We start from the raw sequence: 72089 nt of genomic DNA, 5'->3' as shown, positions 1-72089 counted from the left end.
TTTTTAGACTCTTTTTGTATCACAAACAGTACTGTATTTGTAAATCTGGTATGTCATAAATGTATAGATGTAGCAGTACTGTCTATCTGTATGTCGTGTATGTCATATATGTTATGATGAATTGAAAATGGGGGACCCTGATGTAAACAAGACGAAAGTCTTTCTCTGGTCTGCATGCCCTTAACAATTGTGTGTATTGAGCTCTACTGTATTGTACCCATTCTGCAATCTGTTAATAAAGTTTTCAATGAATCAATGAATCAAGAGCTGTGTAGGGTGGAGGCGTGTACCGGTTCCGCAACAGTAAGTGACTTCCGGGTAGGCCTGATTGGCCCCGACAGGCACGTGACGCGGCAAACTCAGGACGCGCAACGAGGCTGCTGAGAGCTGTCGCGCGGAAATAGGCTGTCTATTGCCATTCTCTAACACAAACTCTAACCTTAACCAGCTCCTTAACAGCGCCTAAACTTAACCGTTCTAACCTTAACCAACTCCGAAACAATGCCTAACCTTAACCTTAACCTTAACCATGCCTAACCTTAACCATAGAAAGAATATTGCCATTCTCCAACACAAACTCTAACCTTAACCAGCTCCTTAACAGCGCCTAAACTTAACCGTTCTAACCTTAACCAACTCCGAAACAATGCCTAACCTTAACCTTAACCATGCCTAACCTTAACCGGCGAAAGAATACACGTTAAAAAAAAATCACGTTAAAAAAAAAAAAATGCAATGGGATTCGAACTCGTCAACAACGGACCGCAGGATCGCAGGACCGCTGCTCTGCGAGGTGAGCTAAAGCACTGAATGAAAGTCATAGCGGATTTGGACGGTTACATCATTCCGCAAGCTCTGCCGCGCGGCACGTGCCTGTCGGGGCCAATCAGGCCTACCCCGGAAGTCACTTACTGTTGCGGAACAGTTACACGCAGGGTGGAGTGACAGCAACAACCTCCAACTCAACTTCAGCTAGACCAAGGAGCTGGTGGTGGACTTCCGGAGAGGTAAGAAGAGGCCCCAAACTGCCACCACTATCTGAGGGGATGAGGTGGAGATGGTGGAGACATACAAGTTCCTTGGAGTACACCTGAACAATAAATTAGACTGGTAGGACAACACAGAGGCAAGGAGAGGAGACCTCCGAGGAGATGTGTGCAATAGACTGACTAGCCAGCGTCCTCTTCTTTGCTGTTGTATGCTGAGGGGGCTACATCAACTCAAGGGACACCAACAAAGCTGGTGAGGAAGGCTACAGTAGCTCCGTGGTGGGAGTCGAGCTGGTCAAACTAGCAGAGAGGAGGATGAGAACGGCTGGCCACTATCCTGGAGAACCCCCCTCTATGAGGAGCTAGCCAAGATGAGGAGCACGTTCAGCCACAAATACGTCTGGCGTTTTGATGTCTGAATTTCTCCAAGGGGATCAATAAAGGAATATCTTATCTTATCTTAGAGTGTACACATGAAAAGACAACCAACAAAGTATATGGATAAATTACTTTTTTTTTCTATATCTATATTTTCTATATTGTTTTTTCTATGTTGGCAAAATCTTAACAACTTACACTGACTTCTAGACCTTTGCAACCCAAAAATTTGATGTTCTAGTTACAGTACCTGGACATTAAGGGATCTTCCTCTGTAAAAACATAAGCAAAACACTAAATATTAAAACACCATCAAATGATCAGAATGTATGTGTGTTTCTGTGAGTGTGGGGAGTTGTACAGGTCACCCAATGTCTCCCATATAGTGTCAAGTTAATGCATTAGGTTGCAAAAAGAGCCCTGTTTTTTCCTTCAGGAAGTGCTATTCTTAGAGTGGAAATGAATAGTCATCATATGAAAACTGAGATTAGAGAGATGTATCTGTCAAAGCATATTCCCGTTGTTCTGTATTTTTCAGCTATTTCGAGGAAGTGCATCTCTCTCTTTCTCTCTCCCTCTCTCTCTGGTGACCCAGTGCTATAGATAGATTATGGATTATTGTTTCTTTCGGGGGAGCTCAACAGTGGCAACTCAACTTTAAAAGTAGGCCTATGTGTACTCTACTCTGAATCATGATCTGATTAATGTGACTTACGTATTCGGTTGTGAAAATGCTAAATGTGTGCCTACAGTATACTGCCCACACCTCATATCTTCTTTCATCATACTACTTAAATCCAACCTATAGTTCATTCATAGTTTGTTTTATCAACTCATTCTATTTATAACACTGTATACACCGGCTATATTCTATAATGTATTGAGAATATATTCAACCTTCTACCAGATTTATATCACTGTCTATAGTCTATAGTGTATACTCACTGTTCATACTGTTTATATCCTAGCTTTTCTTATCGTCCTGTGCAATGACAGTAAATATAATCTAATGTAACAGCAACTGTGTAAAAAAAATGCAAGTTTGCCAACTCAGTGGTTACAGCTATCAGCTTGTCTAATTTCCTGAACAGCCTTGCAGTACGTCGCAGTACTGGATTCTGGTGGTCATATTGGATACAGCTTTGTAAGCAATGGGACACAACAGTTGTGAATGAATATGGGGAAAGTACACAATAATAATAAAACAACTCACTATAACATGTCCAGCTGCATCATATGCACAAACCTCAATTGAATGATGTTTTGGCAGCCATATTGAAATATGTTGGTCATAATGTATCCAGCAACGTATGCAATGGGACAAACATGGTTCTGTGTGGATATAGGGAAGGTACACGATAATAAAACAACTCACTATTGTTGTGTTCTCTAATAATGAATGTTGAAGCTGTACTCCCAAGAGTCTCCACTATGGGGCGTAGTTAATACAATGCCATGTTATGCATACAGGTGAGGAGCAGAAGAAGAGAGTACACATGCTGTATGATGATAGACGATGCTTGTACCGTGCTATGCTTACTAAATATGCTAAAGGCTAAAGAGTAATCCTGTATCCGGAGTCTTATTACTACACCTCTACACCATTACAAAATACTACGTACGTACATCATAACAACTATGTCATCAACCTTTCCATGCATCATGGTGCAGAAAACTCCTTTGAGTGATATTTTGGCAGCATGTTGAAATATGACAGCCATATTGGATACAGCATTGAATGTAATGAGACCAAAATAAACTTCTGTATGGACCTGGGGAAGGTAAATAATAATACACAGTTCATTATATGATCAGATTTTCCATGTATGGGTGCATAAATCTCAATAGAGGTATATTTCGGCAGCCATATTGGATTATGGGGCAAGATTTGGCATGGCCCAAATGCGGGATGGGATGAGGTTTTCTGGGTCTGGGCCCTGTCTGTTAGGGCTAAAGAAGGAGGACTTGCATCCTATTACAGCAGTTTGATGCATCAACAGTATATTCAGATGTATGTTCCACATTGATGTTCACATGTTCACTGTATTGCACACTACGGTTGAGGAGCCAAGGAAAACAAGCATCTCACGTTTTCGGAATGTATTTACATTTTAAAAGCTGTGACAATAAAGGAATATGAATCTGAATCTGAATCATACAGTAACAGCAACATGGGAACATACTGTATCAATCAGTCCCAGTCAACCACGTAGGTGTAATTACATGATCAGTGGTAATTATTGAGTATTTTTACTCAAGTACTCAGTGGCGGCCGGTGTGAACTACATTTGGGTGGTCGCGATCATCTGACCAAGCTGGCCAAGCGAATACTGACTCATAACGTTACCAACATTAAGTCGAGTTAATTGATTCATACTACACTAGTACACGTATGATCATCAAATCAATAATGAACACATATATATAGGCCTATCTTGTCATTTTAAACAAGTTACCATTCATTCATTCAGCCATTATGCAATACCCACAGCGAAATTAAAACGCTGTGTTGAGAGAGCAAGAGAGAGAGAGAGAGAGAGAGAGAGAGAGAGAGAGAGAGAGAGAGAGAGAGAGAGAGAGAGAGAGAGAGACAGAGACAGAGACAGAGAGAGAGAGAGAGCGAGAGAGAGAGACAGACCGCATTAACTCATTAACTCACTGTGTTTAGTTGAAACGTGGTCCGGAGGGCTTGATAAAGTGTATAATGTCCATTATACAACGGCATGCAAATTTCTCGATTCTGATTGGCTGAAACAGTCATTTTACACGTCTTTATTGGCAACAATCCACGCTGCTGGCCCAGGACCCGCCCACAACCGACCCACATCACATCACTCCGCCGGATCACAAGAAGGTGGCCAATAATATTTACAAATGGATATGTTAATGGCGACTAAACGACTAAATATGAAGCGATTCTGTCAAGGGGAATGTGTTAGCCCTTTAAACAATGTTGGATGATGTAATTGATGGGTCTTGAGGCAATCTAGAACAAAAGAAAAATCGCGGTTTGATTGATAGATTAATTGATTGATTTAAATTTCTACTTCCTTCTTGCTACTGACTGCAGCGTTCTCTCTCACTGTCCGACGCTGGCGTACCCACAAACACACACACACACATACACACACACACACACACACACACACATACACACACACACGCACACACACACTGTGACACACACACACACACACACACACGCACACACACACACACACACTCCTGTCTGCAACAGCGGGGGAGTCAGACTGAGAGAGAAGCAGCGCTGTTTTAAGTGAGCATGGTCTATTGAATTGATTGATTGGTTGATTGCTAATTTTATTACTGTACCCCTGGTTTCCAACTGGTTAAGTTTAGGCTAAAAGAAATAAATAAAAAAATAGGGCGAAGAAAACGTTTTTTTCCTATGCATTCCCTTAACAATTGTGTGTATTGAGCCGTACTGTATTGTACCCATTCTGCATCTGGTAATAAAATTTTCAATCAATCATTCCAATAATACACAGTTGGATGTGTTAGTTGGTTGGATGCACTTCAAGCTGCTTCCACATGAGGCAACTTCTCTCAATCATTCCAATAATACACAGTTGGATGTGTTAGTTTGGTTGGATGCACTTCAAGCTGCTTCCACATGGAGTTGTGGGAACTACTTTTTCTGGCGGATGGTTTTTTCAATAAATCTTCGATTAATGTGTGTTTATTGTATAGAAATAAGGTTGGATGAATCTGGCAGTTGTATAAAAGCTTTACACCACGTGCAGTCGTGATTTGTGACCAATAAACCATGCCTAGGGGGGTCTAACGACCCTCGGCTGCGCCTCGGGCCTAACAACCACCCCTAGGCATGGTTTATTGGTCACAAACCACTCCTGCGTGTGATGTAATGCTTAACTGTCCCACAGTCCCAGACTGTTGTTGTCGATGTATATCCACTGTCCAGAGTGACTGCATCACAACACAACAGCATCGAGTAACTAACTACTAACCAGAAACTGACGTCGGCCAATCAGAGAGAGCGTCTCCGAGAAATGCGGCTACGGAAAGTCTCGACGCTGCTTGCTTAGATGATAATAGATCGCTTGGAAAAGCGCCCGGCTTCCATCATAATACATCATATTTCAACGCACAGCGCGTTACGCACTGATTGGCTGCGACGGATACAGCGATGAAACCAGTGCACGCCCACTGTAAGCGCTATTGCGTCTAGCCCGAGAGAAATGCGGCTACGGAAAGAATAGACGCCTATTGCGTCTAGCCCGAGAGAAATGCGGCTACGGAAAGGAGTCACTTCCTGTTGTTAATGAAAACAATAATTTATATTTGATATATTAACGTTATATTGTGCATTGGAAACACAAACATACTTTAAATTAGTAAATATTATTCATTTATGACAACACACGATAAGATATACAAGCATTAATTGTCAGAGCACATCCAATGAGATCACATTTTAGTTAATTGTCTTATATAAGATATACCCCTAATACCTGTTATCTAAAAAACCTACACACATATGCTCCAGCTCGAACCCCCCCCTCCCGGACCCCACCTTGAGAAGTACCTCCACTATCCCTCGCACCTAACCAGACACTACCATTATAAGCTCGCTTTTATTCTCTCCACCACTTCTAACCACATTGACATTTTGGATTCATTGAGACCCAGAATTCTTGCTGTAGATATTTCTTGATAAATCACATCGAGATATGTAAGAAACCAAACTTTACGGCAAATTTTTTCCGGTTGAAACCAGAGTGATGCGATCAGCTTTTTAGCTACTGTGATACCCGATAAAACCAATCTCTTTAGCTGTGGATTCACTGCAAACTCAAAAACATCATTCAATAGTAATACCGAGGGGTGTACAGGTATATTCCAAGATACGAGTTTTGATAATTGTTGGGTCACATCTTTCCAGAATGCCTTAACTGGTGGGCAGTCCCAATACATGTGCATATATGTCCCTTCGTCCCCATTTGTACATTGGGAGCATTTGGAGTCTTGTTTAAGCCCCATTCGGCACAGTCTTATAGGAGTCAAGTATGTCCTGTGAATATAGTTAAGATTGATTTGTTGATGATCCGGGTTCCTTGATGTAAGTCGGACATTTGCCCAGGCTCCTTGCCAATCAAAGTCATTTTCCAGGTCTGGTATATCCCTCCTCCAGACAGAGTCTAGTTGGAGGGTTTCATACGAGGACGTTAGTAATTGATGATAAAATTCTGAAACAAAACCTCTCGATGTCTCTCTTTCGTAGAAGAATTTGTGGTATCTGTGGTGTTCAATTGGTCTGTCTAATGGAACACCGTGAGACTTCAAACATAGCTGTAACTGTTTGTAAAAAAGCCATGTGGACTTGGTGAGATACATTTTTTTGCGTATTTCTTTATCACTACAAAAACCCTGTTTGTTAAAAACATCCCCTAAATTATTTTATTTATAGGGCCAAAAAAAATTTAAAATCGTATTCTTCTTCTTTTAACCAGGGAGGGCGGCGCTCTAGCGCCCCTATCGGCCAGCCGCCACTGCAAGTACTGTACTTAGGTACAATTCTGAGGTACTTGTGTAACCCAGGTTTCAGATTCATAACTATATAAGTTATAAGAACGTAAATAGTTAGGGCGGCTAGGTGGTGTAGTGGGCAAGGCACTCGCCACCAGTGTGGAGACGCTAGGATTCGCGTGTTCGAATCCAGCTCTCCACATTGTTTTCAGTTTAGCTGGTCGTCCGCAGTAATACACATTGGCCGTATTACGGGGAGGGAAAACTGAAGGGTGGGGATCGAACGTTGTGAACAAGCGACTCCTACAAGTCGGTTGCTGCGCCTGCGCAGTAGAATCAGGAAGTGTCGGGGGCAGCGTGAGCCTCCCACGCGTTACTCCTCGACACTGAGAGATCGAGCTGCGCAGGTGAAAAGATGCGACTGCTGTTACCTCAAGTACCGGAGGGGACTTGTGCTATGTATGACTTAGTCCACATTGCAGCCGGCTTGTGGGAGGCAAGAAACAGCGTTCGTGACAGGGGAGGGTTGAATTGGATGATACGAAATTGGGATGGGAGAAAATATAGAAAAATGGGAGAAAAAGTGGATAAAAAAAAAAAAAAACGTAAATAGTTAATGCCATTGAATAAGAACATAAATAGTTAAGGCTATTATGTAGGAACATAAGTAGTATCATTGGATACCAAGTCTCTTTGAATTACAGCATTGCCCTTTAATTGCGTCATGACGTGAGATGACGTGAGATGGATGTCGCGACAGCCACGTTTTGCTTTACGGCGCGCAAGTCTTGCTACTGCGCAGATGCAGACACTCATTCCACGGAGACCGACACGCAGCTGAACGTTGCTGCTGCCGAAATAGATAATAGCATGATAAAACCAGTTATCAAACAGTTATAAAAGATTCCCCCAGTTGCAAAACCGAAGAAGCGTTGCAGTAAAGTAGCTGTAGCCAGCGGTTTTGGTGAGTTAAATCAATATTGTGTGCTATTCAATTGTTGAGTGTACAAAAATGGTTAGCTTCATGCTACAAGCTAAATAACGTAGCTCATTCTTGTATTTTTTTTTTTTTTTTTTTTTTAACAAACACATAAACAAACATGACAACACAAGATTAGATATACAAGCATTAATTAACAGTGCACATCCAATGAAATCACCATTTAGATAAATGTCTTATACAAGATATACCCTATACCTGCTATCTATTACCCTACACACATAATGCTCTTGCTCGCACCCCCCCCCCCCCCCCCCCCTGGACCCCCCAATGGATAATCCATCCATTATCATTCGCTCCTAACCAGACCCTACCATTATATGCTAGCTTTTATTCTCTCCACCACTTCTGACCACATTGACATTTTGGATTCATTGAGACCCAAAATTCTTGCTGTAGATATTTCTAGATAAATCACATCGAGATATGTAAGAATCCAGACCTTCCGGCAAATTTGTTCAGGTTGAAACCATCGTGATGCTATCAGCTTTTTAGCCACTGTGATACCAGATAAAACCAATCTCTTTAGAGAGCCAGTCCGTGTTTTCCTTTTTACCCCCTTGAATGCCCAAATCCACTCCAATGTTAACGTTAATACCGCCTAATCTATGTTTTAAATTATGGCTATGTGTCTAATCTGCCCGTCGCTTATCAAAGACTCATTTTCCAGTCAACATTGTCAAAGCAGATTGTTTTTTTATCGCTTCATTTCCGTTTGATAGCATTTTGAAAATCACTCGTTTTCGCGGAAAAAACAACCTATTCTATGATAATCGCCTTTTACTGGAATATTCTAGAACGTTGTCATTTGTCGGCCTATTTATGAATCGTTTTCAAATAAACGCTAGATAATCTATAGTATATGTGTACGCACGCACGCTCGTGCCGCGCGCTGATAATCGCTGCTCTTATTTCCTGATGGCTTTTACAGTCAAAACAGCCATATATCACATATAGGGGAAACGCTCATATATCCGTGAAAACGAGTCTGATTATCCTAAGACTGATAACATAGATTCCTTACCTGAGATCAGATGGTATGCAAATGGTTTATTCCAATTCCTGATCACCATTCGAAAAAATTGATCATTGTATTGATCAACCGTGTATACCATAGGTGTCAAACTCACGGCCCGCGGGCCAAATCCGGCCCGCCACGTCATTTGATGTGGCCCCCCAAGAGCTCAGGTTAAAATTTTTTTTTTTTTTAAATTACATTAATATTGGGTTAAAAAATAGCAGTGTTAAAATAATTGTGGGTTAATGCGTTAATAAAGCTTTAACTTTGACAGCCTTAGTTATTACACATTCTTACACATACATGTATGTTGAACATCTGAGGTAACAAAGGAAAAAAGCCAAAAGCACTTACTCCTCAGACATTCTTTGACAATTTTACAGCCCAAAATACAAAAAAGATCCAGGCGGAATAGGTAACAAAGGGTTGAAGAAAAAATTTCTGAACTGTCAGATGCAAACTGGCTGTGTGACATAACCGAGCATCTCGCTCAATTGAATAAGAAGCTGTAGGGACGCAAACAAGTCTCACCCAAAACTTGACCAATATAGTTGTGAACTGAGACAACCCTTATTTTGTTATTTTTGAGTACAGTTACAGTTGTGTGTTCATGCAGACACATAATAGCAATTTCATTACGAATTGAAAATGGGGGACCCTGATGTAAACAAGTCGAAAGTCTTTCTCTGGTCTGCATCCCCTTAACAATTGTGTGTATTGAGCTGTACTGTACTGTACCCATTCTGCAATCTGTTAATTAAAGTTAATTAAACTATCTTCCATTAGTTGGATGTATGGCCTCTGCAAGGTTGTGTGCAGCCATTTGTTTTTGTAACATCTGCTACATCTGTCCCACGTGTTCTTTGCAGCTCACAGTTGTTAGTTCTGCCCCTCTTGACTGTGACAAAAAGGTTTTGAACAAACTTAATGTCATAGCTTGTATTTGATGATATTCTTCTTTGTTATTTACTTGAATGGTTTGATCATTGATTGGTGGAGTAATATGGAGTTCTGATAAACTAAAATTATTTGTTAAAATAACATAAGCTAACATATATTTTTACATTTATGCAAATGAATATGCAATATGTATAACTTGAATAAGTAATAAATACAGAAACACCATGTTTAACAATATGTAAATGTGTAGCTACATTTATTTTAACATTAACATTTATACGGTCTTTGGCCCTTTGAGGGCAACCATAATGCTGATGTGGCCCTCTGTGAAAATGAGTTTGACACCCCTGGTGTATACAGTAGAACACATAATCCCCGCTGCCCTTCAGGCTCCGGAGTGATGCCGGTCGATGCAGATGCTGCGTGAGTGAGACGTAAAATGTGGAGTCAGAAATCCTTTCTCCCATTCACTTTCATTGAGTCCAATCCAAAAGGCTGATTTACCATCTGGGAGACGATAGGGGGCGCTTTTTTCACATCTGAGCACCTGGGGTGACTGGATCTCCAACGGTAGGCTTGCTTGATGCAATATGATTTCAGATCGCTAATAAAAAAAAATAATAATAAAACGAATATTCTCGTGAGTGGGCATTCAACCCGGGGGGTAATAACACGAGAAAAACTTGTGGGTGGCATTCAAAGTGTTAAATGGAAACTGGGAAGGAACCATTTAAGAAGTACTTATAATTGTATTGATATGCTGTACGTTAAGAACAAGGTCTATATACATTTTGAATGTTTTTGAGAGTTTTATATGAACGTGGGTCTGCTGCTGATGGAGACTCAGTGTTCAGGGTAACAGAGCATGAGGTGAGGCGGACCTTTAAAAAAGTGAATATCAGGAAGGCAGCAGGTCCGGACGGCATCCCCGGCCGCGTCCTAAAAGTCTGTGCCGACCAACTGGCCCCGGTATTCACTGACATATTTAACCTGTCCTTAGAACAGGCTGTCATCCCCACCTGCCTGAAGAAGTCCACTATTATCCCTGTAGCCTGCTTGCCTCAACGACTACCGCCCTGTAGCTCTCACCTCCATAGCCATGAAGTGCTTTGAGAAGCTAGTAAAGGGCTACATCTGCTCCTCCCTCCCCATCAACATGGACCCCCTGCAATTTGCATACCGCCCCAACAGGTCCACGGAGGACGCCATAGCCCATGTGCTGCACACAGCAGCATCACACCTGGACAAGAGGCAGGGGAACTATGTGAGAATGCTATTCATCGACTACAGCTCGGCATTCAATACCATAGTCCCCTCCATACTCATAGCCAAGCTCAGGGACCTGGGCTTGAACTATGACCTCTGCCAGTGGGTCTTGGACTTCCTGACTGGCAGACCCCAGGTGGTGAGAGCAGGCAACTGCACCTCCTCATCCATCACCCTCAACATAGGGGCCCCCCAGGGCTGTGTTCTGAGTCCCCTCCTCTACTCCCTGTACACACACGACTGTGTGGCTCAGCGGAGTAGCAATACAATCATCAAATTTGCTGACGACACAGTGGTGGTGGGCCTGATCTCTGCCAACGACGAGAGGGCCTACCTGGAAGAGGTCAAGGTCCTGGCGGGATGGTGCCAGGAAAACAGCCTCTCCCTGAACGTCAGCAAAACAAAGGAGATGATTGTGGACTTCAGGAGGTCGGGGGTCAAGGACTACAGCCCCCTCAGCATCGACGGGGCACCGGTTGAGAGAGTCAACAGCTTTAAGTACCTCGGAGCCTACATATCCGAGGACTTGACATGGACCACACACATTGACAGTGTTGTGAAGAAGGCACGACAACGCCTCTACTTCCTCAGGCGCCTAAGGAAGTTCCAAGTCAGTCAGAAGATCCTTAAGAACTTCTACTCATGTACAATAGAGAGCATCTTGACTGGCAACATCACCTCCTGGTTTGGGAATAGCACTGCACAAGACCGAAGCAGACTACAAAGAGTGACACGTTCAGCCGAACGCACAATTGGAGGGGGGCTCCCCACCCTCCAGAACATTTACAACAAGCATTGCAAGGGCAAGGCTAAGAGAATCATTAAAGACTCCAGTCACCCGAACAACTGCCTCTTTGAACTGCTGCGGTCAGGCAAGCGATACCGGAGTCTCAAGGCGAGCACAGAAAGACTCAGAAGAAGCTTCTATCCCCAGGCCATCAGGCTGCTAAACGAACAATGAACACTACACAACAACAACCACCAAACGCACATAGCACACACATCCACACGCACACACTCACTTTAAACAAACACACTGTAGCACCCACTCCACACACTTTATAGCACACACCCACTTTAAACAAACACACTGTAGCACCCACTCCCCACACTTTATATTTATTGATGAAGGATTGCACTACAACTCGTACACCTTACTGTAAATTGTACCTAAATTGTACCTCATCCCATTTCTGCTTTGCACTATATAGTACTGTACATTAGTACACTGCATAGTATTGTATATTATATGGTAACTCAGTTACGTCTATTCTGCATCGAACATTGTACATATGTCTATACTGAACACTGTGACCTCATTTTCTACTTCTAAATTACATGCTATACTATGTTATTTGATACTATCTTGTCTAGCACAGTCTCTGGAGCGTAACAGTAAGAAGCATTTTGTATGAAAGTATTCTGTACTTCTGTATGACAACTATTAAAGAAACTTGAAACTTGAGACGTGGGGAATGTTACATATGCTAGCGCACTTTAGCCTAAATTAGCATGTGGCATATGATTCCACGTGCCGGGATGAGACAGCCTACTTTAGTTTAGCATAGCTAAAAGTAGCCTGATTGATTATTCATTCTGAAAGCAATATGAAAAGATGATGAAGCGATAAAAGATGGTAAATAGCTTTTATTTTCTGAATGCCTGTTCACAAGCAGGCCAGGTTTTTAGGTTACCCCAGCACCCCGTTCCACCCTGGAAGCAGTTCCAGACCACCTCCATCACCACGTGTGCCCACGAGGGGACGAGGCGGTGTGCCGGACGATACAAGATGGCGAGCCAACCCACTGAACCTCTGATATAGCTCAAGGCTAATGCCAGCCTGATTCGAATACCCCTGTTGCCCAACTCCTGTTACCTCAACAGTCCGGTAGGCTTGAACTGACTGAACTTGAATCATAAGAACTTTCACGGATTGAACTGACCTGAACACAAGGACATTCCAAGGGCTTCGACCCCGTTCACCTTTTGTTACTTTGATATTGTATTTTGTATTTGATTTAATTTAATTTGATATATGGGTATTGATATTCTCCTATAGGAAGGGAGACTTAAAGGGTAATTACACCCAGTAAGATACTTGAACCACTGATAATCTACTTGAACCACTGATAAGATACTGTTCTGTATCATTAGGGGATCCGCTTGGCATCACTCATGCACTCCCTCGCGTACGTGCACGCGCACTGAATAAATTCCACAAATGTACCTTTAATACCAGTATTAGTCTGACCACACCCCTCATCAGCTTACCTTCATAAGCAGGTGTGTGGTCACCTGCTCTCCTCCTTCTCGCTTTCACCACAAGGAAGTGCCCGGTAGTACCCCACTTGACGTGTTGTTAGTTGAAAAGAGTTGTGACGAGTTTACATTGTGCTTAATTTTTTCTTCTTTCACATCTGTTGTAAAGAAAAAGTTTGGGTCATAATGTATTCCGCGGAGAGTAGACCCGCTAGACCTACTCTTCACCAGCGGTTCTCCATTCCCGCCTCCGTCGTGCGTTTTGGTGCTGGGCTGTTGCCACTTTCATGGTTGCCGACCCAGCCCAGGAGACAGCCGATGGATAGTTTGCCTCTCCGAAGAGCCGAGGAGTCGGTGCCGTCGCTCCGGCAATGGCCTGATCTCGACTCTGGTTCTTCTGGTTCCGGGTAATCGTCCGTTGGTGAACGGGGGGTTGTCTTGGAGCCAGAGGATTTGCGACGCAAACTTTTCGCGTCTGCCCGTTCACGTCGCAAGATGGTAGCATGCAGACGCGAATGGCCTGGGTTTGGGGAACTGCTGGAGACCAGCGAGGATGCGTCCGGCTCTGGATTTCCGATGGAAACTGAGGACTTCATGGAAGAGGCGGACGGATTCTTGTATGATGGTCCCGTGGAGGAGAGTATCCCTCCTCAGGAGACCCCGGAGGGGGGAGAAATGGCTCCATGGGGCTCCCTGTTCGAGGATGTCGAGGAACCACCTTGGCCTCATCAGCAGGATGCCCTACTGTTGGCCACATCAGACTGTGGCTCCTTAACCAGTCGCAGCCTGCTGCATGTGAGGGATGCAGGGTCGGTGGAGGAAAGTCTGCAGGGGGAACTGCGGGCTTTGTTTCCCGAGCTCATGGTGGTAGCCGCCGCCGCAAACGGCATGCCGCTGCCGCTGCCATTGCCTGCACCTGTCCCTGATGATCTCATAGGTCATCCCTGGCAGCGTCGCCCAGTGAGAGGGGTGGACGTTGTCTACCCATTTTTCCCCTCAATGGGGGCCTATGTTCGTCGGGGTCAGGCGGTGTCCAACATCATGGGACTAACTCCCACCTACGTACCAGTTACGCGGGTGTCGGGGTTAGTCAAAGGTATGGGGGAGGGCGTGCCTCGGCTTGACAGTCCGATGGCCGCTCTCCTCTGTCCGGATATGGTGTGGGAACCCCTATGCAAGCCGGTCCTCCAGGGGAAATCGGCTAGGCGATTGGCTTATTGGGGTGACCAGTCATTTATCGCTGGTACACAATCGCTGGCTGCGGCGTCTAACATCGCCCACCTGGCTAGATTTGTATCGGGGATCATGACGGGCGGCACGGATCTGAACGAGGTAAAATGCGATCAGATCACCCAGGCTGCAGGAGCTGTCCTGCACCTTTCCCAGGTGCTGGCCATAGCCATGGGGAAAGTGCGCGCCTTGGCCACCCTGGGCCAGCGTCATCTTTGGCTGGAGCAGGCCCGTGTGCCGGAACGGAAGAGAGCCCCTCTTCTGACGGCCGCCCTCTCCGACGCTGGTCTGTTCGGGAAGGCCCTGCGGTTGATGACCTCAACATGCAGAGAGATGGCAGAGGAGAGATCCATCCTCCAACCCCATTTTCCGCCTCCCGTCCTTGCCGGTGGAGTCAGAAGGCTTCCGCGACGTCAAGCTGTCTCCGTCGCCGCTACCACTGCCTCCGCCGCCGCTGCTGGCCCTTCCAAGAGGGCCAGGAGAAGAGACGGCGCTTCTGCCACCGCCGGCCCATCCACGACCGGAGGAGACGGTAGGGAACGTCGTGACCAGCAGACAGTAACCTACCGTCCCTCCGGGGCTCCTCGGGGTGGCAAGACTCGAGTGGCGCGAGGTGGCAGACGCCGCTGAGTGACTTTTCCCCTCTGTATCCCCTCTCTTTTACACCCTCCCCGGCCCCTCTATGATTTTGTGCCTTAAAAAAACATTATAAATAAAAAAGTTCCCCGACATAAGGGGGACTATGTTTTGGCCGAACAAACTGTGTGTTTCTTCAACAATTCATATGGTGGGGTTGTGTAAATATGAATCTGCACTTTTACGTTGTGAGATGAGTCGTGTTGTGTTACGAGGTTAAGCAAGGTCTGCAACATACACTCAGTAATAGGTTCTATTAGCTTGATGCTCCACATGCAGGTAGAAACTGGTGTTATTCCATTGCTTGAACTAAGTATATGTGTCTCACAATGCTGTGTTGTTTAGTTGCAGTAATACTCGTACACGCACATTCCACGGCCTAGCCGTTACTCTCGGTCAGCGTTTTTTGCTATGTACGACATAGTCAACGGGTGTAGGATTCACACACATGCGACTTGTTTTTTGTTGTAAATCCTGTTCACATTTTGTGGGTAGCGGGCTTTGTATTAGCTTATGCTATGCATTGCATTCTACCGGAGGTTTTCAAAATGGCTACGGTTGTTTTTCTGTGTGTAGGGAACGAAGTGTGTTTTCGTGAGGGGGTGTCGAATAAACCCCTCCTTTCCCACTTGATTGGTTTAGGGGATTTTTTATCTCTTCTGCTGAGCCAGTCAGGGCCGAGCCGGTGGGACGTCTTGGCGGGGGGGGGGTTATTCTGCCAACTCCTATTACAAGACAGGAGCCGGTAGGATTCCCCGCCCGTTGTAGCGGTGTTGCTATGGCGACGCCTTCCATGAGTTACGGTGTCTTAAAGGTGTCGAGTTAGGGCGTAGGGCTCACGGTTCTGCTACGCCCGATTTATGTGTGAACTTGAGTCGGTTGGTCACATGACTCACAGTTGGCATATCTTTTTCATGACTATAAACTCATGTGGGAAGGTGTTTCTGGGAGGGTCTGGTCTTACACTCTGATTAAAAAGAGTGACTGGATTTGAAATCATGTGAAAAAGGGTTTTTTACTCCCAGCTGTGCAGTTGGTTCATACGGGTGATGCTTTTTCTTTATTATTATAAAGAGTTGGATGTGTCTATATGAATTGGAAATGGGGGTTCCTGATGAAAACAAGACTAACGTCTTTCTCAGGTCTGCCTCCCCTTAACCAATTGTGTGTATTGCGCCGTACTGGGTTGTACCCTTTCTGCAATCTGTTGGGTAAAGTTTTCATTCATTCATTCATGGAGTTGATTGCATCTCGCCCCTCTTGTCGTTCCCCTGGGCGTCTTGGGGATTCAATAAGATGGTCTAAATAGCCTATTGTTGATGTGGGTATGTCAAAACGCACACATAGTGCTAGCTCAGGATGTTCTGTTGGACATTGGCTGACTGGCGCGCCTTGATTGCTTGGAGTTAAAACAGCGTTTTTTATGAAGCAATTGGGATGGGGGTTTTTTCCTCTTCCGACGCCCTGTGTGGTTGTCGATGGGTTCCCGTTCATATCAGGGGATGATGACGGAATGGATCTGAACATAGGGGGAAGGGTCTCACGCCCTGGGGGTGGGCCGCCGGGCGCGGTTCGCACCGAAACGTCTGGGTGGCGCCTTCTATTTATGTTTTGAGATCAACACGCATATCTGCCCCTTCTCCTGGAGTTGGCATGTCGGCGTGGTTAGGGCACGGGACTGGATCTGGTCGCGCTGGTCTGGATCAGTTAAACCCGTTGTCCGCCGGGGATGCAGATCTGCTGTTCTGGTACCCTGAGGGACTTGGGCTTTTTTCAGGGGGAAAAATGCTAGGTCGGTCCGGGTGTCACAGGGTTGAGCGCTATGGAACCCTTGTTGGGTACATTGTATTCTACACTGTCGTAATGGCTTACGGCCGTGCCAACCTGTACGCGCCCGATCTCGTCGGATCTCGGCCGCCGTGCAGGTTGGTCTTGGTTGGTACTTGGTTGGGTGGCCTCCTGGGAATACCAAGTGCGGGGTGCTGGGGCTGGTTTTCCATTTTTTACGCTCTTCTCTTACGCATAGCGAAGAGGGGCCTTGGGGTGGTTTGGCCTCCTCGGGGGACCCTGTGCTCCCCGTATCACCGGGCCCGGTCCGGGGTAATGTTTCGTTGACCCGTAGGCCCGGGATAACCCTGTTGGAAACTGGAACACGGGCTGCGGCACTGCCGCAGGTGTGTTTTGGGTTTTTTTCCTGAGGGGTTATGGGACCAACCACCGCGTAGGGTAACACCTGGGTGGTTGGTTCTCTGGTGTGTTGCTGCAGTGTCAACTCCCGGGTTCACCGGTTGAGGGTGCCCCTGCACGTTCATGACGTCTGCCAATCGTGTCAGCCTTCTCTGTGGAGGCTTGGTCATGCAACAACGCCAGCATACGCCCCTTCCGCCGGGGCGGCTGTGTTCAGCTGTCCTTTCTGGCGCCTGTCTCGTCCGCAGTCTCCAGGCTAGGGTTAACAGCCTGTTGCCTGGTCTTTTTCCCCGGTGCACTGCCTGCTTCCGTTGGTTAACTCTTTGTGTGTTTACGGCCATGCTGTCTGCCTGTTACAGGGCCAGTGTGCCAGACGGTGTACTGTTGGGGAGGACAGGGCCCGCTCGGCTGAGGGGCCTTTGTCCGAATACGCTGGCGATGTGGGGGGCGGGGTCACTAGGTGCCCACCTGGTGGGGTCTTGATGCTGGCATCATGGACTTCTCCGGGCCCCCATTCCAGGGAGTCCAGTCCTTTTGGTGGGTCTGGGTCTTCCTTCGCGCTCCGCTGCTACGGCCTTGCCACGGGGTTGGGTTTGCCCTTGACCCCGTGATTCTGGGGGCAGTAACGAGGTTGTTTCCCTCCGTTCGTTCCCGGGTGGCATGCGGGTTGTGCGTGTGTGTAGTCGTGGGGTCAAGCCACGGTCTGCTCACCCTGTGCGTTGAGTTGCTTGAGTGCCTCTTCGCACGGTCGGGTCCGTCGCCCTCCCGGTAAACCTCTAATAGGGGGGGTGCCCTCCATTAGGGAGGGTCGGGGGGGCTCGGCCCTCCCTGTTCAGCGGGGTGTATTTGTCGGCCAGTGGCTCCGCTTGGCCTCCCTTTGTGCATGAGTGATGCCAAGCGGATCCCCTAATGATACAGAACGATAGGTTATGACTATAACCAAGTTCTGTTAATTAGGGGTGATGCTTGGCATCCGACGGCCGCTGCAGCCCTTGACCTCACCTTGTGGTGAAAGCTTGGGAAGGAGGAGAGCAGGTGACCACACACCTGCTTATGAAGGTAAGCTGATGAGGGGTGTGGTCAGACTAATACTGGTATTAAAGGTACATTTGTGGAATTTATTCAGTGCGCGTGCACGTACGCGAGGGAGTGCATGAGTGATGCCAAGCGTCACCCCTAATTAACAGAACTTGGTTATAGTCATAACCTAACGATAATTATCCTACAAGAAGGGAGACTTAAAGGGTAAATACACCCATTGATGACATTGGTTATAGTTGAATCACTGATGGTTCTCCTGTAAAGAAAGAAGGTTTAAAGGGTAATTTCACCTAATAAGGTATTTGCATTCCCATAACTTAGAATATTCCATTTGGTACTTTTGTTGTGTTACACCTTCAAAGGAAGAGTTTAAAGGAGCATTTCACCTAGTAAAGTATTTGCGTACCCTGCACATTTAAAGGTTTAAATTGATATGTTTAAACATTTACCCATTGAAATGATAAACTGAAATAGAATTTACTTGTGATAAAAGGATACATCCAATATCCAATCTTGAATCTAGCTTTTAGCTAGGGATAACCTCAGAGATGTCTGAACCAAACCTAATGTGTTGATCTAATCAATCTAGGACTTGATATCGAAGTAACCCTCCCAAAAGGAGAGGTTACTGAAAGAACCTAAAAGGGATACTTCAAACTACTTTGTACTTTACGTCTATATGTCTGTATGTCTAGCTAGCGCGCATTTAATAAGATGGAGATGACCTTTTCGCAAAGTTCCTCCATACAATGCAAAACAATGGAGAGAAACCATCAGCTTTCCTTCCACGACTACAGGTGATGCTGAACACCACCTACAGAAGAGGAGGAGTAGCTGCAACCGACCTTGATCAGCAACTTCTAAGACAATTCATCAGAGGCTGCTGGGACAACACCATGATAACCGAGCTGCAGCTAGAACAGAGGAAGAGAAATCTACCTACCTTTGCAGAGTTCCTCCTGTTACTCCACACAGCAGAAGACAAGCGCTCTTCCAAAGAATGCCGCATGAGACAGTACCTCAACGTTTCAAAGCCAAGGGTATCGAGTAACTGAGTCATTCCACCAATCCAGTCCGATTTGGACTTTGGGATTTTTTTTTTACCAAGAGGTATTACTTTTCTGAACACCCCTCAAGATTAATGACATATTTAACTTCCAGAAAAATATATTTTCCCATCTCAGGCATGAAATCTCTATTATTTTTGCTCATTATTGTATGATATGGACACCATTATTCTTCAACCCCGTTATGGACACTCTGGAAGCTCTCTGAATAAGATACAAACTTGTATTTGTGCTAAAGTCAACATTTCTATAATAATTAGATGTCATTCACACCATTTCTATAATTGCTTGTCTAAAAATGACGTAAAATCCTACATTTTTGCTATTCTGAACCCTGAAATTTGCCTTTTTTTGACAGCGGCCGCAAGCTTTTTCATCAGAAATGTGATTTGACCTCAGATTCTTATGTTTGCTCTAAACGTTTCAGACAAAATTATTCAAAAGTTGAATTTGTTTTTCATAAACTTAAAGAAATAATTAATAAACATGTAGCTGTAACAGGGTTGAGTCTAGGGTAACGTGTGAGCACACACACACAGCAACATGCACATTACAATTAATATGTATGTGGCATAAGCATGTTGAAAAATCTCAATAATTAATTTAACTATTATTGTATAACTTCAAAATCAGTGTTAAAATCACAACCCTGTTACAATCTCACAACCCTGTTACATTCAAACGTTACATTCAAACGTAACGGGGTTGAGTGTAACAGGGTTGTGATTTCTTGCACAAAATGGTTGCTACTCCACATGTGGTGAATACCAGGAGAGCACATGGCATGCATGATATTAAGAAAGCATCTACATTTTTTGAATAACAAAGATCATATTCACAAGTAATAGTTTGTTATATTTTTTTCAAGTAACAGTGTTGAGTAATTATGCTTGACTACCATAATATTACATGATAAATTACTGAAAACATAGTACAATGAGGTAGCTACTTGCCTGTTCCTGGTGTTGTGTTTTCCAAAAGACTTCAAAGTTGTCACTTCCTGTTTCACATGCTTCTATGGATTGAACCATTATTTTTGTCGGGGGGGATGTTCAGTGTAACGGGGTTGAGGGTTACTGAGGGACAGACTGAATAATGTTATTTTAATGAATAATTATTCATTTATTTTGAAATAAATCATTACCAGCATTAACAGCACAGATGGATGTGTATGTTCATGGAAAAAAGTATGGACTTTTTACAAATGTTCTTGGTCATATCCCAAATACATTTTCATGAAATGCCACGAGGGACATGTCAAAATACATGGTGTCAACTGAAATAACAACATAATGCATAATAAAAAAAATTACATTCATGCAATGTTTTTACACTTTATTAAAGAGGACATTGCAACTGAAATAAATAGCATTTCAAAGCACATTTTGGTAACTGATTAGATAAAAGACACTTAAAAACATCAGAGGGACTCAAATCGGACCGGATTGGTGGAATGACTCAACTACCAGGGCATCTGGAACCAATGCGAAGAGGAATGCACTTCACAGCCAATTGAGGACACCAGCTCCGAAGTCCAAAGTTTAAAGGCTCTAGTTGCAGACCTACAGACACAGCTCACAAGAATGATACCGAACGACAACAAGAAAAGACAAGCGAGGCCAGCTCCCAAGCAAGAAGCCCCGGCATCAGTTAAACCGAAGCCGACGACTGACAGAGGTACTCCCAAGTCCCAAAAGTCAGAGACTCCAAACCCAAAGTTGGTATTGTTTCAGATGTGGAGAAGATGGACACATAAGACCCCACTGCGAGAGTGAACCAAACCCCTCTCTGGTGGTCTCGAAAAAGAAATTACTAGAGGAGAAACAGCATGCATGGGACGCTGAAAACAAAGCCTCCAAGCCTGATTTAAACTAAAGACAGTTTCTGCTGAGGGACAGGCGGGAACTGAGTCACGAGAGAGACGTCCCAGACGGAAGTGGCGAGCCTCCAATATGTGCTCGGCCTCCCATACCAAAGAAGTAGCTCTACCAAAAGAACTGGTTGGAGCTAAATGCACTGCACAAGTAACCATAGAAGGTAAAGAGTGCAGCTGCTTTCTCGATACAGGCTCCCAAGTGACAATGATCCCGAATTCCTTCTATCAAGAGAACATGTCTCATCTACCCATCCACTCCTTATACGACCTGCTTGAAGTGGAAGGAGCCAACGGTCAGGAAATTCCCTACCTCGGCTACGTCGAGACTACAATCAAGTTTCCCAAGAGCATGTTCGGAGTAGACATCGAAGCGCCCACCCTAACGCTGATTGTGCCTGATATGCGCTCCTCTCTGTCATCAGCACTGATAGGCACAAATCCTGTACAAGCAGTATGCAGACACCACATCTCAGAACTACCAATCCCTGCCATACGGCTACAAGGTATTCTTGAAAACCCTTGGAGCCAGACATAAACAGTCTGCGGATTCCAGCATGGGCGAAGTGAAACTACATAGCAAAGACCCTGAAACTATTGCTCCAGGTCAGACCAAAGTCCTCGAGGGATTAGTGAGTTGCAGAGCAACCAACGCAGGAGGATGGGTGATGATAGAGTCTCCAAGGTCAACGGCCTTGCCAGGTGGAATACTGGTATCAGATGGCTTAGCAGAGCTACCACGAAAACTGCCACACTGTATACCAGTCATCCTCAAGAACGAGTCCGACCACGATATCACCCTGTCCCCGAAAGTTGTGATAGCCGAGATACATGCAGTCATTAGTGTCCAGTCCCTCAAGACACTTGACACAGAACTATCGACAGACCCTAACCAAAAATCAAAGCTCAAGTTTGACTTTGGAGACTCTCCAGTACCCCAAGAGTGGAAAGAGAGGATAACTGAACGACTGAACTCCATGCAAGAAGTTTTCGCACAACACGATCTCGACTTCGGATGCACTGACAAGATAAAGCATCACATAAATCTCAATGACAAGACGCCATTCAAACATCGAGCGAGACCTATACACCCTCAAGATATAGAAGCTGTGCGCAACCACATTCAACAGCTCCTCGACACTGAAGTCATCCGAGAATCTGAATCACCCTTCTCGTCGCCAATTGTAGTTGTCAGGAAGAAGAACGGCGATGTCAGACTATGCATAGACTACAGGAAACTGAACCTCCAAACAGTAAAGGACTCATATGCCCTGCCCAACCTGGAGGATTCCTTTTCAGCACTGACTGGATCCAAATGGTTCTCAGTGCTAGATCTCAAATCTGGTTTTTACCAGATCGAAATGGAAGAAAAGGACAAGCACAAGACAGCATTTGTCTGCCCGCTGGGATTCTTTGAGCTCAATAGGATGCCTCAAGGAATAACAAATGCCCCAAGCACGTTCCAGAGGCTTATGGAGCGGTGCATGGGGGAACTGAACTTGAAGCAAGCCCTCGTTTTCCTGGACGATCTGATCGTTTTCTCTTCAACACTAGAGGAACACGAGGAGAGACTCATGCAAGTCCTGAGCCATCTGAAAGAGTATGGGCTAAAACTATCACCCGAAAAGTGCAAATTCTTCCAGACCTCCGTAAGGTATCTAGGCCACATAGTGTTTGAGAAAGGAGTCGAAACGGACCCAGAAAAGACAACCGCACTCAAAACCTGGCCAAAGCCAACCAAACTGAAAGAACTGAGAGCATTTCTAGGATTCTGCGGTCGTCAAAGACTATTCAAAGATAGTGAAACCCCTCAACGCACTTACTACCGGATACCCTCCAACGAAGAAGCACGGAAAAGCTACAGTGAACACCGAGAAGTATTACGACCCTAAAGATCCCTTCAATGACAGATGGACCCCCGCTTGCCAGACAGCTTTCGACGCTATCATAGAAAAGCTGACAACTGCCCCTGTTCTCGGTTTCGCCGACTCCAAACAGTCCAAACAGTTTGCGAAAAGACACCTCCCTGAACCAGAGCACACAAACATGAGTGAAGACATCATTAGAGCCATCTGCGAAAGACACTTTCGCAAAGTGATCGACAACGGCTCTAAAGAGACATCATCCAGCATTGCATCGGTGGTATCACTTGCCCTCCACCCAAGTGCAATCCCAGACAGCTTCCAAGGAGAAGATCAGCTGGGTGGCTTACCCGTCGTTCTGCTGATAACTCCAGCCGAAATGAGAGAAAAGCAAAGAGCCGACACCTGTATCCGTCAAGTACTACAGCTTGTGGAGTCAGGGGAGAAACCTCCACCGACACTCAGAAAGGAAATCCCCAAACTTTACCTTCTACTAAGAGAGTGGAACCGGTTAGAAGTATTGGACGGAGTCCTGTACCGGAAGAGACAAGAAGGCGCACAGACCCATCATCAACTTGTGCTGCCTGAAGACCTGAGACATATGGTCTTAAAGAGCCTTCACGATGACATGGGCCACATGGGCGTGGACCAAACCCTAGACCTCGTCCGAAAGCGATTCTATTGGCCCAAAATGTCAGCTGAAGTAGAGACAAAGATCAGGACCTGCAATCGATGTGTACAGCATAAGGTTCCACAAGAGAAAGCCGCCCCGTTGGTGAACATCACAGCCACACGACCACTCGAGTTGCTGTGCATGGACTTTCTCAGCTTGGAACCAGACTCCAGTAACACAAAAGACATCTTGGTCATTACGGACCACTTTACGAAATATGAAATAGCGATCCCTACCGCAAATCAAAAAGCGCGGACAGTCGCTAAATGCCTATGGGACCACTTCATTGTCCACTATGGTATCCCGGAGAAACTCCACAGCGACCAAGGTGTGGATTTCCAGTCCCGCACAATTAGAGAGCTGTGTGAGCTAGCCGGCATCAAAAAGATACGAACTACCCCGTACCATCCAAGGGGAAACCCAGTTGAATGCTTCAACAGGACCCTGCTTAATATGCTGGGCACCCTGGAGAATCAGAAGAAAAGCCATTGGCGAGACTACGTCAAACCTCTAGTACACGCCTACAACTGTACTAAGAACGACACTACTGGATTCACCCCGTATGAGCTGATGTTCGGGCGACAGCCAAGGTTGCCTGTGGACATAGCCTTCAACTTACCTGTCAACTACCAGCCAGGCTCACACTCGCAGTACGTCCACAGTCTGAGATAGAAGCAAGTTACAGAGTAGCTACAGAAAATGCAAAGAAGACGGCGGACCGTAACAAAGCAAGATTCGACAAACGAGTTGTTGAGTCTACCCTGCAGGAAGGTGACAGGGTTCTCGTCAGAAACGTCCGCATCAGAGGCAAGCACAAGCTAGCAGACCGGTGGGAAGCGGATATCTACATTGTAGTGAAACAAACTGGAAATGTCCCAGTCTATGTAGTGAGACCTGAAACCAGAGATGGTCCACTACGAACGCTCCACCGAGACTTACTGCTACCTTGCAGATTTCTTCCTACTACCCCTGAGGAGGATGGACCTACTGTAAAAGACAAACCTAAGCGACCAAGAACTCGACAGAACCCAAGAGAAGAAAGCTCGAATGAATCAGAAGGAGAAGACCCAGATGATGACTATCTTGATCTCACTTATCACTATGGCCATGGAGGTCTAGTGGTGGAAACACAACCCTTTCCAGTGCCCACTGTCGAGAAAGACACCTCAGACGCAGTCATTCTTCCTGAGGGAGCTCCAGGGACAACTGATGACCCGACGACACTGAACAAGACTATCCCATCCGCAGTGAGACCTACTGAAGGCAGTTTACCTGACCCAGATACAGCGGATCGGGAGAAACACTTACCTGACATGGATCAGGAAGAGAACAACCTACCTGAGAAGACCTTACCAGTTATGAGTTCAGAGGAGAACAATACTAACATGAATGAACCAGAAACCGAACCAGATGGACAGGAGAATGTCCAAGACAATGTGGAAAGAGAAGAGGAAAGAGATGTCAGAGATGGACAGGAGAATGTCCAAGACAATGTGGAAAGAGAAGAGGAAAGAGATGTCAGAGATGAACCCCCAAGAAGGTCGACAAGACATAGAGAACCTCCAAAAGTCCTGACTTATCCCCGACTAGGAAACCCACTAGTAACAATAATCCAGTCACTATTCCAGAGTCTAAGCTCAGTAATCGCAGACTCTTTAGATGACTCCGACTCCCCAGAACCCCATAGGATTGTGATAATGTAGTCCTGGGATAATATGCACAGGGACGTGCATTAGGATAGAAGGGGAGGATGTAACCCAGGTTTCAGATTCATAACTATTTAAGTTATAAGAACGTAAATAGTTAATGCCATTGAATAAGAACATAAATAGTTAAGGCTATTATGTAGGAACATAAGTAGTATCATTGGATACCAAGTCCCTTTGAATTACAGCATTGCCCTTTAATTGCGTCATGACGTGAGATGGCCTGAGATGACGTGAGTGAGATAGATGTCGCGACAGCCACGTTTTGCTTTACGGCACGCGAGTCTTGCTACTGCGCAGATGCAGACACTCCTTCCACGGAGACCGACACGCAGCTGAACGTTGCTGCTGCCGAAATAGATAATAGCATGATAAAACCAGTTATCAAACAGTTATAAAAGATTCCCCCAGTTGCAAAACCGAAGAAGCGTTGCAGTAAAGTAGCTGTAGCCAGCGGTTTTGGTGAGTTCAATCAATATTGTGTGCTATTCAATTGTTGAGTGTACAAAAATGGTTAGCTTCATGCTACAAGCTAAATAACGTAGCTCATTCTTAAATGGAAACTGGGAAGGAACCATTTCAGAAGTACTTAAAATTGTATTGATATGCTGTACGTTAAGAACAAGGTCTATATACATTTTGAATGTTTTTGAGAGTTTTATATGAACGTGGGGAATGTTACATATGCTAGCGCACTTTAGCCTAAATTAGCATGTGGCATATGATTCCACGTGCCGGGATGAGACAGCCTACTTTAGTTTAGCATAGCTAAAAGTAGCCTGATTGATTATTCATTCTGAAAGCAATATGAAAAGATGATGAAGCGATAAAAGATGGTAAATAGCTTTTATTTTCTGAATGCCTGCTCACAAGCAGGCCAGGTTTTTAGGTTACCCCAGCACCCTGTTCCACCCTGGAAGCAGTTCCAGACCACCTCCATCACCACGTGTGCCCACGAGGGGACGAGGCGGTGTGCCGGACGATACAAGATGGCGAGCCAACCCACTGAACCTCTGATATAGCTCAAGGCTAATGCCAGCCTGATTCAAATACCCCTGTTGCCCAACTCCTGTTACCACAACAGTCCGGTAGGCTTGAACTGACTGAACTTGAATCATAAGAACTTCCACGGATTGAACTGACCTGAACACAAGGACATTCCAAGGGCTTCGACCCCGTTCACCTTTTGTTACTTTGATATTGTATTTTGTATTTGATTTGATTTAATTTGATATATGGGTATTGATATTCTCCTATAGGAAGGGAGACTTAAAGGGTAATTACACCCAGTAAGATACTTGAACCACTGATAAGCTACTTGAACCACTGATAAGATACTGATAATTATCCTACAAGAAGGGAGACTTAAAGGGTAAATACACCCATTGATGACATTGATTATAGTTGAATCACTGATGGTTCTCCTGTAAAGAAAGAAGGTTTAAAGGGTAATTTCACCTAATAAGGTATTTGCATTCCCATAACCTAGAATATTCCATTTGGTACTTTTGTTGTGTTACACCTTCAAAGGAAGAGTTTAAAGGAGCATTTCACCTAGTAAGGTATTTGCGTTCCCTGCTCATTTAAAGGTTTAAATTGATATGTTTAAACATTTACCCATTGAAATGATAAACTGAAATAGAATTTACTTGTGATAAAAGGATACATCCAATATCCAACTTGAATCTAGCTTTTAGCTAGAGATAACCTCAGAGACATCTGAACCAAACCTAATGTGTTGATCTAATCAATCTAGGACTTGATATCGAAGTAACCCTCCCGAAAGGAGAGGTTACTGAAAGAACCTAAAAGGGATACTTCAAACTACTTTGTACTTTACGTCTATATGTCTGTATGTCTAGCTAGCGCGCATTTAATTAATAAACCGGTTATTGTTATAATTCTGTCTCTGGTCCACTGTTCTTAAATTGTGCATATTACTCCTCTCCTCGTTTCGTACCTAGAACTGTGCCCGTGGCGAACAGCTGTTACAAGTAGGTGACACAAGTGCTACACTTGCATAGTAGGCTGGATGAATGGAGAAAGAGAGAGATCAACAAGCTCCATGTTGACAGGTAATGTTGTTGTGGTCTGTTATGAGAGGGATTATGACTGGGAGAGTTGATTGATTGATTGATTGATTGAAAAGTTTATTAACAGATTGCAGAATGGGTACAGTACAGCTCAATACATACAATTGTTAAGGGGATGCAGACCAGAGAAAGACTTTCGTCTTGTTTACATCAGGGTCCCCCATTTTCAAGAGAGGCAATCATGACTGCTTGTTAGCACCGAGTCTGAAACATAACTGACCATTCTGGTGGAGCGGAATACTTTTTACTCCACTACTTTCATCTGAACAAGAACACATTAGGTACTAGTTACTTTGAAGAAAACGATTTTGCATAGCATTATACAGTATACTTTCAAATTGGAAGCCTGCCAACTTCAAGAGGAAGGGGTAGAGCAGCATAACTGGACCACATATCACTTTTACTTTAGATACTTAAAGGAAAACTCCAACATTTTGGGAAATTAGCTTATTTGCCATCTACCCTGGAGTTAGACAAGAAGATACATACCTTTTTTCTTCTCTGTGCATGCAGGAGGAGTAGGAAGACGCGCACCGTTAGCCTAGCTTAGCGTCAGTCACTGGAAGTAGGTTCCTCCATTAGCCTAGTTCCCAACGTCTTCCTACTCCTACTGCATGCACAGAGAAGAAAAAGGTATGCATCTTCTTGTCTAACTCCAGGGTTCCCAAAATGTTGGAGTGTTAAGATACATACCTTTTTCTTCTCTGTGCATGCAGTAGGAGTAGGAAGACGTGCACCGTTAGCCTAGCTTAGCGTCAGTCACTGGAAGTAGGTTCCTCCATTAGCCTAGTTCCCAACGTCTTCCTACTCCTACTCAGGGGCGGGGCTAGGGGGTGGCTACTTGGGCTCAAGCCTTGAATGTTTTCTGAAAAGCCCCAAATCTATTTAAAAATATATATATATATATATATATATCATAATATTTTTTTTTTTTTTTTTTTTTTTATTAATCATTGTTACATGAAAATATGTTTGCAGCAGATTTAGCAGAAGCTAATTTCCATCTCTAGTCTATCCAGCTGCTAACTGTATTTGAGTGAGTTAAGTCTTGGTGTTATGGTAGACTCAGACCTAAGCTTTAAATCACAATCAACAAGTTGACAAAAACATAATTCTTCCACCTTAGAAACATAGCTAAAGTACGGCCATTTATAAATCAAAAGGACGCTGAAAACCAGATCCATGCCTTTATCTCAAGCCGACTCGACTACTGTAATGCACTCCTTACCGGCCTCTCGAAAAAATACGATGATAACAATTTTATTGCAATGCACTATTGCATTATTTTATTCTATTTTACTAACTATTTTATTGCACTGCACTATTTTACTTTGTATCAGTGATAATCAAACCGTAAACAAAGATGCATATTAACACTTTCAGCGCCAGATGGCGCTGTTTACTGTTACTGTTGAAAGGCCAGCGCCTTTTAACATGGGGATACGTGGCTGTGTTTGCAGGCCTAAAGTTATATTATATATTATAGCTATGGATCTAATAATATAGTCGATTGTCATTGAGTTTCTTCCGGTCAAGATGCAAAAAACAGATCATTTTTCCATCCATACATTTCGGTTTTATACCGTCGTGAATATGAGTGTAGTTTCAGGGTGGTCTGGTGTCATTTCCAAAATGACAGACACCAAGCCACATAATTTCAAATGGAGTGCAATAGCGGCCACAAGGTGTTTGGCGGCGGTATTGGACTTTTGAGATCTCAGACCCATCCCCAGTGATAACACAGGCTGCCGGCATGTCTTTATGAATGGAAATATCGAATAAAAGAAACAACGATGAAAACCCGACTATACTCTGGTTTTCGGGGGTTCTGGCGCTCAACGTTCGGCGATCTAGATCTTAGATCCTAATATGAAAAACGATGTGATTTAATGTTCTATGTCTTACCTTGACTTTGTCTATTTTACTGCTATCTATTTTATGCTTTATGTCTGCACTTTATGCATTGCTCTTGATCTGCCAATGTTGTGCTCATTTTATGCCTGTCTTTTTGTACTGCTGTGAAGCACTTTGAGCTGCAATTCTTGTATGAAAGGTGCTATACAAACACAGTGTATTATTATTATTATTATTATTATTATTATTATTATTATTATTATTATTATTATTATTATTATTATTATTATTATTATAAATTATTATAGTTTGTTTCAAAAGGGTGTGAATTTAAGTGTTCTCTAGTGCCTTTTGTCCGCTTTAAGGTGGTGGTATAAGCAGTGGCGGCCGGTGGGTGCTTCGCCACTAGGGGCGCTATACCAAACATTTTGCAAACATGTACAGTACCATGGCAAGACGTGAGCGATTCGACTCACGCTCACGGCAATTAATCGGCTCTTATGAACGAGTCGCTCAGCTGTTACTACAACAACACACAACCAGTCAAATAAAGTATAGTCTAGACTCTAATTCACAACTTGAAACACAATATATAAATAGAAAAGTTAGAAACAAAACTCGCCCCGTCTCCAAACACAGGCAGATCTCTCCCTCTCTCCTTCTCTCTCTCACACACAGCGCGACGTGGAATCGATTCGTTACACAATCAGACCTATTATATACCAAGAATAACTTCAGTATGAGTACAGGGCTGTACACATATTTTGCATATTGTTAAACGAGCCAAGGCTAGCTATTAAACTATCGCTATGAATCGAAAATCTGGGACCCTGATGTAAACAAGACAAACGTCTTTCTCTGGTCTGCATCCCCTTAACAATTGTGTGTAGTGAGCCGTACTGTATTGTACCCATTCTGCAATCTGTTAATAAAGTTCTCATTCATTCATTCATTCAAACATAGACAATATTGAACAAGCCATAATCCACGTATTTTCAATCCGAGAGAGCTGCAGTAGTTAAATCAATGAGCCATCGACACAGTCAGTGTGGTAACGTTATTATTGCATCCAAGATTGATACACGGCTGGCTAGGCAGTTGGTAGTCATAGTCTTGTGTTATAAAATAAATAAACAATCAGCAATGTCTCGCTTCATGAATGGCCAGCAGTAGCCTAACAGTACTGCTCCTAAAAAAAACTATTTACAAACGTTAACGTTAACCACAGAGAGAGAGAGAGAGAGAGAGAGAGAGAGAGAGAGAGAGAGAGAGAGAGAGAGAGAGAGAGAGAGAGAGAGAGAGAGAGAGACTCACTGTTTAGTTGACACGTCCAGGGCTTGCCTTGATAAAGTGTATAATCCACTGTTGATCATGTATTCCAGACCACTGTCCACTGTGTCCAGACTGCATCCGCCATATAGCTTGTTAGCCAAGTGTTAGCTTGTTAGCAGCACCACACAACAGTCACAAGTACTTCATTCCTTTGTCCATTTCCGCTCGAACAGACTGCAAACTACCTGGCGTTCTATCGCCATGCTCTAAGACAAACTCTAACCTTAAACAACTTTGAAAGAGTGCCTAAGCTTAACAGTCTAAAGAACTTGCAGTCACGGCACGCTCTAAGACAAACAACCTAGGACCAACCTAGGAACCAACCTAGCCGGAATAAGCTAGAATTGGAACATTAGAAATTGGATTCGGCCAATCAGAGATCGTCTCTGTGAAATTCTGCTACGGAAAAAAATACTGGCGTCGGCCAATCAGAGAGCGTCTCCGCGAAATGCGGCTACAGAAATTCTTGACGCTACTGGCTAGACCGCTTCAAATCGCGCCCGGATTCCAACATAATAGTCATATTTCAACGCACAATACGTTATGCACTGATTGGCTGTGACGGATACAGCGATCAAACTGTGACGCGCACTCAGAGCGCTATCGTGTCTAGCCCGGGCAGAGAAATACGAAAAAATAAAAAAAATAAAAAAACGTGATGTCACTTCCTGCTATTTGAGATAATAACGTTATATTGTGCATTGGAAATACAAACATACTTAAAATGAGTAAATATTATTCATTTTAAACATGTTTATATTATTTATAGGGCTATAAAACAAAAAACTAAAAAGTTTTATTTTCTTCTTCTGTGATTTAACAGCAGCTGGCAGCAGGTGGGTCGGCGCCCTTGCGCCCCTAGTGGCAGAGCCGCCACTGGGTATAAGTTAAAGGTTGTGGTGTCGAAGTTAAAAAAATCCGTGCCCGCTCGCGCGGGCACCTATCTCGGCTAAGCCCCGGATCTCCTACAATCCTAAATCCGCCCCTGCTCCTACTGCATGCACAGAGAAGAAAAATGTATGCATCTAACTCCAGGGTAGATGGTAAATAAGCAAATTTCCCAAAATGTTGGAGTGTTCCTTTAAGTATATTCAATAGCAAATACTTATCTACTTTTACTTTAAACATTTTGAATGGAGGACTTTTACTTTCACCAGAGTACTATTCTATCTGGGTATTTCTACTTTTACTTAAGTAAAGAAACTGTGTACTTCTTCCACCACTAACTTTCTCCTATAACCAAGTGATGTAACGCATTACTGTTCCAATTCCAGTAATCACGTTACAGTTACCGATCTAACAAATAGGTTGTTAGTTGTGTTGCATATCGTCTTTTGTCCCGGATTACAGTTTTGACACGACTTCCCCGGGATGTGGAGGTTTGTTGTGAAGTGTGAACACGAGAGAGAGAGGAGGAAGAATCTTCCCAGCTTGCTTCCATCCCCTCGTTGCTGTCACAATGCCCAAGTTTGAACGGCACACGGCGAGAAAGAGCGACGTTATTCCCTCATTATTGCCATAATTAGCAAGTAGTGAATTGAAACATTCCCCCCTGTTTCCCGCTTGTTTTCATCCTGCTGACAGTGCTGCATGCGAGAGCGGAGGAGGAGAGCCACGGCAAGGACACAGCTGAGTGCCAAGTGTCTCCTCTCTTCTCCCCTCTCTTCCTCAAGGCACATGCAAAGCCTGATGCAAATAAGCTCCACATCCTGGCCCACTGAATGTTGGGTGACATTCTGGTGAAAACACAGTCGGTTTTAGGTGTAACGCGAAAAGTAATGGGGCGACTGTGGCTCGGGAGCTAAAGCAGTCATCTGGTCATCCGGAGGTTCCTGGTTCGACTCCCACTCCTCCCGGGCAGCCTGTCAAAGTGTCCTTGATTGATTGAATTGATTGATTGATTGATTGATTGATTGAAAACTTTATTAACAGATTGCAGAATGGGTACAATACAGTACAGCTCAATACACACAATTGTTAAGGGGATGCAGACCAGAGAAAGACTTTTGTCTTGTTTACATCAGGGTCCCCCATTTTCAATTAATCGTAGAGCAAGACACTTAACCCCTAACTGCTCCCGATGAGCAGGTTGGCACCTTGCATGGTTGCCTCCACCGTCGGTGTGTGAATGTGTGAGTGAATGGGTAAAAATTTGAGGAACAAATTGTAAAGCACTTTGGATAAAAGCTACTATATAAAAATGCACTATTTAACATTTTATGTAACAAATTACTTTTCCCAGGGAGCAATTTGTAAAGTAAGTTGTTACTTTAAAGAGTGTGTGTGTGTGTGTGTGTGTGTGTGTGTGTGTGTGTGTGTGTGTGTGTGTGTGTGTGTGTGTGTGTGTGTGTGTGTGTGTGTGTGTGTGTGTGTGTGTGTGTGTGTGTGTGTGTGTGTGTGTGTGTGTGTGTGTGTGTGTGTGTGTGTGTGTGTGTGTGTGTGTGTGTGTGTGTGTGTGTGTGTGTGTGTGTTGTCCTACATGACAGAAGGTGTTCAATTAGGTTGTGAGAGTATTGAGGCCCCTGTGTTGACAGGCTGTGTTGTTCTATTTTAGTGTAAAAGAGGTGGTGTATGGCTGAAAGGCTATTATGGCTGCTTTATGGATTATGAGGGAGGAGTGTGACCCTCAAGGTGAATGCCGCCAGGGAGCTCTTGTTGCAGTCCATCATAGCACTGTTCCCTATTACATTACAGCTCCCAGCCCTGACAGCACCACCACTCAGCCCCAAACTCAGACAAACACACACCTGCAAATCTGCACACACAACACACACACACACACACACACACACACACACACACACACGCACACACACACACACACACACACACACACACACATCCATTAATGTACACCAGTGCACAACAATTTGGATGCACAACTGCTGATATGCACACACACACACACACACACACACACACACACACACACACACACACACACACACACACACACACACACACACACACACACACACACACACACACACACACACACACACACACACACACACACACACACACACACACACACACACACACACACACACAGATGCATACAGTATGTATGAGCATATACAGACACATTCAAACACATACATACTTTGGAGCATGCACATGCTTGCGAAGCAATCAGTTCTAGTTGCTTCCATCATTGTGGGAGCCGTGACATTCAGTTGGGTGTCACTCACTTGTTCTACAGGCTTGTGGCACATATGGAACCGGACAATTGGGGAGAAAGCCACGCATCAGCACTTCTCTGAGGCCCAGTGAGCTTGTGGGGTTTTTATCGAGCGCACAATTAAAACGTCCCATGTGGATTATGTGGCTGGATGTCAGTGTGATGGAATGGCAGTACTTGTTAACCCCCGCACGGAATGCTCCTCCGCGACCAACGTCATGTACCGGAAATAAAACACAGTGTCTGCACTTTTGGCCGCAGGGGTGCGGGGCAGGCCGCCATAAAGGCCGATCAAAGTTGTGATGGGGTTGCTGATGAATCGGCAGCGTGAAATCTTCTAGTATTGGATTACAAGGACCTGCTGTTGTTCATCCGGTCAAGAGGCCAATATATTGGATGATGATGATATTGACCCCCCCGGCTTGACGGATATTGTGTTCATATTTCATCGATGGCCCCTCCACAAAGTAGATCCTTTAGACGAACTTTGTATGACTTAATAAACGCTCTACGGGCATCATTAGACCATAACCAAAGAAAACCAATAAGCACAGTCAGCATCCAACGTTTCACAGTTATTAGCCCACTCAACTCCCTCTGAATCCTTAGCCGAGAAATCAACGTATTTTACATCACAACTAGAGAGATATGACGGTATGAACATAACACATCACGATTATAGTGACCAAAATTATCACATTTATCAGTATTATCGCGGTGTTGTTCAAATGTGCTGAACATTTTCAAAAAGTACTGATACACACACTGAAAGTGTGTTTAATTGAAAACTGTAAATAGAATTAGCAGCACTATGGACTTTTTGTTTGCATAAATTATTATTATTCTCTCCCTCCCTCACTCACACACGCACACACACACACACACACACACACACACGCACACACACACACACAAACAATATCTATCTATCTATGTCTATATTTTGTGTTGCATTTGAGTATGCAATGAGCCCATGCACAATTTACTGTACATAAATACAAATGAGTAATTGCAGTGACATAAATACAGATGAGTCTGTAAAGGAGTCTTTAGTGTTTCTCCTGTTGAAACAATTTTACAACCAATTTGACAACTGCTGGATTTTAAATGAACAAAAAATGTTGGGTGACTAAACCACTGAACGTGTCATCATGTGCAATGGACAAATAGAGCCTGCACACACAGGCATGAGTGTAGTGTTTTTACAAGAGTAGCGTTTGGTTACACTGAAAGCTTCAAGTTACATTATTGACGAGCTATTAGCAAGTTAGACAGACAAACCATGACCCTTTCCCCCATTCCGAAGTCCCCACATCATACATTGAGCTAACGTTAGTTAACTCACCTTGCATTCTCCATAAAGTAGTAGGTGGTGGTATTCACGAAGATGACTCATAAGATTCAAAGTGTTGCCCCCTTTCACAGCGAGTTTCTTTCTGCATTTTCTACAGACAGGGTGACCATCTTTGATCAGGTTTTCCTCAACAACAACAAAAAATACCCCCCGAGTTTGAGACTTCAGAGAATTTGAAGGCTGAAACATGAAACATCTCCAGAGCTCTGTCTGTGTCCCACCATGTTTTCATTGCAAAACAAGCCCACGTTGCATGCAGAGCCTGCGTGGCTGCGTCTGGGAGACTGTCGCTAACGCCTTTGGTTGTTGCTGAACAGTCAGTGACAGACAGACAGTGTTCACAGTGAGCTTTTCAAAGCACGGTAATCAAACACGGTTTTAATGATGATTCGAATTTGAATGCTGTTACTAACCATCAGGGAATGCCACCATGGTTATCATTAAATCCAGTAACCATTGCATCCCCGATCACAAGCACTGTATTCAGTGGCTTTAAATAATTATTTTTATGAATAATAGTGCATAATCAGTATTTTATTGACACACAACCTGAACATGGCAATTATCTCCAGTGAAACAAACACACGCACAAATAACAAATACATAAATAAATTAAACAAAACAAGACAATACAAAAACAGTCGGCATCACAACCAAACAAGGCAAGCAAATCAAAAGATACACAATAGCAGTAAAGCTCACCTGGACAAGATATTCACTGCACTCGTCACTATATTTTATGCATCACATATCCTACACAATTACACTCCGCCTGTTACAAAAAAATTTAAATAAAAAATTACAAATCAGCCGCTTGCTGTCCTGCTCTCCAGACATCAGCTGCTGAGAGTCCCACACACACTGACATGTCTCATTATAGTTTTTATAACAGGGTTGTGTTATCCAGGAGCAAGCTCATCTTTTCACATTATCTATGTATCTCAGATATTCAGTGGCTTTGAGTCTCTGCTGCCAACATGACCTGCTCCGAGGCTCAGCACGTTACCAACTCAGGGCTGTACGTTAACCTTGCACATAGCACAGGTGCTACATACGTCGGTAGTTTTGTAGTACAGGCCAAAAACGTGTAGCACTTGAGTATAAAACGCCTCTAAAATCTCTAAAAACAACCACAAGTAGTGCAGTTCAGTATTTAAACGGGTATGGGACTGGCAAAGGACATTCATGTTGCATGTAGGGCACACAACATCTAAACCTTAACAAGATAATTTTTTTCTTTATTTGCCCATAATGGTAAATAAAGAAAACATGACCTCTAACACCTATGATGTGGTTATGATGCCACTTTCCTCTGTTAAGATGCACCATGAACTGCAGTACATCCACAACACTGGTGTGAATGGGCTCCTTGCTAGAGAAGTACTGAGAGGCAAAGAACAAAATGTGTCTGCTGGGTAAAATGGTTGAGGCTACAAAAGGTCAGGATTAGTGTGGTATTTTTATTTTTATTTTTTTTTATACTATGGATACATTTATTATACAACTGCATCATAAGTCTGGTACTGCACACATGCATGCACACATACAAGCTTACTAATGCAAACATGCAGACAAACAAACATCATGCATGTTTACACAGAAAACATACACAGACGAATAACCAGTCGAGGTCTTGATCGTGTTGACTCCTTCCGCTGTTGTAGCAGGGGGGTAAAGAAGTGACAAAATGAAAGGCTGGGCTTCAGATTGAGATGCCAGCCTAACAGCTCACCTGTGCCTCTGTGGGCAGGACTCTTAACCTGAATTGTCTCTGAATGTGTCAAAGAGGGGGACGTTAGTCTTGTGTCGGCAGTTCCCATGACAAAGCCTGGAGTCATGCACGACAGCTCAGTTTGCTCAGGGGTAAGAGTGATGCGTACGGCATGTCTCTCCAACTGTTTTCACTATTGTATTGGCCTAGGAAACAGTCCCATGGCCATCTCTGAATACAGTCTAGTAAGGCCCTTTCAGCACGGCTGTCCTTAGTAAGGCACTTTCAGCACGGCTGCTCTCACCTAACAAATGGAGAAAATTAATATTATAAATGGAGATGTGAATATATAACCTACACCCTGCAGTGGCCACTCATTGCATTTCCAATATCTTATAATTTATATGCTATTAATATTTCTAACATGGACATAGATGGCCAATGAAGAGTCATAAGGCATTGTCATTTTCTAAATGAGATGAGGGGAAATGATTTATCGTCTCTACATAATCCTGATCACCCACACCATTAGGTATAATATGGCATCATATGTCACCCTGGGGAACTCATTTGTCAAACATTCATTTCTATATGCAAAGAATCTATATACTGCACGCCACCACCCTTTTAAAGTGACAGGGGTATATCAATTGTATTACCTCTAATACTCTATGTTGCAGTTCATATAACTTATGATAACTTGTGGAGTAAAAAGTTTCTTTTGTTTCTTTTTCTCCTTTAACCCTTTGAAGTGTGTGGTCAAACCGGTGTGATTAGAGTTTTAAATTATGATGCCGTAACAATAGCTTCTGGTCATAGCTCCCTACCACAAGTGCCTTAAAGAAACACAACAACAAATGTGCTTACCATCTTCTCCAGAGTCAGACAAAAAGATAGATACCAATTTCCTCAGTAGTTCACTATCACTATAGGGATCGGTAGGCTCGGTAGGTAGAGCAGTCGTCTGGTAATCCAGAGGTTCCTGGTTCGATTCCCACTCCTCACGGGCAGCGGGTCGAAGTGTCCTTGAGCAAGACACTTAACCCCTAACTGCTCCCGATGAGCAGGTCGGCACCTTGCAGGGTTGCCTCCGCCATCGGCGTATTTAGACCACTATCACTAGGGCACGTGCCCTAGTGATGATCATCTGTGCCCCAGTGATGAAATTTTTTTTTTTTTTTTTTTTTTTCTTTTTTTTTTAACAAATGCTTTTTTATTTTCCCTTTTTTAACATGATCAAATGATCATTTAACATGATCAAATAATTATTATAATATTTTTTACTTCGCTTTGAAATATTATAGTGAAATATTTTGCACTGCATTTATCTTGTTGAAATCCTCCAACAGGCTCTTTTTTGTAAGTTGAATGAATGAATGAAAACTTTATTTAACAGATTGCAGAATGGGTACAATACAGTACGGCTCAATACATACAATTGTTAAGGGGATGCAGACCTGAGAAAGACGTTTGTCTTGTTTCCATCAGGGTCCCCCATTTTCAATTCATATAGACATATATGACATACATGACATACAGATAGTCAGTACTGCTACATCTATACATTTATGACATACCAGATTTGCAAATACATTACTGTTTGTGATACAGAAGGAGTCAAGAAAAGGGAGTATATACATTTGACGTAGAAAACTGTACATTGGAGGAGGTTGGGTGGGGGGGGTTGGGTACATTGGGATATTGACAACCATACTGGGTAATTTACATTGGAGGTGGTTGGGGGGGGGGGGGGGCACACTGTATAAACAAGTAACACTGTACATTGAGGGGGGGGGGGAGGAGACACTGTACAAACAAACACAATTGTACATTGAACTATTGACAAAACCATACTAGGTAAATGACTGTACATTGGAGGGGGTTGGGTTAGGATATTTACAGGGGCCAGTGTTGAATTGCAGTCTCCCGTAGGTGTCCCTTGAGAGAGGTTTTGAAAGTGGGTAGTGATCCACATTCCTTTACAGCTTTGGGTAGGGCGTTCCACATTGATGTGGCATAATTGCGAAACGTGTTTAGTCCCTTATTTGAGCCGAATCTGGGTTTAACATGATTTGTGGAGCTCCCTCTGGTGTTGTGATCGTGGTATTCACTGACCTTTGGGAAGTATTTTGACATGTACATGGGTACCTTGGTCGTGTAGTGTATCTTGTAGACCAGGCCCATTGCAAGTTGTTGTACTCTGTCGTCTACTCTAAGCCATCCTAGGTTGTCAAAGTGGGCAGGGGTGAGGTGGGTTCTAGGAGTAAGGTCAAGCAGTAGTCTGACCAGTTTGTTTTGAGATGTTTGTAATTTTGTTTTTAGCACCTTTGAGGTGCTTTGGTACCATGAGGTGCAAGCATAGTCGTAGTACCCCTGAATGAGTGCTCCTGCCAGAGTCTTCAGGGTGTTCTTGTTTACCAGAGAGGAGATCCGGTACAAGAATCGAGTTTGTTGGTTGACTTTTTTTATTACATTGGATGCCATTTTGTCACAGGAGAGATTAGCCTCTAGGATGGAACCCAGGTAGGTAATTTCATCTTTCCTTGTGACAATATTGTCTGGTTGACTGGTTTGCACACCAATAATACAGTGCAATAATAGAATAGTAGAATAGATAGTAAAATTATGCAATAGAATGGCCAGAGTAAAATAGTGCTACAGTACAATCAACAGCGGGGTGTATTAGAAGGCTATGGTGAAGAGGTACGTTTTTAGCTTATTTCTGAAAATATTAAGAGATCTAGCTTCCCTAATGTCCATAGGTAGTGTGTTCCATAACTTTGGTGCATAGTTAGCAAAGGCTGCATCCCTGATTTTCTTTAGACTGTGGCTTGGAACCTTCAATAGACCAGTAGTAGATGATCACAATGTTTATACTTTGTATATAAGGAGGAGGACATTGAAATCAATTCTAAATGTTACCAGAAGCCAGTGTAGGTTACTTACTTGTAACTTCGGGTTTGATCCAAGGAGTAAGTTGCCCCATATTGCTCTGTAACATTTCTCTTTTTGTTATAGGACCGACTAGTAGGATTTCAGTTTTGCCCTCATTTAATTTTAGGAAGTTGTTCGTCATCCATTTGTTTATTGCTAAGAGACAGGCGGAAATGGAGTTTATAGCTGTGTGATCATTTGGTTCAGCGGAGATGTACAATTGTGTGTCATCTGCGTAACTATGGAAACATACATTGTGCTTTCTAATGATGTCTCCTCAATGTTCAATGTTCAATGCAATGTTCAATGCAAGTAAAGCACTTTAAGCTTTAAGTATGACTAAATGCTTTATTGACTATATATATAGTAACTGTTCCAAAATGCATAGATTTCTATGTATTTTAGGGGTTTGGGTGGCTAGCTCTTTTTAATATAAATGTCAGATTGTTTTATTTAATTCATAGATTTCTATGCATTTCAGGAGTTTGGGGGGCTGGCTCCCCAAAATAATTAAATAACATAACCCTAACCTAACCCTAAAACCGAAATAAAGTTAAAAAAAAATAGTTACAAAATCCACCCATTTTCGCCCACAAACCGGCCAAAACCGGCCAAATTTTTGTTGTTGTTGGTGCCCTTCTGTGCCCTACTGAAGTGCTGGGTCTAGATACGCCCCTGGCCTCCGCCCTCGGTGTGTGAATGTGAATGGGTAAAATGTGAGGAATTGTAAAGCGCTTTGGATAAAAGCGCTGTATACTGTAAATGCAGCCATTTACCATTTATATATTTACCATCCGGTTACAAGCTAGCCTAGCTTAGCACAAATTAATGGAAGCAGATACGGACCACTAGCCGAGCTTAAAACTCTGGAAGAGGTGTTTTTGGCTAACAGCTAGGCTAGTGGTCCGTATCCGCTTCCATTCATTTTTGCTAAGCTAGGCTAGCTTGAATGCACAGAGGAAATTGGTATCTATCTTCTTGTTTGACTCTGGAGAAGACGGTAAGTGCATTTCACATAATGTTGGCATGTTAAAAGGGTAGGGGGTTCCCCGACGTTCCTGGCCAAATTCCCAATCAGGTCTCTGACATCAAGGCCATCTAATCATCCCTTCCCCTTAATTGGCGGATATCAATCCCTGTCTCCTGAGTCATTCAGCCATTGTGTAGTGTGATGTGTGCCTGGTGCCAGTGTATGGCAGCCATTGAGCCTGCATAGCCCAAGGTTGGGTTGGGTGGTGAAGGAGGCAATTTCCACCCTACATTGTGGGGAGTGCTTTGAGTGTCTAGAAAAGCGCCATATAAAATGTAATGAATTATTATTAGTATTATTATTATTATTATTATTATTATTATTAAAACTGTAACACTATACTGACCTCCGGACCACATTTGTTTGAAATAAAATGCAGCAATAACTCTTAATTGAATGCACATCACAAATATTAAGCTTGCATTTATAAATGATGCAGAAAGTAAACAGAAGCCATACCTTCATGGCTGTGTTGTCGTTTCCATGGCACAAATGATACAAAAGATAGAGAGAACAATTAACACTTTCGCGACCGCTGGGACCCGTCTAATATAGTGGTTGAGGACCAGCTTTTGTAAACAGACCTGTGTCCTTTTGTAGAGCTAAATCTATACTTTATAGTATTGCTATCTGTCCATTCTCATTGTCAATTGAGTTCATAAACTGTCCCTTCAAAATGGCTTAAAGAAAGAAAAAAATCATCAATAGGTTGTAATTTTATAGCGCCGTGAATATAAGCATTATAGCGGATTTTGTCTCGTATATTTTCTGGGAGGCTAGATAAATGGCTAATAGCTGCTAACGTTATATCCAACGGCATTTCCGTTTTACAGATGCTAAAGAAATAACTCAAACTGCATATCATCGGGACTGTCCCAAAGCATGTATGCATGAAAGGGGGGGGGGGGGGGGGGGGGGCGGGGGACGTTGTTTATTATTATTGATTACCAATAACAGTGTTCATGTAACTAGCCACATACGCTGATCGGCTGGTTGTGTATCATAGCAAGCTCTGATCAGCATGTAATTTACGTGAAAAAGATCTTACCATGAGCCGGTGGGATACCCCGGAGTATTTCCCTGTTATCGATCGGCATCTGGTAGATCGATATGTCCATTGGCTGATGATAAATCCCCTTATTACATGGTGAAATCTGCTATTCGAAACGTAATCCACGGTACAGGATGCTGATTCAGAATCAGGCTACTAAAAATCTCCATTGAAAGGGGGAAAAAAGTGATCCGTTCACCCACAGGGCACATTGCAGTAGCGTGATAGTGCCCCTAAGAGGATCTGGCCGGTATTGCATCTTCTCGAATTCACAGACTAGGGGATATCTGCAGTGCCGCTCCGCGACATTGAACCGGTTATTAAAATGAAATAAAAGCAATAACAACTTGCCACGGCTATATACGTGATTCTGTCCACAACGCATGGATTCGAAACCCGTATAAACTCGTGGTCGGGCGGCTTCTATTAAGTGTTAATAGAAGATTATTCATTCAATATGTTGATGTGAAAATTAAACAAGTGTAAGTAGCATTGGGTTCCATCCTAGAGGCTAATCTTTCCTGTGACAAAATGGCATCCAATGTAATAAAAAAAAGTCAACCAACGAACGCGATTCTTGTACCGGATGTCCTCTCTGGTAAACAAGAATACCCTGAAGACTCTAGCAGGAGCACTCATTCAAGGGTACTACGACTATGCTTGCACCTCATGGTACCAAAGCACCTCAAAGGCACTAAAAAACAAATTACAAACATCTCAAAACAAGCTAGTCAGACTACTACTTGACCTGACTCCTAGAACCCACCTCACCCCTGCCCACTTTGACAACCTAGGATGGCTTAGAGTAGACGACAGAGTACAGCAACTTGCAATGGGCCTGGTCTACAAGATACACTACGCGACCAAGGTACCCATGTACATGGCAAAATACTTCCCAAAGGTCAGTGAATACCACGATCACAACACCAGAGGGAGCTCCACAAATCATGTAAAACCCAGATTCGGCTCAAACAAGGGACTAAACACGTTTCGCAATTATGCCACATCAATGTGGAACGCCCTACCTAAAGCTGTAAAGGAATGTGAATCACTACCCACTTTCAAAAACACTCTCAAAAAACACCTACGTGAGACTGCAATTCGAAACTGGCCCCTACAAATGTCCTAACCTAGTTGTACAGTAAATGACCAAGTAAGGCTTTGTCAATATTCCAATGTACAGTGTAAAATGTGTGTGTGTCCCCTACCCAACCCCCCCCCCCCCCCCCACCTCCAATGTACAGCCCTCACCCAACCCACCCAACCCCACCCCACCACCCAACCAACCTCCTCCAATGTACAGTTTCTACGCCAAATGTATATACACTCCTTTTCTGGACACTTTTGTATCACAAACAGTACTGTATTTGCAAATCTGATATGTCATAAATGTATAGATGTAGCAGTACTGTCTATCTGTATGTCATGTATGTCATATATGTTATGATGAATTGAAAATGGGGGACCCTGATGTAAACAAGACGAAAGTCTTTCTCTGGTCTGCATCCCCTTAACAATTGTATGTATTGAGCTGTACTGTACTGTACCCATTCTGCAATCTGTTAATAAACTTTTCAATCAATCAATCAATCAATCAATTGGTTAGTTTACTTCCACTTGGGGCAAAATATTTTGAGAGTGAAATATTGCATCCAACTCTCTACAGTAACTGAACTGAACAGTACATTACAGGAGTGTGGTCAGTAAAACCTAATGGTCAAAAATTGAATTCTGAAAAGAAGAAAGTAATGCTCTATATGCATTTCCAATAGGCCTTTATCTTGATAATAAAGTGACGCACTGACCAGATTAATCTTTCCCTGTCTGGTGGACTCTTAACCCTCGAGTCAACCTTTAAAAAACCCACTACCTGTCTCCCTAGTGACCGAAACTGCGATCTCAGTAAAACATATATTTTGTATGTATTGTTCCAATTTTCTTTCATGAATATCATTATTAACTTCAGTCCTCACCATACATATAGAATATTTATTCATTTTCATTTAACCATTTATTAAATTAGGGTTAGGGTTAGGGTTGGGGTTGGGGTTACCCTAACTGTTGTGAAGGGCCAGATTAAACCGAATATATATATTTATTTATATATATATATTTAATTGTATTTGTATATTCTCTAATATTCCCTGATATCCCTTGTATATTCCTTGTACAATATGCATTGAATATCCATTCTAGCCTACTGAACATCCCATAATAGTCTCCATTCTACTATTGGTCGAGACCTTGGTGCCAGGCTGCCATACCCCCCAGACCCAGTTCAAACGTACCGCTCAACATGTACGAACAAGTCCTAGTTCCGCGTAGGAATCTGGCTACCGCACCACTAACGGTACTATTTGTTCATAGTGCGTATATATACTGCGCTACTAAAGTAGGACTTCCTTTTTAGTCCAGTTTCTTACCCTCCAATAGAGTGACAGACGTAAAGCCTCCCCGCGACGCCACGTGTGGGAGTAAGGCCAAGTTCGGCCTACCATCGGTATTGAGACATCGTGTATATTAATATTTGAATAGTCATATTTGGCACTATATCGTCGAGTTGGACGTAGTCTATTAAGCTAATAATAGTCTATTCATATGTAGTGCTTCGTGCGGTGAGAATACTATCGTAGTCAGTACCCCATCGTTTCGGGCAGAGAACTGGCTGCTTATCCAGGGTGGCCGACCCCATGTGAGGCTGCACCCGAGGAGCCCCAGAGCCGACGAGCGAGTGGACCTGCATACCGGATTATTCTACCGACGACAGCCCGCCTTCCCAGGCACGGATTATGCTTTGTATACAGTGATTATTCTATGGATAAAGACCAACACTGCCGTGTGTTGGAAACCCCCCCCCCCGGAGAGGACGACAGGTGAGGAGACGCTCTACACGACGAGGTCGCTTCACGTCTCTCCATCGTGGACCGAAGGAAGCCGGCTCACAGAGAGTCCAACTGCTTTCATCTGTGGATCGAGGATCGCTGAGGCACCGAGCCGCACAACCGTGGGTTCTCCCAGGATACCCTCGGCCAGACGGATACAGCCAGACTCTACCCCCCCCCCCCCTTCTCCAGTTGTCTTACAAGCGACCGGAATTCCCCCCTAGTGTATCCAGTTCTATAATCATTAAAGTATCATTGCTATTATTCCTTAACTATTCCAGGTCGTATATGTACCACCTGCGCCTTCAGAGATTGGACATTCTCTATTGATATACCGACGAATACTCTTGCCATAAAAGTGCATACTAATTCCCATTCATAAATGTGATTGATTTGATTAAGTGCTTGCTCTACACACCATCGCTGTGTAGAAATAAAGACCTATTTCTAATTCGTACATTTGTGTTGGATCCGTTTCATCTACGTGACAGTGTTCATCATAATATATTTATGCCGAGTACTGGGTGGCCGAATATTAAGTACAAAGGTAGTGGTAGTAAGTATCATATCTAGTAATACAGTCAGGGAATTGTACCCCTCAGTTAAAATTGGTCCTTCGAGCCGGATGGTAATTAGTGTAATATTAATATAGTGTTATTAATATTGAAATGGCCTATGATGAACACTCCACGAAACGATCCTCCTAACCAACGCCCGCAGTGCGAACGACGGCTCCCTCAGTACTTAGAGGCTTACGCTGTCAGTCAACAACCTAGTCTTCTACTAACAGTTAACGCGGTAAAACTAGAAAGTAAAAGTATGTCTAACCCCAACGCCCAGACTACCCCGACCATAGAGGCCCCTACGGGTTCTAATGGAACTGACCAAGTTCACGGTGGGGACCAGTGGGAACCAGACATGACTTCACACCCCGCCAGTACTGAAGAAGTAGTCCCCGATGAGTCCCGGGAGGAATACAACGCTACCGAGAGAGAACTCGGCACGGAAGAAGACGGGGAGAGCACCGTGGAGATAGAGCTCCAAGGCTCCGCAAGGAGTACCCCGAGGGAAGGCTCCCCTATACAACCGCCTTCTCCCAGCGAGGCAGAGAGGACCCTACAGCAGGCCTTCCTCATCAGCCTGAACGCCGCTGCTGAACGCGACCGACTGCAGATCCAGCAGCGGAGCGAAGAAGAGCATATACGTCTAGAAATAAGACGCATTCAGAGGGAAGAGAATGTGGCCCGAGACCGAGCAGACAGCCAGCGAGCAGCTGCTGGTGCTCTACGGGACGCAGAGCGCGACAGACAGCAAGCGCAACTAATAGAACAGCTGATCAGACGGACAACACCCTCTCCCTCCGCCAGAGGCTCCAGGAACTCGTCTAGACACACCTCCAGGGCGGCATCCCCTAGCCGAGTAAACAACCCTGAACTTGACCAACAGACGAGGTCTATACCCCCCACAGACCACCTCCCCCCACCGGTCCAAGCGAGACCTAGCAACCGGGAAGGAGCAGCATATCCTGTGGAGAGGCTAAACCAGAGACTACAAGCACTGGATGACCTAACTGAAGACGAAGAGGAAGAGGAGGAGAACCACGCCCGACGACAGCACAGTACTCTACCGGACCAGGAGGTCCGGTACAGCCCAGGCTATACTCCCGCGGAGCTGCGCTACAGACCCCCGACTCTATACACGGGTGAGCACGACGCACGACCCGCACCGAGGAACAGCACCTGGACAAGCGGGCCATGGTACACTGCCGGTACCAGCCCATACCAAGGAGCGGGAGGAGACTCGCCTAGGAGGCCTCTCCCCCAACGCTCGCCGATGTATCCACAGTCAGCGTCATACATTGGCACGCCTATGGTACCCGACTTCACCCAAGAGAACCGGGCCCAGTATACAGAACTCCGCATGTGTCTGGAGACCATGTTGGTGGATGTATTGGATGAACGCCATAAATACGCCATCCTACTGAAGCACTTAAAGGTACCCCGCGCACATAATATAGCGCTCGCCTACGCGACTTCCACCACCCCATACACAGCAGCGCTGGTAGCATTGGACCAGAGGTATGGGCGCATATGGGATTACGTGATCCAGGAGATCCGACACATCGACCGCTTACCCCCAGCAATAGACAATCGAGCACTGGACGACCTGTCCATCAGAGTGCAGTCCCTGGTAGGGATGTTGGGAGCGCAGAGAGAGAAGGGGAGGCATGAACTTTACGCCAACTCAAATGTGGAAAGGATCTTGGAGAAGCTGCCGCCCGCTCGACAGGAGCGTTTTAGGCGGCAGAGAGACCACCGAGACCCGAATGGCCCCGAACCGAACCTCCTCGATCTAGCAGACTTCCTGGCGAGAGAAGTCAGCAGCCTACGGCTAGATACATTCGGACGGAGCACCCCTGGCTCCAGAGAAGGAACCAGACGACTAAATGATGGAAGAAGATCGGTGACTGTGATGCACCAATCGGAGTCAGTACCGAGCAGCAGGAGCCACAGTACCCCCTCCAGAACGGAGAAGTGGAAGATAGTGTGCCCCTACTGTGAGAAAGAACACTGGCTAGCGCAATGTGACTCCTTCCCCAAGCTGAACGCGGAGGAAGCAAGTCAATGGATAAAGTCCAACAAGCGCTGTTTTCGCTGTGCGCGCTCACACATGGCAGCCGAATGCCGCTTAAAGAAAAGGTGCACCAAGTGCGATGGAGCCCATCTGGACATACTTCACGACAGTAACAGACGGCGCCCTTCACCCGCACCATCCAGCAGCAAAGCGAGCGTCATGTACATCGATCCCGCCAGCAGCAGTGGAGCCCGATTACTCCTAAAAGTAGTGCGTGTGACACTAAGCTACCAGAATAAAGTCCTGGACACTTACGCCGTCCTCGATGACGGGTCAGAGAAGACCCTTCTGCTCGCCTCCGCTGCGGCCCAGCTAGGGCTGCGGGGAAGCGAAACCCAAATGACAATTCGGACAATAAGACGAGATTTGAAGACGATAAAGGGCGAGAATGTCTCATTCTCTATCGCAGCAAGCGGCCAGCCTGAGCGACGGTACCAGATTACAGACGCTTTCACCAGCCAAGAAATAGGACTGTCGCGGTACACATACCCCGTCGCCAAGCTGATGGAGAAATATGCACATCTGCGCAAGTTACCGATCCCGCTCATAGACAATGCTATGCCGACCCTGTTGATAGGCTCCGACCATGCAGACCTCATTGTCCCGATAGACCGGGTTCATACCGGACCCCGAGGCTGTCCTGCAGCAGTCGAGACCCGTTTGGGATGGACTCTCCAAGGCCCGCTCGCCAAATCTCTCAACCGAAGTACAGCCACTAGATGTCTCCACTCCCGAGTCACAGAGGGAGAAACCGCACTCCTGCAACACGTAGAGCGGTTATGGACCTTGGAACAAACGCCCTTTAAGAACGGAAAGAAAGACATTCGCTCTAAAGATCACATTTACGCCATTCACCTCCTCGAGACAGGGACCAAGAGAGTCCCGGTCAACGGCGTGTTGAGATACGCCACGCCACTCCTGCGGCGAGAAGGAATGCCTACTTTCCACGCCAAGACAGACGCCACAGAACGGTACCTGCTGAACACGGAGCGGCGCTTAGCCAAGAACCCCGCCCAAGAGAGTGTATACCGCGCTGAGATTGAGAAGCTCATCACAGCGGGACACGTCACAAAGATGGACATTAAAGAGGCTGACCAGACCACTGAATCGTGGTACGTGCCTCACCACAAGGTCCATCACAACGGTAAAGACCGCATAGTATTTAACTGCAGCTACCAGATCGGATCCCAAAATCTGAATAAAGAGTTACTGCCCGGTCCCACACTCGGCCCCTCCCTACTCGGCGTTCTACTCCGCTTCCGCCAGGAAAAGGTGGCCATCAGCGGGGACATTAAAGGAATGTTCCTGCAGGTGAGATTAGTAGAGGAGGACAAGCCCCTGTTACGGTTCCTATGGAGAGAGAAGCCAGGAGATGAGCACCCAGCCATCTACCAATGGGAAGTCCTCCCCTTCGGAACGACGTGCAGCCCCTGCTGTGCTACATTTGCACTACAGAAACATGTAGCAGAGGACCCAGCAGCGGACGAAGAGGTCCGACACAGCGTAAAGAACAGCTTCTACGTAGACAACTGTCTACAAAGCCTTTCAACCCAGGAAGAAGCCGAGGCTCTCCTGATTAAACTCCACGCCTCATTGATCAAAGGCGGCTTTGATCTCAGGCAGTGGGCCAGCAGCGATCCGCAAGTACTGCGCAGCCTCTCCTCCGAGGACAAGGCAGCCAGCAGCGAGACCTGGATGGCTACAATCCCGGGAGAAGCCCAGGAGATGACCCTGGGATTGGTGTGGCGATTCAAAACAGATTCGCTTCACTACAGACACAAGCCCCTGACTACGGAGCAGGGAAGGCCGGCGGCGGCGCCGACCACCAGACGGAGTGTGTACACAACACTCGCCCGACAATATGACCCGCTAGGATGTATTCTACCGTACACCACCAGGGCAAAAATGATTGTACGAGCATTGTGGGACAAGGACCAGGGCTGGGACGACCCCATTCCCGCACACCTTAAATCCACCTGGAGAGAGTGGGAGATGGAGCTCCACTCACTCCCAGGCGTTAATATGCGCCGAAGCTACTTCCCACCCACGGTGAGGCCAGAGACATGTAAAATGGACTTACACGTCTTCAGTGACGCCTCAGAGGTCGCATACGGATCAGTAGCCTACTTGCGGGCCCAAGAAGAGGGGGGAGAGATCTACACAGCATTTGTCCTCGCCCGCTCGAGAATAGCCCCACGCAAGCAACAATCTATCCCACGCCTAGAGCTCTGCGCAGCCCTAGCCGGAGCGCACCTAGCCACGCTCACCCAACGTGAGCTCACCATACCGGTGTCTAGAACAATCCTGTGGTCAGATTCCACGACAGTACTCGCCTGGATCAAATCGGACTCATGCAAGTACAAAGTCTTCGTGGGAGTCAGAGTCACCGAGATTCAAGACTTAACCGAAGAGTTAACCGGAGAAACAGAGTGGCGCTACGTTGATACAAAACAGAACCCAGCTGACGTCATCACCCGGGGAATGCCCCTAGATGACCTCACCCGTCGCAATGTCTACAGTGACGGCCCAGCATTCCTAAAGCTCCCGGAAGGAGAGTGGCCCACGCCTATCCCGAGGGAAGCCAGTCAGGAGGAGGCTGAGAATAAGAAGCCTGTGTTCTGTGGATTGAGCACTGTTATCTCCGCAGACCCCAACATAGATGATTGCACTACCATAGAGAGTGCACAACAAAGGACATTCCTACTACACTACCTACCGTCTCTACAGACCCGCCAGAAGTGGGTAAAGGAGAGAGACAATTTGACAGAAGGAACGGTCGTCATGATTATTGATCAATCACTGCCCAGAGCTATGTGGCCGGCCGGCCGCGTAAGCAAAGTGATCACCGGTGCCGACGGCAAGGTCCGAGCAGCTGAAGTGCTTGTCCAGGGTCGCACTTACACCCGTCCCGTGGCGAGGCTCATAGAACTGCCCCGACTCCCAGACACAATCGAGGATGACCATGACCCCATAACCCTATGACTTTGTGAAGTTGACTGACCCCTACAGCAAACCCTTATGTGTAAATAGACAACGCGATTAATCTGTCTCTGCTTAACTGATTAGGTCTGGGACCAATCAGGGGGTGGCTGTTGTGAAGGGCCAGATTAAACCGAATATATATATTTATTTATATATATATATTTAATTGTATTTGTATATTATCTAATATTCCCTGATATCCCTTGTATATTCCTTGTACAATATGCATTGAATATCCATTCTAGCCTACTGAACATCCCATAATAGTCTCCATTCTACTATTGGTCGAGACCTTGGTGCCAGGCTGCCATACCCCCCAGACCCAGTTCAAACGTACCGCTCAACATGTACGAACAAGTCCTAGTTCCGCGTAGGAATCTGGCTACCGCACCACTAACGGTACTATTTGTTCATAGTGCGTATATATACTGCGCTACTAAAGTAGGACTTCCTTTTTAGTCCAGTTTCTTACCCTCCAATAGAGTGACAGACGTAAAGCCTCCCCGCGACGCCACGTGTGGGAGTAAGGCCAAGTTCGGCCTACCATCGGTATTGAGACATCGTGTATATTAATATTTGAATAGTCATATTTGGCACTATATCGTCGAGTTGGACGTAGTCTATTAAGCTAATAATAGTCTATTCATATGTAGTGCTTCGTGCGGTGAGAATACTATCGTAGTCAGTACCCCATCGTTTCGGGCAGAGAACTGGCTGCTTATCCAGGGTGGCCGACCCCATGTGAGGCTGCACCCGAGGAGCCCCAGAGCCGACGAGCGAGTGGACCTGCATACCGGATTATTCTACCGACGACAGCCCGCCTTCCCAGGCACGGATTATGCTTTGTATACAGTGATTATTCTATGGATAAAGACCAACACTGCCGTGTGTTGGAAACCCCCCCCCCCGGAGAGGACGACAGGTGAGGAGACGCTCTACACGACGAGGTCGCTTCACGTCTCTCCATCGTGGACCGAAGGAAGCCGGCCCACAGAGAGTCCAACTGCTTTCATCTGTGGATCGAGGATCGCTGAGGCACCGAGCCGCACAACCGTGGGTTCTCCCAGGATACCCTCGGCCAGACGGATACAGCCAGACTCTACCCCCCCCCCCTTCTCCAGTTGTCTTACAAGCGACCGGAATTCCCCCCTAGTGTATCCAGTTCTATAATCATTAAAGTATCATTGCTATTATTCCTTAACTATTCCAGGTCGTATATGTACCACCTGCGCCTTCAGAGATTGGACATTCTCTATTGATATACCGACGAATACTCTTGCCATAAAAGTGCATACTAATTCCCATTCATAAATGTGATTGATTTGATTAAGTGCTTGCTCTACACACCATCGCTGTGTAGAAATAAAGACCTATTTCTAATTCGTACATTTGTGTTGGATCTGTTTCATCTACGTGACAGTGTTCATCATAATATATTTATGCCGAGTACTGGGTGGCCGAATATTAAGTACAAAGGTAGTGGTAGTAAGTATCATATCTAGTAATACAGTCAGGGAATTGTACCCCTCAGTTACACTAACCCTAACCCTAACTCTAACCCTAACCCTAACCTGTCAGTGTCCAGTTCTGCGACTAGGGTGAAAGGTGTGACACTTGTTGTTCACGTGCTTAATAGTGATTGTTTTTCAAAAACAAACATGGATTATTGTAATGTGAGTCCAAGAGGTGATACTCAGCTACTTTCCTGGCATATACTGTACATAAGATATAGCCAACGCTATCCAAAAACACACGTGAAGAAAACCCTAACCCATTTGACCAGAACTGCGACAAGGGTGACTGGAGGGTTAATTGGATGAATCAATGTCTAGCCATGAGACTTAAGCCACGTTTTCACCGAAACTACTTGGAACTACTGTACATTTCACAGAACTTTATGTTCCTTCAGCCCACTGTTCTCTGAGTTTGCACCGCGGTGTAAAGACTCGCGAAGATTAGGCAAATTAGCCCGTTGACGTGAAAAGGGTCTCTGCTTAGTTCATACAATCTAATTGTAACTATGTGATTTGGTGAAAGAAAGTATCGCTTCTTTAGAATATGCATTCCACATTGTGGGGCTGTAGTGCATTCTACACAAAGGTGCTGTAAGTGGTATTTTTCTGTTGAAATAATATGTTAAATAGCTCTACATTCTGACAGCCATTACTGATATAGAGTGCACTCCCATTCATCCCCTCCGCCGACCCTTATCGTTCGTAGTCCCCGCCATAAGCCTCCTGTGTCATTTTGGGCCATCTGTGCCTCCATCTTGTTCGGATATCTATTTTTTGCAGCTATCACTTCTTTGCGCAACCTGTAAGCTGTTGCATAAATACTCGTCCATATTTCCAGATGCACGGCCCGAGTTGTAAGCAGCGGTGCAAGCATTCAGGGCAACACGGATTGAGTTGTCAACTCATGGTTTCTGGTTCAGGAAAACCTGAACCTTCTTTGCGGGGACGATGCTGTTAGCTAACGTTGCTATGAAGCTAACAACAACATCCATGAAATCACTTACGTCACTGGAACTCGACCGGAGCATGTCCCAGTCGACGTCATCCAGTGCGTCCTGTAACATGGCCTCTGACTGGTCGGACCACCGCGTCACCTCTCGCGACACTACAGCCTCTCGGGCTCTCTGTTTATATCCGGGCATGAGGAAAATGGCTTCATGATCACTTTTGCCGAACGGAGGAGCTGGAATCGCCTTGTATCCCTGCTTAAAAGGGGTGTTCCCTCCCCTAGTGGTACATTTGATGTGTTGATAAAAGTTTGGCATAACCATTTTTAGGTTCGCTTTATTGATGTCACCAACCACCACCATGACCGCGTCTGGATATTTGATTTGGTGTTGGTTCAAAGAGTCCTGGAGGTCTGACAGTGCTTTGGCAGTATCTGCTTGTGGTGGGATGTAAACTACGGTGACAATGACTACTGTGAATTCTCGGGGGAGATAGAACGGACGACACAGAATGGTCAGATGTTCTAGGTCCGGCGAACAGGAGTGGGAGAGGATTTTCACCGCCTCGGGGCTGCATCATCCATTGTTTGTGAGGAAGCATACCTCCTTTGGCTTTCCCGGACTCTTTCTTTCTCTTCTCTTTCTTTGTTGTGACTGCAAGTGCCTTATTAGTGGGACGCCATGGATTACCTGCCCAGTGGAATACTCTGTGTTCTGCCTATAACTGTGATAATAGACTGGTTAACTGAATGAATGTGCACAGCTGTGAGTATTTTGGAGAAATTATAGAAGCATTTGCCTTTTTCTAAGTCTCTCAAAGGTGTGCAAGGAGGAAATGGAGAGAGCCCAGTGACGACAGACTATTCCTAAGTGGAAGGCCACGACAAACAGAGACTGAGGTCTCGTGATGGCGTACAGCTTGTTCTACATCTACAACATTGGATCCAGTAGACATCCACATTACAGCCGGTAAATTGAGGATGTCACATTCTGCAAAAGAATCAACAACAAACACTTGAGTCAGAGGTGCCCCTTGCCCTCTCTGTCGCAGGCGCCGCACACTCAACCTCCTTGCCACCTTGTGGGTTTCAACTCGACTGAACACAGTATCAGCGATCAAAGACAAATGAAGATCATTGTGGGATATTCGTGGATATCCTGAAGAAGAATGTTCTCAGTCAACCGAGGTTTGGATAATAACAAGGTTTATTAACCAAACAGATAGAAATATACATGGTACATAGAGAGAATGGCTGAGGCTCTCGCCCCAGGTGGTCAGCTGAAATCACCCAGGTAAAGACCTGGTACGTTGTTGGGAGGAGCCCTATATAGTTAAAAGGGGGGGGGGGGGTGGTCCTATTTGATAGGTCAAATGGGGGAGGGGGGGGTGGACACAGGATAAATACAGGGGAGGGGAATGTCTTTACATGAGAGAGTTGGGGAATCATTCTATTATTCCACATTGTCTTGACAATTAATTTAGTAATGTACTGAGATACCTTTTTATTATAATTATTACTTTTCCCAGTGGTGGGGATGAAGACGAAGCTGAAGAACAGGGCTGAATCAGAATCAGAATCAGAATCAGGTCATTATTGCCAAGTAGTTTGCACTTACAAGGAATTTGATTTGTTTTTTTGATAGAAGGTAGAATAAAATTAAATGGAATATAAACTAAATTAAAATAAAAAACACTAATAAAAACACAGTGAGATGGAATATTAACAGGGGTGTGCAATTGAGCAGCATTGTGCAAAAAGTATGAACAGTGAACTGTGATGGATAATGTTTTGCAGTTATAGGCATGCATTCACCATAGAAGTAACAAAATAAAATGGCTCATAAAGCTCCCTGTGAGTTCTTCTTGCTTTAATAACCTGATACATTGCATTCCTTCATACAACTACTAGGTCAGAAATAGCTATAAGTACCACCTGCAGGCAACGCCCAGCACTTACCACAGTAAGAAAATCAATGCATTAGTCTGTGTCAGACACTTGTTCTATCATCTAGACCACGGCTTCTCATTTCGGAAACACCACAGGACAATAAACAGCCATGATGTGTAATATATATTTCCTCTTTACCAGTTTGGCTGGATTTACTGCCATGTTTTATATTAGTGCATATCTATTAAGCATCACCTCTATAAATTCCAATTATCCACCTTGTCAGATAAGATCACACACACAAACACAGACTCAGACAGCAAGAGCAAAAGAGAAATCAGTGAAAGCAAAAAAGAAACCTGCCCTTGAATCTAATCTCTACTACCTCGACCGTAGTGTAGACAAACTCCACTCCAGTGTAATTAAATCTGATTTAGCATGATTTACACGCTATGGGCAAGATAAAATAAACATGATTGGGTTAGACAAATACTGAGGTCAATATTTTTGCAGGCTTGGAAATTAATAATACATTTCATATGATAAACACTTTCCGAGTGGGATCCGAGCGCGGAATGCTAAGCAGCCGGGCTGCTGAAACAAGGCAAGGATACGGGGCCCCCTGCTGTGCAGTAGTCTCCTCTCGTTAGCCTCTTTTCAAACATACATTTGCATTGTGTACAGCGTAAGTACTCACACACATTCCACCAGAGGGGCAAGAGGCGGATTGATTACTTTACCTCTTAAGTCTAATTTTATGAGGCTGTATTTTATAGGCCGATAGTATCCTGGAACTGTCTTCCCAGCGATGTTCGGAACATCAAAGGAAATGCTAGTTTTAAAATAAATCTTAAACACTATTTACACTCACAATAAAATGTTAGTCTTCGGCACAGCTTGAATACATGCACACCCTGATAAATTGTTTTATTTTGTTCTAACTGGATTTTATCTCTTGTTTTTCCATCTCCTGTTTTATATTTATTTTTATTCTATGATACATCCTTTTTCTCTATTCTATGATACATTTTCTTTGTGATACAGTATATGCTTTTCTTATGTCGGTGTATGTTATCTTGTGTAAGTATGTTGTTGGACCACAGGAGGACTGCCGCTTAGGTGTCAGTTATTGGGGATCTGTTTAAATAAACACATTCCTCAATATCGCTGTAAAGAGAGACCCCTAAATATACGCAGGCGTTGCCTTCTTTTAGGAGTCACAATAGCTGAGGGAAATACAATCCACTTGACATGCCTGTCTCGTTATGATGAATTAAGACAAGCGTTCTCTGGGCTTTTGAAATGTGCAACAATTAGAGATGACATTATTACTTCCCGGTTTAGAAAATCACAAGCAGGGAGTCAAATGAAAAGGTGGAATATCTCTGAATATCTACATTCCGGTTATGGTGTCCTCAGGTGTTGCCCCGTCTTTGATACGTCTGGAGCAGCGGCGTAATTATGGGGGGGGACACGGGTCTCTAATGACCTGAGCCAGTCATGCAAAGACAAGTAGCTAGGTGAGCACCCCGGCGAGGGACGAGTAACATTTTTGTGTGCACACGCCAAGTACCGACCTGGCCACCTGTCTTTGCATAACAACAGCCCATGTCGTCAGGTGTGCTCAAATACATAGCACCCCTCCCCTCAAAGTTTGGTGTGAACAGTCTGTATGATTCCCATGAAATCCAACAGCATTGCTTGGTGTCTGTGAAATATCTGTCTATGACCTTATTGTATTTAAAAGCCTCTAGGCTGTTGTTTTATATATTGTAGATAATAAATAGCGCGATATATCTCTCACACACACACAACGCAGTACGCACGTTCCGAGACTCGCATGGCCTTATGACTGGTCATAAGTGAATTGTAGAAACAACTCACCAAAATGTAGACAATTGCACAACTGATTAAACCCCCCCATTATACGTAGCACTGGACGTAACAGCCACCCTCCCGCCGTGCAATACCTTGGCTTTTACTGAAACGACGCCACTGACCACGCCCGGGAATGTGTCCCCTCAACCATTGAAAACAAAATTACGCCCTTGGTCTGTAGGCTACTGTTACGACTAGGGATGCTCGATATTGGCTTTTTTACCGATACCGATATTCCGATATTGTCCAACTCTTAATTTCGATACCGATATCAACCGATACCGATATATGCAGGGTTTCCCCCCAAAAAAACTGAATAATTTCAGGTAATTAATAATTTCACTGGATGCATTCAAAAGGCTTTCTAAATGTAAGCATTATCTGTGCAAAATATGATAATTAAAAAAGTTAAAATTAACATTACATATCTCTTGTTGTTGAATTAAACCAACATGCATACTTTTGACAATAAATAAAATAAGAATTGGTTCTTACTTGCTTGCCTGGGTAAATAAAGGTTAAATAAATGTACCAAATTTTTTTTTTTTTTTTTATTACCGATACCGATATTTTCCGATATCACATTTTACTGCCGATATCGGCCGATAATATATCGGTCGGCCGATAATATCGGACATCCCTAGTTACGACCCCTGTGGGTCTAAGGGTAAAGGGCTGCAACATAAACAGATCCCCAATAACTGTTGATAGAAATGGACCCAGTTTGTAAACACAATGATATTTATTGATATATGCAAAGAAAGCACATGTAGCTCAAGGGTGAGCCAAAGCCAAAACAAGAAACAAACACCACTATTCTCCAAATAAACCAACCTAATCTATGGTAAAAGAAATTACATTACCTAAACTACCCTTACCTAACAAAAGCAGGAAAAAACAATGTCCAAAGGAAATGGCAGCTCACCCCATCCGTGCTTCCTGAAAAAGAGGAAAATAACACACATATACAAGAATGGAAAACATACAACAAAACAATCTATAGCTAGCTCTCTCTGTGACCACACACACACAAAGGCAATTTCACCAATACAAAGGCTAATAAATAAATGCAATATTATCCAAAGTCAATGTCACAAGATATCACCAGGCCTAGCCTCATGCCAGAGAGAGGAATGACTGCTCTGAGCAGCCATGTTTTAACAGGGTGTGGTGATCCGGGATTGGGTGGTGGGTGATGGTTGCTGATTGGGTGCAAAAGTCTTGAAACCCATCCACCAATCGGTGCTGTGCTGCTTTGTAGTCCACCAATGGAGGGGCAGGACTAGCAGGGACCAATGGTGGAGGATGGGTTCTGGCTGGAGGGAGGAAACTAAATGGAGACAAGACACACACTGGGGAAGCAATTACATTGGGATGTAACAGCTACTAATCAGAGGTCGGCTCCATCTTAAAGGCCCACTTGCAGGTTGTATTTTTGTTCAATAAACAATGTGGACTAGGCCAAATGTGACTTTCATGAAGAGGGGAAGAAATTGACCCAGTTTTAGCGTTTTTATCAAACATTTTGTCCGCCCATCCACAACCACTACGCACGTCCATATTTTAATCCATGTTTCATAGCGTGCGTGTGTTGACAGAATCCAGCTATAGGGCGACAATAATGTGGTCCAGAGGCATGGTTTCTATCTTTAGCCTTTAACTGGCATGGTTTATTTATTCACATGGTATGAGCAGTAACACATGAGTCCTCCTCTGTGAGAGGTAGGTGGGGGAGAGAGGTAGAGTAGGAGGAGACATCTCTATTTATACTCGCCACCTGGTGGTGTCTTGAGTGGCTCCGCCTAGAGCGCCCTCTAGTGGAAACAGTTATATATATGCAGTTAGACAGTTACTAACAATCCTACCTAGAACCTATGACTTCAACACTCCCACTTAGGGTTGTATTAGCATACTGGGTAACTTCTCCGAAAAACATTTTACAAAGGAAATAATATAATCCAAAAACATCAAAAATAATATGGCAGTCAATATCTACACACCAAACATGGCCTCTGCAAATCTCTTCAATTTCAATTTGGAAGCAGGTTTCGTCATAGCGTCTGCTACCATGTCGTCCGTTGGACAATAAATCAGTGTCATCCTTTCTTTTCTGATGACAGATCTGATGAAATTATATTTTATATCGACATGTTTACATCTCTGTCGGCACACAGGGTTTCTAGCAATCACAATGGTTCCCTGGTTGTCCTCGTAAACAACAGTCTTCTTATATACATAGGTATCCATCCCTTCAAGCAGTTGTTCCAGATAAATACACTCCTGTATGGTCATAGCTAGGGCCATATATTCGGCTTCACAAGTTGATAGTGCCACTGTGGGCTGCTTCTTTGTTTTCCATGAAACCAGTGAGCTGTCTGTGTTCAAACTCACACAATATCCTGTGGTACTCCTTCTATCTGTGGTGTCAGCTGCCCAGTCTGCATCACTGTAGGCTTTAAGTCCTAGACCCTCGCTGCTCTTTCTGAAACACAGTTGTTTACCTGCTGTACCTTTAAGATAACAAAAGACATGTTTTGCTGTAATCCAATGCTCCTCTGTGGGGTCAGCTAAATGCTGTGACAGTTTACTCACTACAAAACATAGGTCAGGGCGGGTACATGTTGTTAAATAAATGAGGCTACCCACAGATTCTCTGTACATTTTTACATCTGTCAGTTTCTGAGCATCCTCCTGATAGTCTAGTTTTTGATCACATGGTGTTTCCCTTGATCTGCATTCTTGCATGTCGAAACGTTTCAGGATCTTTTCCACATATCTCTTCTGGGATATTTTTACACAATTGGCAGACTGTTCAAAGTCCATGCCTAGAAAATGCTTTAACCTCCCAAGGTCTTTCATTTTGAATCAAGTGGAGAGCATCTCTTTCACCTGTGCTAGGCTCCTAGTGTTGTCTGCTGCGATGATCAAATCATCCACCCAAATGACGATGATCACTTTTCCTGACTCCTTTGACTCCCTCGATTAAACACAGGGGTCTACTGGGTTCTGTAGGAAGTGATCTTCGATAAGACATGTATGAAGCATCTCGTTCCAATTTCGCCCAGACTGTTTCAGGCCGTAAATGGATTTTTCCAGCTTACACACTAGCTTCTCTCCTCTCTTTTCGTAACCCTCAGGTTGTTCCATATATATCTCCCTATCTATGGGTGCGTGCAGATAGGCTGTTTTCACATCCATCTGATGTCAAATTAAATTGTCCTCAGCTGCTTTCTGCATCACTACCCTTATGCTGGTCAGATTGGCTGTGGGGGAGAATGTTTCACTGTAGTCTATCCCCTCCCTCTGACTGTAACCCTTAGCTACAAACCTCGCTTTGTACTTGTTGTGGCCTTCAATACCCTCCTTGATTGAATACACCCATTTTCCTCCCACTGTCTGCCTGCCCTCTGGTAACTTGGTTAGAGTGAAGGTGTGGTTGTCCTCTAGGGACCTCATCTCCTCATCCATTGCTCTCTCCCATTTACTTGATTCCGGGGACACTATGGCCTCTTTAAAGGTCTGAGGTACCCCACTAACTACCCTGTAGCAGTAATCAACGGTGGTGGATGTACTGTCCTCCTCGTCACTCCCTTTCCGGGCATAGTCTGTCAGATACTTTGGGGGTTTCTGTTCCCTTGAGGGATACCTCTCACTGCTTGGGGCACTTGACGTCACCCTCGGGTGCTCCTCGTCATCGCCCTCTGGGGGTGGCTGACTGTCTGCCTGCACGACCATGCTAAGTACACTGGGCTGATGTGTCTTTGTTTCTACACACCTTACTCTGGAGTCCAGCTCTGGCTCCTCTGTCTGTGTCTCGCCCTCACATGTTGTCTTTGTGACAAACTTGACTAGCCTGTGTTTCTGCACTCCCCCTTTACCGGGATAATAAACCAGGAAAGCTGGGCTTCCCTTGTCATGCCCTACAAAGAGTAGTTTGGGTAGTTTTACTTATTCGGGTGGGTTCATTAATCAGCTGTGTTAAGTCAAACAGTTTGCTAAACCTAGTAAAAGCACCATGCGTTGGACAGTCCTTGTTAGATACATCAGTATTAAAATCACCCATCATAATACATTCGTTTTTCGTCACACCACAGCTAGCAAATAAATTCTCTAGATTATCATAAAATGCACTTTGATCAGGTGGTCTATAACATACTCCCAATAGCACTGGTTTCGTTTTTGTCAGGTGAATGTCCAGCAGCACAACTTCAACCACAACTTCAACTTCATCAATCCCGTCTGTCCTAACAGTCAAATTAATATCATATTTTATATATATATATTAGTGCTGTCAATCGATTAAAATATTTAATCTGATTAATCGCATGATTGTCCATAGTTAACTCGCGATTAATTGCAAATTAATCACTTTTTTTATTTCTTTCTTTATCTACCTTAAAGCCCAACTTGCAGGTTAAACCCTACTCTTCAATTATGGGTAGTTTACATCATTGGTATCTAATTTCATTATTTATTTATTTCCATTTGACGCCGGAAATGCCACCCAGAAAGGGTTAAAAAGGTCAACGCACGAATAACATGCACGCGCAAATAAAAAAAGCTTATCAGATGCTAGCACGGCCGTGACGTCACTCGGGGCAACATATGCCTTATGCCCGTCCGGGTCATAGTACTACTGGGCTGGCTATATGGCTCCTGCTAACGTTAGCATTATGTCTACTGTCGTGAATCATTTTAAATCGGGCCATGCAAAAGAGTTTGGGGAACGATAAAATGTGCAGGTCCTCTTCTCAGACCTGTGGGGCACACATCATGCCGGCTAGCAAGCTACACATCCCGGCATGTTGATACGATTAGTAGCTAGCTAAGTTAGCTAACGTAGCTTAGCTTAGCTTGGTAGCCAGAATTCTCGAAACTCATAACAATGCCTGATTTAAAATGGTTCTCTCCTCTTTGTATACCTTTGTCCTCACGTATTCTGCCATGGAATTTATGGACACGACAATAGTAGTAGTTATAAGGTGTTTGAGATTGTAACGTTAGTTAGCTTATAGCTATCGTGACTGATGCACCGAGTGGGGCTAAAATCGTATCAACATGCCGGGATGTGTAGCTTGCTAGCCGGCATGATGTGTGCCCCACAGGTCTGAGAAGAGGACCTGCGCATTTTACACATTCCCCAAACTCTTTTGCATGGCGCGGTTTTAAATGATTTTAGCCCCACTCGGTGCATCAGTCACGATAGCTATGAGCTAACTAACGTATACAAAAAGGAGAGAACCATTTTAAATCGGGCATTGTTATGAGTTTCAAGAATTCTGGCTACCAAGCTAAGCTAAGCTACGTTAGCTAACTTAGCTAGCTACTAACACAATATGTACACATATGTAACACAATGATTTACATTATTACAAATATGGTAACGTGGTTGTGGCTTTTACAAATAGTGGTTCGCTTTAGAGATGAATGGCTATGATCACGGAGCAATAGTGTTAGGTGAAACAGAGACTAGCTCCTCGGCTAGTAGTAACAAGAAGGCTCTGTGCTTCGTGCCGTCTGCCTGTGAGTCTCAGAGCCCCTGCTGCCCTGTACCCAGTGTGACGTCATCATTCAGATGACACACGCACGCTATGAAACCATGGATTAAAATATGCATGTGCGTGGAGGTTGTGGTTTGGTAGACAAAATGTTTGATAAAAACGCTAAAACTGGGTCAATTTCGATACTTTTTTCCCCCTCTTCATGAAAGTCACCGTTGCCCTAGTCACATTGTTTATTGAACAAAAATACAACCTGCAAGTTGGCCTTTAAGTTAATCTGTAGACCGTTTTCGCCTAAAGGTACATGCCTAAGTAAATGGAAGATTGCGCCACTTCTGCAAGGTCAATTAGCATGTTCTTGGTATCTAGGAACATCTAGGGACCTGGGGGTATGTATTTCCAGTGTCATAAATATTGTGTCTGTTACTAGGCTGAGTAAATTGTAATGAAGAAAAGGAGAATATAAATTATGATTTATGATTTTTGCATCTTTGATCAAAAATTGATATGGGTAGGAGAAAATGCTCACTGAGCTCATTCACCACCTTATTGAGATCATGTGTACAAAAAATCTAAGCAAATGAATAAAGGGAAGATGATTAAACAGAGGATTTGTAGATACAGTAATTAATGATAATCGATTTTAATTATAAATTCATATTTGACCTTGAACTTGACCTTGACCTTATTATGGCCAAATCATACATCTATGGATAGGGAAAATGCTCCTCTTTCCAATGGCAGGGTTGAATCTGGATTTAGTCATTTCCTTGCGGTTTTTACGATAATTAGCATTTTCCGATAAATTCGTATTTCCGATAAATCGTATAAAACATCGGTAAAATGAAAATATACACTTTGACTACAGTTTTTGATAGGGTTATGGTCTTTACTCTTTGCTACAAAAAAAATATTTAAAAACATTAACCTCTTAACATCCAAGGGCCCACATGTGGACCATTCTTTGCCGACCTCTAGTGGCTCGGGTGTGCATTTCTTTTAATACAATATATGGATAAGATTAAAGCCCTATTTTTTGCCTGTCGATTTCCCTTTCAGGTGACAAAATCCGTTCAGCGGTTCTCGAGTTACATGCCGATATGTGAGGCGTGCCCCAAAGTACGCAAAAGTACACATTACCACCCCCGACTCCCGGGGCTCTAGTTCCGTCAATCATTTGGCGATCTCGAGAATCTGTTGTAGCCAATGAGTGTGGCTTTCCAATGATACCCCATGATATGATAATTGGGGATCTAATACGGTCTCTATTGATCGATTTATGATAAAGAAAAGCAGGGGGTCCTATAGGGGAACCTTAAAGGAAAACTCCAACATTTTGGGAAATTAGCTCATTTAACATCTTCCCTGGAGTTAGACAAGAAGATACATACCTTTTTTGTCTCTGTGCGTGCATTTAGCTTAGGGAACAGTCGCTCCGTTAGCGTAGCTTAGCTTCATCACTGGAAGTGGGGGGGTTTTACAGCCTGACGTTCCCTACAGTGCCCTACAGTCACCAAATACACTCCAAATACAACTCCAAAACGTTCCTGTAAACATGTTGTGACCTGTGTATTTACCATGTGGAGAAATAAAAAATAATTGAATTAGACAATTACGTTTTCTAATCAGATATACTCTAAAAAATATTTGACGAACGACTCGTCTCTGGGCGCAGTCAGTGATTTCTACGTGGAAGCCGTGTTTGTTTACATTCTCATTCATTCAAAGGATCCGAACCGATTGAAGTTTATGGATACCATGACTTAAAATTAGGGATGCTCGATATTGGCTTTTTTACCGATACCGATATACCGATATTGTCCAACTCTTAATTTCCGATACCGATATCAACCGATACCGATATATGCAGGGTTTCCCCCCCCCCAAAAAATTGAATAATTTCAGGTAACTAATTAACATTACATATCTCTTGTTGTGGAATTAACACAACATTATGCATACTTTTGACAATAAATGAAATCAGAATTTGTTCTTACTTGCTTACCTGGGTAAATAAAGGTTATAGAAATGTAAATAAAATAAAAAAAAAATAATTGAAAACCGATACCGATATTTTCCGATATCACATTTTAATGCCAATATTGGCCGATAATATCGGTAGGCCGATAATATCGGACATCCCTACTTAAAATCCTCTTACCTTGACGATTAAAAGCCTCCCCAATTTAGAAAACAGTAATCCAATGGCTGGTATTGATAATATACTACTAACTACTGCACGCTCGGAGCTAACCGGAGCTAACACTAAAGCTAATATAATGACTTCCTTTCTGGGGGGGTTTCAAAATAAAAGAGCGACGTCTATAGCAGCGGAATACGTTTATTTTGTACATTATCTAACGTTAACACGAACCTAAACTAACTTTAGGTTAGTTGTAACGTTAGTTTACAGGTCACAACATGTTTACAGGAACGTTTTGGAGTTGTATTTGGAGTGTATTTGGTGACTGTAGGGCACTGTAGGGAACATCAGGCTTTAAAACCCCCCCACTTCCAGTGATGAAGCTAAGCTACGCTAACGGAGCGACTGTTCCCTAAGCTAAATGCACGCACAGAGACAAAAAAGGTATGTATCTTCTTGTCTAACTCCAGGGAAGATGTTAAATAAGCTAAATAAGGACACTTCGACACGCTGCCCTGGAATCGAACCGGGAACCTCTGGATTACCAGATGACTGCTCTACCTCCTGAGCCACTGTCGCCCCCATTTATTTTGTATTCCACCTGCGAAGGATTTTGCACCTGAAAGGAAAAACAAAATGTCCCACTTATTGTGAGCAGCTTATCACAAGCGCTCAGAGTCGTCATCTAAAATTAGCTCACGCTGGTCGAGTATCGAATGCAGATAAAAAGGAGGGATGAGTTATGCTGCATTATATGGATATGTGGGGAGAGAGAGAGGGGGGGGGGGAGTTGAATTGAAAAGGAGGGAGGAACGGGTCCTGGGACTCTTGAAAAGAAAAACACGAGAGCTAAATGAGGCCACTCTCACCTGGCACAGTTAAAGATAGCTGGATGGGGAGACTACTAGCTTGGAGTGCTGGGGAGATAGCTGTCCTCAAAGGGCTGCTGAGAATAGGAAATCACTGCATCCAGGGAAGAGTACATGCACACACACACACACACACGCACGCACACACACACACACACACACACACACACACACACACACACACACACACACACACACACACACACACACACACACACACACACACACACACACACACACACACACACACACACACACACACACACACACACACACACACACACACACACACACACACACACACACACACACACACACACACACACACACACACACACACATGCTAACAGCTACAGTATACCAGAGCAGCGTTGGCCTGGTAGGATTTGGTACCTTAGGTAATATGTTGGACTTGTGACATACATCCTGTTGGGATGCATTCTCCGCTTACCTTATGAAGTAACAGTAGCCTTTGGCCTAGAGCAGATGCCATCAGGTGGTACCCAACCTCCATTGAGTGTTTTGACCCGTAACCACGCCACTGGTTGCCAAATCAAGTGGTGGCACAAATCACTGCCCATCTGCTCCTGGCTTTCAGCTCACCTACTCCATATCCAGCAAGAGGCGCATCCCGCCTCCTCCCCCATCCTACAATATGAGCGGCTTGTTTCTCGCTCTGTTTGTCCAGGCCCAGAGCTGATAACAAGCGCCATGTTGATTTAGCTGGGAAAGAATCTGCAGCCAATCTCCATGGAGAACAACCATGCCTGCCTAAGGCGTCCTGAACTAAGGGCTGGTACTTCAAGGCCTTTTCTCTCATGGGCCTCTGCATCCCTTCTCCCACAGATCTGTCAGCTCAACCAAAATAATTTTTCGAGTCTTCGCTTGACCACAATACTATGTCCAGACTGATGGTTGTGTGCATCAACGTGGGAACTGCAGCCTCCTTCCCACGTTGACCCTCATCTCCCAGCAGATTGGGCTTTGTTTCTTTTGGTTGAGAAAGGCCTGGGCCCTCATTCATCAACGTGACGTAGAAAATGTTCTATTTCCACACGTAAGCGCAGAATTTAGAATGTGTGCACGCACAAAAGAAACGGGATTTACCACACGTGCGTACGCAGGTTCTACGCACACCTGTCATGATAAATATCACCTTGGCCCTGCGCCGAGGCTCGTGCACACTTTCACGTATTTGCATACCAAAACCGCCCCGATTAACCATATACGGTAATGGACACCCCCATGAAATGTGGAAGAATGGACTAAACCGAGGGTGTTGTACACTGTCGGATATTATATCTATTAACTTCCTAAAAGACCATTGCTGCCTGGACACCGCAAACACTAATAAAGACCATTAACCACTGTTTTGCCGTTGCCCGTTAGTGTCATTAATGCATGCTGGAATAAGAATGCCTTTCTTAATTTATTTTTAATATTAATAATTATTATAATACAATAAAAGACAGCTCCGTCTTTTAATACACATATATTGTACAGTAACGTCAAATAAATACTACAGTCCCCGCTGAAATAAAGGTTCTGCACGCACATACCAGCAGTGATCTACAGCATAAAAGATAGCCACTTTATAATACTATTCTGAGTAATTCATCTGTATCGCAACAGAGTCACGGATCTGGTCGGGGCAGGTAGCATTATGTCGGGAAAATCCTTATGAAATAAACAAAAGTGAATTAAAGAATTTAAAAACAAAGTTTAGCATATTAAATCGTTTTATAAGCTTTCTGAGTAGATAATTCATCTGTATCGCAACAGAGTGAATGAATGAATGAATGAAAACTTTATTTAACAGATTGCAGAATGGGTACAATACAGTACGGCTCAATACATACAATTGTTAAGGGGATGCAGACCTGAGAAAGACGTTTGTCTTGTTTCCATCAGGGTCCCCCATTTTCAATTCATATAGACATTTATGACATACACAACATACATGACATTTATGGCATAGGGACATATAGGTATTTAGTACTGATACATTTGTGACATAGGCGGTATTCAAATATACAGTACTGTTACCCCTAGATCCTGACAGAGTATATACATATGATGGGGAGGGGACTGTACATTAGGAGGGGGTGGGTGGGTGGGAGGGAAATATACATACGGCGGGGAGGGAATATATACATGCGGTGGGGAGGAGACTGTCTATTAGGAGGTGGTGGGGGTTTTGGGCATTTACGGTGGCCAGTTTCGAATTGCAGCCTCCCGTAGGTGCTCTTTAAGGGCGGTTTTGAATGTGGGCAGGGATTCACATTCCTTTACAGCTTTGGGTAGGGCGTTCCACATTGTTGTGGCATAATTGCGAAACGTGTTTAGTCCCTTGTTTGAGCCGAATCTGGGTTTAACATGATTTGTTGAGCTTCCTCTGGTGTAGTGGTTGTGGTATTCACTGACCTTTGGGAAGTATTTTGACATGTACATGGGCACCCCGGTCGTATAGTGTATCTTGTAGACCAGGCCCATTGCAAGTTGCTGTACTCTGTCGTCTATTCTAAGCCATCCTAGGTTGGCAAAGTGGGCAGGGGTGAGGTGGGTTCTGGGGTTCAGGTCAAGTAGTAGTCTGACCAGTTTGTTTTGTGATGTTTGTAATTTTGTTTTAAGCGCCTTTGAGGTGCTTTGGTACCATGAGGTGCACGCATAGTCATAGTACCCTTGAATGAGTGCTCCTGCCAGAGTCTTCAGGGTATTCTTGTTTACCAGAGAGGAGATCCGGTACAAGAATCTAGTTCGTTGGTTGACTTTTTTTATTACATTGGATGCCATTTTGTCACAGGAAAGATTTGCCTCTAGGATGGAACCCAGGTAGGTAATTTCGTCTTTCCTTGTGACAATATTGTCACCCACTGTAACTGAGAATCCGTCGGTCTTGCTGAGTTTGTTATTTGAACCGAAGAGAATGGACTCTGTTTTGCCCATGTGTAATGATAGTTTGTTATCAGCGAGCCATATGCAGATTTTGCCTAGTTCCGTGCTGAGGGTTTTTTCAACCTGCAATTTGTTCTTGTCAGAGACCAGCAGGGCTGAGTCGTCCGCAAACAGGAACAAGTTGCAGTCACAGGCTGACGACATGTCATTTGCATAAATTAGGAAGAGTAGCGGTCCTAGTATGCTTCCTTGTGGAACACCACAGCTCACTGTGAGGGGGGGGGATAGAGTACCGTTTACCTCTACCATCTGTTCTCTCCCCTCCAGGTAGGATTGCATCCAGCTCACTGATAGGCTATCAAAACCAATTGCTTTTAGCTTGTCCATTAGAATGGAGTGATTGACAGTGTCGAAGGCCTTCTGTAGGTCCAGCATGACCATGCCGCAGTATTTGCCAGCGTCCACCTCTTGTTTGATGTGGTCGTTCAAATAGAGGAGGCATGTGTCAGTGGAGTGGGACGTTCTGAAGCCAGATTGGAATTCGTAGATTAGGTTTTTTTCCGCCAGGTACTTTTCGACCTGTTCGTAGACTATTTTCTCCATGACTTTCGAGATGGAGGTAAGAATAGAAACAGGGCGGTAGTTGCCTGGGTCTAATTTGCTGCCCTTTTTGTGTAGAGGGGTCACTCTCGCAATTTTGAAGTCCTTGGGGACGTGCCCCTGTCTTATAGAGAGGTTTATTATGTGTGTGATGACTGGGGTGATGGCGGCTGCTGCGTCTCTGAGGAATTTGGAGGGGATGTTGTCATGGCCAGTGGCCTTGTTAGGTTGGAGGGCGCTCAATTTTTTGAGTACCTCATCGGTTGTTACCATTTCAAGTTTGAAGTCGTCTTTGTGGACCCCTAGGTTTTTGTAGTATGCTACTATGTGTTCTACCCCATAATGCCCTGAGTGGGAGGGTAGTTTGTTTACCAGTGTTGTGGCTATGTTTGTGAAGAAGATGTTTAAGTAATTGGCTACATCCAGCTTGTCTGTGATGAGCGTGTTGTCCGTCTTTATGTTTATGTTTGAGAATCTGGTTTTAAGTTTTTTACTGCAGCCTAGTTGATTATTGAGTAATTTCCAAAGTTCGCGGGGTTTGTTTTTGTTTTCCTCAGTTTTGTCGTTGATGAAATTTTTTTTTGCGGTTCTGATCATGGTGTTTACGTCATTTCTTAGTCTGTTTCTTTGGATTTTTAGTTCAACCACGTGGGCTTGGAGTTCACTGTTTGAGCTTTTGGAAAGCTTTGTCTGACTTTTCTGAAGTTCAGAGCATTTTTTGTCTCTGGTTTTCATAGCGGCCAGTATTTCAGTGTGCATCCATGCCTCAGCGCGATTTTTAACCCTGGTGGTTCTTATCGGTGCCATGTTGTTGAGTATTGCTGTGAATTTGGTTTTGAATCCAAGCCATGCTTCTTCAACCTGTGTACCACTGAGCTCATCTGACCAGTCCAAGCTCCCCAGTTCTAGGTTAAAGGCCTCTCTAGAGTAAGTTTTGAGGTCTCTAGATGTTTTGTGACAGCCGGCCTTCTGTTTTAGCTTTTTGCGGGTACAGAAAATCATATAATGATCACTTAACCCGCATGCTATCACCCCTTTACTGGAGATCATGGACTTGTCAGAGGTCAAAATGAGGTCAATGGTGGTTTGTGTCGAATCGCATACCCTTGTGGGTTGTGTGATTAGCTGGCTGAAACCGTGCAGGTCAGAAAATCTACTGAAGGCCTTGAAGACGGGTGCTGATTTACGCAGCATATCCGTGTTCCAGTCCCCAATAAGAATTTTTTCTACCCCCTCCACCCCAGCTAAACACCCATCGAGTGTGTCATAAAAGCCACTCTGTTCTGGTGGTCTATAGATTGTGCCTACTAGTACTGGTTTCGCCCTGTCTAATAAGATTTCAATCCAAACAGTTTCAATTTCATCATGGTTAAGGTCAGTACGGTTGATGTATTTGGTATCCTTGTGTATATACACACAGACGCCACCTCCATACTGGTTCCTATCCCTCCTGACTATTGAGTAGTTTTCGATTTCAATCTCTGGATCCTGTACAGATGAGTCTAATTTTGTTTCTGTGAAACACAATATGTTAGCCTTACCGTTTAAAAACAACTGTTTGATTTCAGCCAGTTTCGGTCTCAGGCTATTTGTATTTAGATGAAATATGTGAAGTCCATTTTTGCTTGTAATAAGATTGACGTCGTCACAGTTGAGGTAACTCTGTTCAATTGTGTCCTGTCCTGTGGTGGGGGGAGGGGGGGCGTTGTTGCTGTTTGTGCCGTGGGTGGGGAGGGGGGGAGGGGGTGATGCTTTGTCCTTTGCTGGAGTCTGTATTCCTTTGTGTGAAAGCCCGCGATGTGGGGGGGGGGGCTGGTTGATTACAGATATGTCTGATTGTACTCCATTGTGGGGGAGGGGGGGGGGGGTGCCTTTTGTCCTGGCCTCGGCCCGGGTAGACTAGCTGGCATGGCGGCCTTGGCGGGGCCAGCCAAGCTAACCGTCGGGTCCTTGGTGACCTTGATGTTCCGCGCCGCTCTCCCTTTAGCCACTCGCCGAGTCCGCTGGGGCTTCTGTGAGGGTATGTCGCCGCTTGCTGGTCGGCTGGTGCAACTGCTGGCTGAAGCGTCAATTGCGTGGATGCTGTTGATCTCCGGCGCCGGTGTGAGGAGCGATGCCTCGCTGTTTTGTCCCCGCGACGTGCTGGGCGCCTCGGTTGTGAACCCCGGTTCCTTCCCTCTCGCTGTGGCCTCTCGTGGGTTCTTTTGCAGAGGTGGCAGAGGAGGAATGTTGCCGGTGATCATGTCGTTAGCCGCAGTATGTGTGGGTAGCCGTTGATCTGTTGTGCTGGCTGCTGCTTCTTGGGTCAGCAGATTTGACTGTAGTCTCTGGTTCCGTGTCATTACGGGACCAGGGTTCTGATGAATGTCACCCGACATGAGCAGATATAATAAAAACATTGATCTCTTATTACACTTGCCTGCCGGGGGTAATTTCTTTCGTTCCGGATTTGCAGTAAGTACTGTGTGGATGGTCGTGGCTCCGAAGGCTGGATGTTTCCTCTCCGAGCCCGTTAACAAATAGAAGTCGCAATGGGACTGCTGTTTTACGTTTTCGCTACCCTCCACTTCTGTCTGGAGTTGCTGCTTGAGTTGTGAATTCAGGTACAAATCCATAATCCACAGGAGGGAAAGTAGAAAATGCGCAAAGTACTTTTTTGTTGTTGCTCTGTTGCGTTGGTTACGGGAGCTACGTAAAATGCGACCGTCCATGTTGAAGCCGGAAGTCTGTATGACTCACTGAGTCACAGATCTGGTCGGGGCAGGTATCATTATGTCGGGAAAATCTTTATGAAATAAACAAAAGTGAATTAAGGAATTTAAAACGAAGTTTAGCAAGTTTAAATCGTTTTATAAGCTTATAGCTTTTTTCGTGCTGATTTGAGAAGGGTCCAGCTGCAGAGCCGGAGAGCAACTCTCAGGGCCAAGATAGCACTTATACTATTTTGAGAGAGACAGCAGAGAGACAGACAGCAGAGAGACAGACAGACAGACAGACACTGTTCCACAGTGTGTGTGTGTGTGTGTGTGTGTGTGTGTGTGTGTGTGTGTGTGTGTGTGTGTGTGTGTGTGTGTGTGTGTGTGTGTGTGTGTGTGTGTGTGTGTGTGTGTGTGTGTGTGTGTGTGTGTGTGTGTGTGTGTGTGTGTGTGTGTGTGTGTGTGTGTGCGTGTGTGCGTGCGTGCGTGTGTGTGACTACTAGTCTAATGGTAGAGACTCAGCCCC

Source organism: Notolepis coatsorum (assembly GCF_963971535.1).
Source record: "Notolepis coatsorum genome assembly, chromosome: 16".
In the NCBI taxonomy this organism is placed as follows: domain Eukaryota; kingdom Metazoa; phylum Chordata; class Actinopteri; order Aulopiformes; family Paralepididae; genus Notolepis; species Notolepis coatsorum.
The sequence above is the reverse complement of the archived record's forward strand: the minus strand, read 5'-3'. Positions refer to the sequence as shown.